The 68,490-nt window shown below is 47.2% G+C and overlaps 1 protein-coding gene across 1 annotated transcript; it reads left to right on the top strand.

Moving 5' to 3' along the window:
* Positions 1–27,667: 27,667 nt before the first annotated feature.
* On the top strand, positions 27,668–58,063 carry OVOL2 (ovo like zinc finger 2). Its single transcript, XM_070381121.1, has 4 exons — positions 27,668–29,280; positions 29,944–30,164; positions 43,861–44,050; positions 57,113–58,063. The coding sequence occupies exons 1-4, from the start codon at positions 29,181–29,183 to the stop codon at positions 57,424–57,426; spliced, it is 825 nt and encodes a 274-aa protein (XP_070237222.1). The 5' UTR covers positions 27,668–29,180; the 3' UTR covers positions 57,427–58,063.
* Positions 58,064–68,490: the final 10,427 nt, after the last annotated feature.

Here is a 68,490-nt window from a genome sequence, read left to right as displayed (position 1 = left end):
AAGTGTCGGGAGGCAAGATTCCGGGCTTGAGTACCTTGAGGACCCTCCGCCGCGCGCGTCCCCTCCGCCGCGCGCGTCCCCTCGGAGCGCGGGGCGCTGCCACGCCACCATCCCAAAACGCGGCGCTCGTTGCCCCTTGGCGGGGGAGGGCACCAGGAGAGGGAGTTTTTCTGGTGAGACGTGGTAGTCCACCTGCTTCCACCTTGACGCGGTGGGAGGGCGAGGCAGGGTCTGGTTTTTCTTGTCGTCGTCGGGAAACCTGGCTGCAGAGCCAGCTCTCCAGGCAGCGGTACCTCTCCTGCTGGTACGAAAGACGCTGTCACCTTGTAGCCAGGTAACCCTTGGGACATCCCGTCTACACCAGTTTCCGCGTTCAGGTGCCCGCGTTACTCAGTTCAGTTCAGTCGCTCAGTCGTGCCCGAGTCTTTGCGACTCCATGGACTGCAGCACGCCAGGCTTCCCTGTCCATCACCAACTCCCGATGTCCATTGATGTCCATTGAGTCGGTGATGCCATCCAACCATCTCATCCTCTGTCGTCCCCTTCTTCTGCCTTCAATCTTTCCCAGCATTAGGGTCTTTTCAAATGAGTCAGTTCTTCGCATCAGGTGGCCAGAGTATTGGAGTTTCAGCTTTAGCATCATGCCTTCCCTAGTGGCTCAGACGGGAAAGCGTCTGTCTGCAATGCAGGAGACCCGGCCTCGATCCCTGCGTTGGGAAGATCCCCTGGAGAAGGAAATGGCAGCCCACTCCAGTATTCTTGCCTGGAAAATCCCATGGACCGCGGAGCCTGGTAGGCTACCGTCCATGGGGTCGCAAAGAGTCGGACAGGACTGAGCGATTTCACTTTTACTCTTCCAAAGAATATTCAGGGTCTGGTTTTTCTTGACGTCGTTGGGAAACCTTCTGACTGCAGAGCAAGCTCTCCAGGCAGCGGTTCCTCTTCTGCTGGTACGAAAGACACTGTCACCTTGTCTCCAGGTAGCCCTTGAGACATCCCGTCTATACCGGTTTCTGCATTCAGTTACCCGCGTTACTAGGGTCAAAAATGATGGAGCGAAGTGGAGAACTGAGAAGCCCACCGAAAAAGATACTATGCCCAGCTCACGCAGATGATGGGCTTTCCAAGGAAGAGAGGTGTTAGGATCAAGAAATGGTTGGATGGCATCACCGACCCAGTGGACATGAGTTTGAGCAAACTTCAGGAGATAGTGAAGGACAGGGAAGTCTGGCATGCTACTGTCTATGGAATCGCAAAGAGTCTGAGGCAACTTATCGACTGAACAACAATATTTTTTCCCACTGGAATTCCCAAGGGACAGATTTCCTCCTGTGCAAACAGCTGTGGACACTGTTGATTTGGGCTGAGTCTCACCCTGAGGTTTCTTCCACCTTGTTCTCTGTAGTGCTTTGCTATTCCAGCGTCTGTTGTGCAGAGTGTCAGTTACTTGAAGTGAATGCTGCTCTCCAGAAATGTAATGAGATAAAAATAACTTTTAAAGTGAAAATAATGTTTTCAAATATTTCGTCTGCAGCATTTTTCTCTGCAGAGGAGGAAGTACCATTGAGTTGGAGAATAGGATCCATGTGTTGACCTTGGAGATAGAAGCAATTTAATTCAGGGCATATTGGCTTTTTCTCTAAAGAAAAAAAAAAGGTATATTAGACTACTTTTTAACTTGCGGTAGACTCCAGTATTTTGTCCCTCTTAGTCAGTGAGCCTTCAGTAAAGCTGCATGTCTTTAGAATGTATGTCAGAGTGAGATCATGGAAAAAGCAAGAGAATTCCAGAAAAACACCTATTTCTGCTTTGTTGACTATGCCAAAGCCTTTGACTGTGTGGATCACAATAAACTGCGGAAAATTCTGGAAGAGATGGGAATACCAGACCACCTGACCTGCTTCTTGAGAAACCTGTATGCAGGTCAGGAAGCAACAGTTAGAACTGGACATGGAACAACAGACTGGTTCCAAATAGGAAAAGGAGTAGTCAAGGCTGTATATTGTCACCCTGCTTATTTAACTTCTATGCAGAGTACATCATGAGAAATGCTGGGCTGGAAGAAACACAAGCTGGAATCAAGATTTCCGGGAGAAATATCAATAAACTCAGATACGCAGATGACACCACCCTTATGGCAGAAAGTGAAGAGGAACTAAAAAGCCTCTTGATGAAAGTGAAAGAGATTGAAAAAGTTGGCTTAAAGCTCAACATTCAGAAAACGAAGATCATGGCATCCAGTCCCATCACTTCATGGGAAATAGATGGAGAAACAGTGGAAACAGTGTCAGACTTTATTTTGAGGGGCTCCAAAATCACCACAGATGGTGACTGCAGCCATGAAATTAAAAGACGCTTACTCCTTGGAAGGAAGTTTTGACCAACCTAGATAGCATATTGAAAAGCAGAGACATTACTTAGGCAACAAAGGTCCATCTAGTCAAGGCTATGGTTTTTCCAGTAGTCATGTATGGATGTGAGAGTTGGACTGTGAAGAAAGCTGAGCGCCCACAAATTGATGCTTTTGAACTGTGGTGTTGGAAAAGACTCTTGTGGGTCCCTTGGACTGCAAGGAGATCCAACCAGTCCATTCTAAAGGAGATCAGTCCTGGGTGTTCTTTAGAAGGAATGATGCTAAAGCTGAAACTCCAGTACTTTGGCCACCTCATGCGGAGTTGACTCATTGGGAAAGATTCTGATCCTGGGAGGGATTGGGAGCAGGAGGAGAAGGGGATGACAGAGGATGAGATGGCTGGATGGCATCACTGACTCGATGGACGTGAGTCTGGGTGAACTCCGGGAGTTGGTGATGGACAGGGAGGCCTGGCGTGCTGCGATTCATGCGGTCGCAAAGAGTCGGACGCGACTGAGCAACTGAACTGGACTGAACAGAGTGAGATGGTCTTTCACTCTACCATGACTGATTTTTCAACTTGTCTTTTTGAAATGGATTGTTATTCTGCTTTTCAAAAGTCCCTCATGGGGATTCACTGGCTGTTTGGGAGTTAGGACTCTGTGCTTTCACTTCCATGTCCCAATTCCTTAAGAGCCCTCAAGCCTTAAGGTGTGGTCTCCCCCTCACAAATTATACCTTATGAGTTTACAGTGTCAAATTCAGAAATGGCTTATCTGTTTGTTTATATATTTATTTATCTGCAACTAAGACCCAACATAGCCAAATAAATAAATAAAAATACTAAAAAATCATCCCCATTGAAAAAAAGAGGGGATATATTTTAAGGTATGCTAATTATGAAAGGAAAGTTATGACCAACCTAGACAGCATATTAAAAAACAGAGACATTACTTTGTCAACAAAGGTCGGTCTAGTTAAGGCTATGGTTTTTCCAGTAGTCATGTATGGATATGAGAGTTGGACTGTAAAGAAAGCTAAGTGCCAAAGAATTGATGCTTTTGAACTGTGGTGTTGGAGAAGACTCTTGAGAGTCCCTTGGACTGCAAGGAGATCCAACCAGTCCATCTTAAAGGAGATTAGTCCTGGGTGTTCATTGGAAGGACTGATGTTGAAGCTGAAACTCCAACACTTTGGCCACCTGATGCGAAGGGCTGACTCATTTGAAAAGACCCTGATGCTGGGAAAGATTGAGGGCAGGAGGAGAAGGGGACAACAGAAGATGAGAGGGTTGGATGGCATCACCGACTCAATGGACATGGGTTTGGGTGGACTCTGGGAGTTGGTGATGGACAGGGAGGCCTGGCGTGCTGTGGTTCATGGGGTCGCAAAGAGTCTGATACGACTGAGTGACTGAACTGAACTGAATTATGATTTCAATAAAGTTATTAAAAGAAGGCAAAAAAAAAAGCTGTTTGTATGTATCAATTCATTTCATTTGCACAATAGGTGCTATTATTATGCCCATTTTACAAAGGAGGAAGGTAACTTGCCCAGAGTCCACAACCTGAAAGTTACAGTGCAACATAATTGGTTTTTAGTTTTGTTTTCAAAAGACATAAAAGATTAAACTCACCTGGTTTAAAAGTGAATTTTCACTTGATTTAACAGAGAACTTTTAACTTGAGGTAGTCGACAAGGAAAATGTGTATATGTAGACTCTTTCAATTCTGTATTTCAGGTACTTACAGAATGGGAGGAGTGGAAAGAAAGGGAGGCAGTTAAGGCTAGACACACAGGTGGGAGAAGAAAGAGAAAGAAACAGAAGAGAACAGGAAAGCAATGGACTCCCCGTAGGTTCTGTGGTCAGAGCATTGGCCTCTCAGGATGCTCATTTGGCCTCTGACAGCTACGCCCCGTTCACAAGGGCCTCGAGTTCCGTTTTCGAGTATCCCATTCCTCCCTTTGTGGGAGCCTTGCTATCCTCTGGCAGGATGTTGTTCTCAGAAAGTGGTCTCAGTGAGTGAAGCTCTATGACAAAGGGCTTCTGGCTTCACTGGGAACAGTCCCTGACCTCTGGGGGCCTCAGTTTCCCCCTCTGTACTGTGGAGACAGTGATATGTCTGCTGCCCCCTGGACTTGCTGGTTGAGATGACGAATTAGCAGCATGACTGCACCAAGTCAGGCCTGTGGCAGTAATGCGTGTCATGCTCTGGCCAGTGAGTCTTCAGGGGTCCCCTAGGAATGGCAAGATGGGGACCCCCTCAGCCTTGAGGGGAGGGGGAATCCCTGTCTTCACAGCCTTGGGAGAAGTCTGTTCATTTGCAGCTCAGAGGGCCTTTCAGCAACATCGCAGCTGGAGGCAGCGCGAGTGTTCTCACCGCGCTTGCCCCAACCGTGATTCAAAATTCTTGGTGTGGCTGGCTGAGTTCCTTTGGATTCAAAATCCAGTCACGTTGTCAGAGAAAAATGTCAACCTTACCGGTTGTTAATGGAAGAAAGGAGCTGTTAGATCCTTTAAAGACAGGCAATTTCGACTGCTGTAAATTTATGAATCATTGTGAAAAAAATAATGGCTTTAACTGACAATACCACACGTTAGCAAAGACGTAGAACAGTTGGAACGCGCTGTGCTCTGGGTGGGAATGTCTCTTGGAACCACTTCAGCTGAATCTACTGGAGCTGAACCAGTTTGAATCCTGTGACCCAGAACCTTCAACCCCAGATGGAGGCCCCACAGAACTGCATACGTGTGTGCACCCAAAACATGTGCAAGTGTATCTGCGTATATCCCACTTGCAGAAATCTGCAGGTGCTTACCTTACTGGGGGTGGGGGCAGAGTGGGAGAGTATTTCCTGAAAGAACAGAGTGTGAGTGGGTCTTCTGGGATGCTGATATCATCCTGTTTCCTAATCTTTTTTTTTTTTCCTCTTTAATATTTATTTATTTGGCTGTGCCGGGTCCTAGTTGTGGCATGCGAAATCTTGGTTGCAACATGTGGGATCTAGTTCCCTGGCCAAGGATTGAACCCAGGCCCTCTGCAGTGGGAGCTCAGAATCTTAACCACTGGACCACGAGGGAAGTCCCCTGTTTCCTAATCTTGATGCTGCTACTGGGTATTCGTGAAGATGAATCAAGTGGTAATAGATTTTGTGCTTATATCTATATGCATGGCCTACTGCTATACAAAATCCTATATAAGGGACATCCTTGGCAGTCCAGCAATTAAGACTTGATGCTTTTACTCCTGAGGGCTCCGGTTCAATCCCTGGTTGGGAAACTAAGGTTCCACAAGCTGTGGGGCAAAAAAAAAAAAAAAAACTTCTTATGGCTTCACATTTTATCATTGCATCTTGCACCAAGAAAGTTTTTTCTCCACGATGACTATCAAGAATTGAGGTCTTATTAAGTGAAGTAAGTCAGATAAACACAAATACATGATCTCACTTATATGTGGAATTTTTTTTTAATGTTACAAATGAACTAATTTACAAAACAGAAATAGACTCATAGATATAGAAAACAAACTTGTGGTTTCCAAAAGGAATGGGGAAATAAATTAGGAGTATGGCATTAACATATACACACTGCTGCTGCTGCTGCTGCTGCTACTAAGTCGCTTCAGTCGTGTCTGATTCTGTGCAACCCCACAGACGGCAGCCCACCAGGCTCCCCCGTCCCTGGGATACTCCAGGTGAGAACACTGGAGTGGGTTGCCATTTCCTTCTCCAATGCATGAAAGTGAAAAGTGAAAGTGAAGTTGCTCAGTTGTGCCCGACTCTTAGCCACCCCATGGACTGCAGCCTACCAGGCTCCTCCGTCCGTGGGATTTTCCAGGCAAGAGTACTGGAGTGGGGTGCTATTGCCTTCTCTGATATACATGATACTATATACTATATAATATAGGTAAAGAACAAGAACATGCAATATAGCACAGGGAACTATACTCAATATCTTGTAGTGGAAAAGAATTTGAAAAAGTACACACACACACACACACACATATATATATATATGTATGTATTTGCTATTGTTTAGTAGCTAAGTCATGTAAGACTTGCAACTCCGTGGACTGTAGCCTGCCAGGCTCCTCTATCCGTGGGATTTCCCAGACAAGAATGCTGGAGTAGGTTGCTATTTCCTTCTTCAGGGGATCTGCCCAACCCAGGGATCAAACCCAAGTCTCCCTCGTCTCCTGCATTGGCAAGTGAATTCTTTACCACTGAGCCACCCGGGAAGCCCCTGGTGCGTGATACTTCTTCCTAAGCAAAACCACTGGGAGACCTAAACACTGCCATCAGATTGAAAATACCATCCAAGACAAAAATATGAATCTGACCTTCTCAAAAACCTCCCAGTGGCTCCCCATTCCTTAGGATAAAGCTCCAAACTGCTTAGAATAGCAAACTACCCTTTGCCCCTCCCTGCAGTCCCTGCAAAGTAAAAGTGAAAGTCGCTCTGTCATCTCTGACTCTTTGTGACCCTATGGACTGTATGTCCATGGAATTCTCCAGGTCAGAATATTGGAGTGGGTAGCCTTTCCCTCCTCCAGGGGATCTCCCCAACCCAGGGATCAAACCCAGGTCTCCCACATTGCAGGCGGTTTCTTTACCACCTGAGCCACAAAGTCAAAAACAAGTGCAGCTGGAGATCAGCAGCTTGGAGAGGAACCAAGCAATGAAAATGAAGTGGAGGAAGTACAGCCCCCTCCCCATGTTTGAACACTATGGTCATCAGCACTGGTTCCACCTGCACTCGTGCAAGGGTGGGATTTGAAAAAATGCCTTCACCACTGAGTGTAATGTGGCTTCTGTCCTGCAGGTTTGAATCGGGGCCAGGTCCTCGAAGCTGTTGTGGGTTTCCAAGTCGCTGGTAATACTAATCATCTACTCTTACCTAGTGGGAGGTGTTCATAGGCAAGCATAGGTTCAAGGTGGAATAAACAGTGGGCAGGAGCGCGCAGGTGAGGGCGGAGGCATAGTGAACTTGAAGGTCATGTGAGGCAGGGATGAGAAAGAAAGAGGAGGCAGAGAGGCCACCGTTTGTTTAGGAAGAAGGTGGAGGGCATTGCTGAAGTGGTGCCAGTGATCATCTTTTATGTACATGTTCCAATCTCAGCACCAAATGGCTTGGAAACATCGCACCACGTGGGACCCCAGATGGCACCAGTAGGACTGTTTAAAAAGCAAATGTAGGGCCTTGCCTCATGTATGGCCCTGGGTGGGCCCTAGCAGATAGTTAAGCAATAGGGTCCCATCTTCCTTGAGCTTAGCTTCTCATTTCAGCCATCCATTGTCCAAACTGTCCCTGAAGGAAGGTGTCCTTGAAGGAAAGAGAAAATTGACTTTCTCTCAGTAGGTCCAACACAGTCTTCCCTTTAGTGCTGGAATTGATCAATGAAAATGGATCAATGGGAATTCAATGGAGGAACTATATAATTCTACACTGGAGGTGTGTCTCTTCTCTCCCTCTCAGGGAATTATTCAATCATTTATTTATATCAATATGGACTCATAAATACATGTACAATTTTTTACTTTTCCTTTTTTTTTTTTGGCCACACTGTGAGGCTTCTGGGATGTTAGTTCTTTGACTAAGGATTGAACCCAGGCCCTTAGGAAATGAGAGCATGGAATCCTAACCACTGGACCACCAGCAAAGTGCAGAAGATGACCTCTTCTTGAATGGGTGTTTGCTTGGTTGCTGTTAACCTTTGCTTGTTTTCTGGAGCTCCTACAATGTTGACTCAGACAGCTTCTAGTTGTTTTCTCAATATTTATATGGTTAGCAAGATTCTTGAAATAAAAAAGTAAAATTCCTAAAGCAAGGCTTTGAGGGTCACAATTTTACTGATACCACTTCCTTCTTCTTTTTGTTATCTCTTTACACTTTCCTTAATCTCTTGTAGCTCTAATTTATGTTCTTATTTTATACAGCAGATTTGTTCATTGAGTTTTAGGAGTCATGACAATATGTATGGTCAGATTCTCATGTGCTCTTGGGTAACATTTTTCCAGGGAGAGGTCTTCATCCATCTTATTTTTTTTTTCCTGTTATTTTCCTCAGTTTTTTTTCTTGTGAATAAATTTATAAACTTAATATTTCATCTTTTATTATTATTGTTTTAATTTTTATTATTCCTCTTTGAATGAAGTGAGTTCTTTGTGGTACTATTTGTCAGAGAAATGTATGGCTGAACCATCAAGACATAATATAGGATTTCCAGGAAGCGATCTTAGCGACTTAGCGACTCTTAGCGATCCCAAGGACTGCAGCCTACCAGGCTCCTCCGCCCATGGGATTTTCCAGGCAAGAGTACAGTACATTCAAACCTAGCATACGTAAATAAACCCCTCAAAAAAATGAGTTAAGGTTTAGTATTTTTCTTACAAGGGACAGACTAACATTCTTATTTGGGAACTTTCTGTGAGGAACATGAAGACATCAGGCAAAGAGTGCATAAATCAAACCAACGTGGGGACAGAAGAAAAAACGAGATGTCCCCAGGAAGTCTATTGGAAGCTAAATGGCACACAGAGCCCTGCTCCACGGTCATTCCAGCATGCATTCTGATCTGTGCTCTTCACTGTCCATGGCAAGGTCGCTCTTCAGGAGTGGTCTGCAATGTGGAAGGTCTAATCACCTTCTGATGCCAGGACAGAATTATATGTCCTTTGAAAAACCTTTTTGCTCTTGAGGAAAATGGTCACTTTTCTTCTCATGCAGCTGTATTTTCACCAAGCAGGACAAAACGTAATCCTGAATTTGGTGGATTCCAAACACATGCTCCCCTTTGTTAGCAACAGCAAATATTTTGTCTAGGGAGGGACCACGTCTTTGCTTGGTGTCCCTGGAACCTAGCACAGTGCCCTGTGCTTATCAGACTCAGACAAGAAGCCTGCTCCCAAGAAAGCAACAGTGGAGAGTGAACCTTAGCTCCTTGTACACCACCAACTAGTACACAAATCAGATTAAAATGACTTTAAAATCTTAAGCATTTTAAAACACTGGGGTATTACGCAAGTAAAAGTGCAAATCTTTTTTTTTTGGTTGTTGCTGTGAACTATTTTTAAAGTACTGAATTTGTTATAATATTGCTTCTGCTGTATGTTTTAGCTTTTTGGCCATGAGGCACGTGGATCTTTGCTCCCAAAATTTTATCAATAGTTAATAATGATTAATTAATTTGGTTATTAATTAAGCAAAAATTTATTAATGCGACGCCATGGACTGTACAGTCCATGGAATTCTCTAAGCCAGAATACTGGAGTGGGTAGCCTTTTCCTTGTCCAAGGAATCTTCCCAACCCAGGGATCAAACCCAGGTCTCCTGCATTGTAGGCAGATTCCTTACCAGCTAAGCCACAGGGAAGCCCTTATTAATCAATAATTAAGTTAATTTCATTAAACTTTTCACAACATCCGTCTAGCTATTTCTCTCCCTAGGAAGTTCACAATATCCATCTAGCCATTTCTCTCCATAGGAAGTGATTTTAAAGAAATTTACCCATGCTTGACATTTGGTAAGTCTTCAGTTAAATTAGTGTTTATGGAGGGCCTGACCCAGGCTCTGAACTGGAGGTGGGGGGTGGTTTACAAATATGAATAATACTTGGGCCTCTCTTCTGAAGACCCGCATGCATGCATCCATTTTTCACTCTACTGTGATTGTTGGTTTGCTGGTTTATCTTGTCCATTAGATTACAGGCTTTTTAAAAATACTTATTTATTTGTTTTTGGCTGTGCTGGGTATTCGTTGCTGCACAGGCTTCCTCTAGTTGCAGTGCACAGGCTTCTGATCTTGGTGACTTCTCTTGCTGTGGAGCACAGGCTCTAGGGGTACGAGCTTCAGTAGTTGCAGCACCTGGGCTTCAGTAGTTGTGACTCACGGGCTTAGTTGCTCTGAAGCAGGCGGAATCTTCCCAGACCAGGGATCGAACCCATGTCCTCCACATTGGCAGGCAGTCTTATCCATTGTACCACCAGGAAAGTCCCACAAGTTTGTTTTCTATATGTGTGAGTCTGTTTCTGTTTTGTTAATAAGTTCATTTGTATCATATTTTAGATTTCACGTATAAGTGAAATCATATAGTATTTGTCTTTCTCTGACTTACTTCAGTTAGTATGATAATCTCTAGATCCATCCATCCATCCATGTTGCTGCAAGTGACATTATTTCATTCTTTATTTTTCCTATTATTATATATTATATTTTTACATAATATAAACAAAATCACTAATATAACTAAATGTCTAGTAGTTTAAACTACAATGAACTACAGAACAGGTGGAAAATGGATTTACTTACTGGCAGCAAATAAACATTCTTTCTTATGGCTAAGTAGTATACTGTTTGCGTGTGTGTGTGTGTGTGTGTGTGTGTATACCACATCTTTCTTATCCATTCGTCTGTTGATGGACATTTAGGTTGCTTCTGTGTCCTGGCTATTGTAAATAGAGCTGCTGTGAACTTTGGGGTACACATATCTTTTCGAATTAGAGTTTTCTCTAGAGAATTAGTTTTCTCTAGATACATGCCCAGGAGTGGAATTGCTGGGTGCTGGGTCATGTGATAATTCTATTTTTACTTTTTAAAGGAACCTCCATACTATTCTCCATAGTGGCTGCATCAATTTACATTCCTACCAACAATATAAGAAGGTTCCCTTTTCTCCACATCCTCTCCAGCATTTAGTGTTAGTAGACCTTATCTGAGGTTTTTCTCATGAAGAGGCTGGGGTTGTGTGTGTTTGGGAGGCAAAGTGCCATTTTCATCATGTCTCATCAAGAGTGCGTATTAGACACACGACTAATCATGGTTTAGGTCCATCTTGATCATCTAGCTGAGAGAGTATTTATTGGGTTTGTCCACTAAAATTACTTTTGTTTTCCTTTCTGTACTGTGCTCTTTGAAAAAATCAGTCACTGCGCAACCCCCATTTGAGGATGGAGAGTCCACATCTTAGTCTCCAGACTTGTCAATATGTCTCACAGTAAAGAGGAATGAAGGATGAGGAGGGGTAGTGAGAGGAAGGAAGAATTGGGATGATTATTAGGTTTCCTTTGGGGGCTTCTCTGATGGCTCAGATGGTAAAGAATCCCCTTACCATGCAGGAGACCTGGGTTGGGAAGATCTGCTGGAGAAGGGAACGGCTACCCACTCCAGTATTCTGGCTTGGGGAGAATTCCTTGGACGTACGTACAGTCCATGGGGTCGCACAGAGTCAGACACAACTGAGCAGCTTTTACTTTTCACTTTAGGTTTCCTCTGGGGCTGCTGAATGAATGCTTACTTATGGGGAAGTAATGAATACTTCCTTCATTCATTACTTACTTCAGTAAGTAATGAATACTTACTGATGGGGAAGTCTGGGGGCAGGGACGGGGGAAGGAGAGATTTCGAGGAAACATTCAGGACTTTTTCAGACTTACTGGGATGGTTTACAGAGACTCAGAATGGAGACACCAAATAAGCTATTGATCCAGGGGAATCTAAAACTCTAAGGAAGGTGTGGTTTGCACCTTTGAAGGAATTGAAATTTAACAATAAGAAATGGGTGAGATCTGCTTGGGAAAGAACGAAGGTAGGGAAGATGAAAGGAGCCAGCATCCAGCTCTGAGGACAAGCTGAGAACAACAGTTCAGTTGAAGGAGGAAGAGAGAACAGAAAGTGATGTAGGTACATATTGTAGAGCATGTAATGTGCTTCTCAAACCCCAGTGCTTACCAGAATCACCAGAATCTGGGTAAAGCCCAGATTCCTGGGCACAGAAAGGGTTTGCATTTCTAACAGATTTCCAGGTCAGGCTGATGCTACTACCCTGAGGACCACAGTTCGAGACCTGCTGGCAGAATGAACGCTTTTGACTTGAATAGGCATCAGAAAACCGGGGCGGGGTGCGGGGGAGGGGAGGGGGGGATAAAGGAAGGATTTTCAAAGATTGAAGATGAAGGTATTTTCTTGCAGATGGGAACGACTGATAGAGTGAGGGAGCTGGACCACGCAGAAGGGGCAAAGTCCTTGATGATGACAAAGGGGCTGGATTTGAAACCTCATGGGGGCTTTGGCCTCTGGTGGGACCTAGGCATTAACCCCATGCTAGCAAGTGTGCATAGATTTTGTGGATTAGAGGCAGGAGACTGAGGAAGCTTGTACCAGGGAGCTTCTGTATATTCCATAAAGAATGAAGAGTTGGGACTTCCCTGGTGATCCAGTGGTTAAGAATCCACCTTGCAATGCAGGGGACATGGTTTGATCTCTGGTCGGATAACTAAGATCCTACATGCTGTATAGCAAGTGAGCCTGTCACCACAACTACCGAGCCTGAGCCTAAATGAAGATCCCATATGCTGCAACTAAAGTCCTGATGCAGCCAAATAAATAATAATAAAGAATAAAGGGTTTATCTGGAAGATTCTACACTCTGTATTCTCAGGGAAGAATGAAAGCAGAGTGGAGAAAATGAGAGAGGAGTTTTGAGGCAAGGGGGCAATGTATGAACTCATCATCTTGGGGAATGGAAAATCAGTTTCCTAGACGAGCCTAATAGAACTTTTTCCCTGAAATCAGAAAAATGTTCTATAATCTATGCTGTCCAATATGGTAGCCACTAGCCAAATGAGACCATTTGTCTTTAAAGTAAATAAGAGTAGACATTTATTTCTTTAGATTCACTAGGCACATCTCATGCCTCAGTGGAGAAACAGAGTGCATTCCAGGTGTGTGAAACCAGCTGGCCCTGGTTGGTCATTTTTCTTCAGTAAGGCTCCCCAGCTCAGGGACAGGCCCAGAGGAAGGCAGGTGGTACAAGCCTTTCAGCATGGGATTTTTTTCAGATGTGTGCAGCAAAGGAAGAAAGGATCAGAGAATTGAGGGTATTGGGGATGGAGGGGTTTACCAAGCAGGACTATAGAATGTCTGGTGCAGAACACTGAACAGGAGCATTGAAGACAAGAGGACCCTCAAATGTGTCCCCACTGTTAAGATGACCCTTTTAGAATAGGCACTCATCTAACTTTATCTGTAAATTGTATCTCAAAGGTAAATTGTTGACAAGAAGCATCTCTTTATAGAACACTCCAGCTAATAAAGAAAAAATGATAGGGCTTCCCTGGTGGATCAATGGTAAAGAATCTGCCTTCCAATGCAGGAGACACAGATTCGATCCCTGGTCCAGGAAGACCGCATGTGCTATGGAGCAACTAATCCCATGAGCCAAAAGAAAAAATATGCAAATCACAGCCACAGGAAGATATCTCCTTGCACCTGTCAGACTGATTATCACTGAAAAGTCTACAAATAACAAATGAGGATGAGAATGTGAAAAAAGGGGCCCCTTGTGCACTGTTGGTAAGAATGCAAATTGGTGCAGCTGCTATGGAGACAGAATGGAGATTCCTCAAAAAACTAAAAATAGAGCTAAACTAAAAATAAACCATAAAATCCAGCAATTCCACCCCTGGGCATAAATCCAAAGAAAATGAAAAAAAAATAAAAGAAGGGAAGATAGAATTAGAGCATCCACAGTCTATTAATATAAATCCCTAGAGAAATATGGACATAGGTAATACATATCAATGGCACTAAACCACACAAACGAGGGACAAGATATTTTACATCGCTTGATGGAAGAACTCAAAAGCAACTGATGCATTCTTGCCGAAAAAACCCATTCTGAGTCTGATCGAGCTTCTAGATCCGGCAACCCCCTTGCAGAACACGTTAGTGTGGGGGCCAAGCAGGAGAAGGGGGATGGAATCAGCACTTCAGAATTGTGAGGCATCCCACCAGACACACAACTTGGCTTCTTCAACAAATTAATTGCAAGGGGTGGGGGGAAGAGACGGAGAGGAAATCTAAAAGAATCTAAAATTCCACATATAGGGACTTACCTAGTGATCTCCTGTTAAGATTCCATGCTTCCACTGCAGGGGGCAAGGGTTCAATCCCTGGTCAGGGAACTAAGATCCCACATGCAACCTGGCATGTTCAAAAAAGAAAAATAAAGAAATAAAAAGGAAATTTTAACTCAGCCATAAAAAATGAAATTCTGCCATTTGCAACAATGTGAATTCACATGAAGGGTATTATGCTAAGTGAAATAAGTCAGACACAGACAAACACTATACGATCTCACTTATATGTATAGCACAGGGAATTACAGCCATTCTCTTGGAATAATTTGTAATGGAATATAATCTGTAAAATTACTGAATCATCATGTTGTACATCTGACATTAATATGATATTATAAATCAACTATACTTCAATTTCAAAAATTAAATAAAATCACATCATCTAATAGAATATAAAAATAGATAAATCAATAAATAGGACATTTCACATCACTACTAGAAAGAGAAAGCCAGCATCACTTTCTTTAATCAGTGGTGAAAATATAGGTCACAATATGTGGCGCTAGTGGTAAAGAATCCGCCAACCAATGCAGGAGACAAGAGACACAGCTCTGATCCCTGAGTTGGAAAGATCCCCTGGAGGAGGAAATGGCACTCCCGTATTCTTGCCAAGAGAATCCCATAGACAGAGGAGCCTGGTGGGCTTCAGGCTGTGGGGTTGCAAAGAGTCAGGCATCTGAGCACATAGCCCAACAGAATGAGGTTGTTAAAGTTTAACTATTTACAGCTGGCATGCCTGCTGCTACTGCTACTGCTAAGTCACTTCAGTCGTGTCTGACTCTGGCATGCCTGACAGAAGATCAAAGCCTGAGGTTGGCTTGCTACTTAAAGGGAATCTAGCCAGTATTAGAAAGGTGTTGAAGACTGATTAGCACCAAGCTGAGATTTTCTCCTGGACCTAGTCAGAAGGGTCTCAATTAAAAAGAGAACCACCTTTTCACCTGGGGCATTCCATGTTAATATTTACCAGAGAGCAGTAAATATACCCCAAACAACCACAGAGCCTTGCCTGGTTGACAAACACCAATGGTGAGTTCATTACTGGGAAGCCTTGTGTTAGGAAAATTACTGAGATATTAATTTGTATTCTGTTCAAACAGTAATTTTTCTTCCATTCGTATCAACCAGGTAGATGTTCCTTCATGCTTTCTAGTCTTCAGGGAGGTTTGGGTTGAAAATCAAGGGTTTTTGAGGGCATCTCTCTTGCAGTCTATAAAGAAAACCTAAACTCATGAGTTGGAGCGGGGGGTGTGGATGGAGAGAGGGCAGGGAGGTTGCTCAGGCTGGGGAGGGAGGCGGAGGCCCATGATCCAGAAGCAGTGAGGAGATGCGGAGGTGGAGAAGGTGGCTCCATGGCAAACTCACCATTGGGATAGAAGCGTGGAGTCAGGTTAAAGAAGATAAAATCTTGTGACTTGGTCCCCATACCTGAGTGTGTGAATCTGGATTCATACATAACTGTAAGTCTCTTCTGGTGATTAGATCAGTAACTCATAATGATAATCAACTCACTCCCAAGCTTTATATATATATATCTCTTACATTTCCAACAAGCTTTATTGTAGACATTGACAAGCTGATTCCAAAATTCATATGCAAATGAAAAGGACCTAGAAGAGTCAAAATAGCTATGAAAAAGAAGAACAAAATTGAATGATTTACAGAACTTGATTCCAAGATTCATGAAGCCACAGTAATAAAGACAGTGTGACATTAAAATACACAAATAAACCAACAGAATAGAATAGGGTCCAGCGATCGACCCACATGTATACAGACGACCGATTTTCAACAAAGGTACAAAGGTGATTCAGAAGAGACACAATAGTCCTTTCAACAATGGTACCAGAACAATTGTATATTCATATCCAAAAGCTTGAACTTCAATGCACATCTTGTACAATACACAAAAATTAACTCAAAACAGATTATAGACCTAAATTCAAGGCCGTTAAACTACAAAATTTCTAGAAGAAATTTCTGGGAGAAAATGTTCCTAAAATTGTAAGAAAATCTCAAAACCTAATAAATTTTTCTTAGATACATATAATTCTATGATTCAAAAAGAACAATGGATAAACTGGACTACATAAAAATTAAAAACTGCTCTTCAAAGACAGAGCTAAGAAGATGGAAAGACAAGCACCAGACTAGGAAAAAAAAAAAATATATATATATCTGATAGAGGACTTTTCATATTCAGGGAATTCTCACTAGTCCATAATAAGCAAACAACACCCACAGATAGTCAAGATATCTGAAAAGACACTTAACCATAATGAAACATAATTTATTAAGTCTCCCCTGGTGGCTCAGATGGTAAAGAGTCTGCCTGCAATGCGGGAGACCTGGATTCCATCCCTGGGTCGGGAAGATCCCCTGGAGAAGGAAATGGCAACCCACCCCAGTATTCTTGCCTGGAGAATCCCATGGACAGAAGAGCCTGGCAGGCTACAGTTCATGGGGTCACAAAGAGTCAGACATGACTGAGTGACTAACACACTGACATATGTATATACTCAAAGACACATTTTTAACCTGGTGGTGAAAACAGCTCAGGCAATCAGGGAAATGTACATTAAAACCACAATAAAATACCACTCCTCCTATTAGAAGGGCTGAAATTGGCAAATACACACAAGACAAGCATGTGGAGCAAGGGGGACCATCACTTGCTAGGTACTGCCACTTCTAGGTATTTACCCAGGAGAAATAGAAGCATATATCCATACAAAGCTTTTGCAGAAATGTTCATAGAAGCTTATCTATTTATATTTACATGTTTATGTGCCTAAAACATGGAAATTAGTTGTTTCATACGTTCGTACTTAGTTTATAGAACCACACCTTCTGTCTTATAGGAGTAAGTTAAAAAGTCATTGCGGAGACTTCCCTGGTGGTCTAGTGTCTAAGTCTCCTCCCTCCCAACGCAGGGGCCCTGGGTTCGATTCCTGGTTAGGGAACTAGATTCCGCATGCCTCAACTGAAGATCCTATGTGCCACAACTAAGACCCAGCTAAGTCAAATAAACAAATAATTAAAAAAAAAAAAAACAATCATTGTGTCCTGCTGGTCTTTGGAGACCCAGCTTGTGGTTCATGGGTAATGGATACACTATCTTTTCTATGACTCACTGGAGAGCAGAGAAGCAAACAAGCGTCATTTTTATTAGGTATTTAGGGAAACTCCTGGTAGAAAATGACAAAGCACCACTCCCACTGAGCAAGAGGGAGAGAGAATTTATTCAGGAGTCCCAAGGGTAGACTTGCTTCAAGCTGGGCTGGATCCAGAACCGTCCTGAGGACTCAGGCTGGCTCTCTCCGTCTCTTGGCATCGCCTTCCTCTGTGTTGCCAACATTCTCAGGCAGCTGCTGGTTGCCTGCCCTGGGCTTGTGTCACATCCTCCCTCACCCTCCAGGGAAAGAGTGTCCTGGCAACAGCTCCTCCCCAGGGCTGGTTCAGTTTGGATCTCTGCCCCGGAAGCAATCACAGTGGCCAAGTCAAAGGGTCTAATTAGCCAGGTTAAGTGCCCACCTGCCCCAGCGGGTAGAGTCAGCCCACCCAGAACTGCATGTTCAGTTACTAGAAGATGGGGGAATGGATGCCGGAGGGCAGGTGGAAAACCAGGTGGCCTCCTCAGGTAGAGGCGTCCCTGCCCCAGACACAGGTGCACCCAGGAGCACGGAGAGCTCATTAGTGTGGAAGAGACACTGAGATCTTGTTCTTGGAAGACTTTGAGTGTGTTTACAGACTGAGTAATCCTCAGGCGAAGGGGGGTCCCCCCATGGCACATCTCAGGCCAGCTGGGGTCCCTGATGGACACACTGCCCATTTCTGCTGAGCACAGGGTGGATGCTCTTGGCAGCTGGTGCTTTCCTAAGAGCAGTGGTCCTTAACCTTTTAAAACTTTTGTTTTCTCACTTGTGAAATGGGTACAAAAAGTTTTTCTCCCCCACAGATAGTTGTTTGGTGAAACAACATGGCTAGTGCAGGTGACCCAGTGTCTAGATTAGAGAAGGCAATTCGATTAACATTGGTCATGGGTATTTAAACAATAGGAAATGCTTCCAACACTCACATTCACAAATATGGTCCATTTGATTCTCAGTAACTGTGTGAAGTAGGTAAGAGACACGTTATCATCCCTCATTATGGATAAAGATGCTGTGGCTCAGAGAATTTAAATGACTTTGCATGTCCCTGCAGCATGTCAATGGCAGAGCCATGGTACAAAGCGAAGTCCTTGGCCTTCAACGTGACCTCCCTGTCAACATACCACCCGGTCCCCCGTCCCCCGCGCCCCGCCCCGCCAAATCACAGTGCTGACCAGAAACTGTGAGGATGGCAAAGAACAGCCTTCCAGAACTGCACAGGCTCCCCTTGCTGGTCATCAATAGTCTAGACCAGAACTGTCAGATACAATTATAACTCAAATAACAGAGTAGTGTTAAATTTTCTGGTAGCCACATTAAAAAGCAAAAAACAAAACCAAAACCCTTGAACTCTATCTTAATATTTCATTTAACCCAATATATTCAAACTATTGGGCTTCCCAAGTGGCTTTAGTGGTAAAGAACCTGCCTACAAATGCTAGAGATGTAAGAGACATGGGTTCGATCCCTGGGTAGGGATTACCTGGAGGAAAGCATGGCAATCCACTCCAGTATTCTTGCCTGGAAAATCTTATGGACAGAGGAGCCTGGTGGGCTACAGTTCATAGGGTCACACAGAGCTGAACACGACTGAAGTGACTTAGCATGCACACATTCAAAGTATAATCATTTCAACATATAAAATGATATACAAAAGTAGTAATGAAATATTTTGAAGTCTTTTTTTCATAGTGTCTTCAAAGTCCTGTGTGTTACACTTAAAGCACATCTGAGTTCAGACCAACCACCTTTCAGGTGCTCAGCAGCTACATGTGACCAGCTGGTAGTTCTCATTTGGGATAATATGGGACTAGAAGCATACTAGGTGTCTATTTAGGGCACCAGAAAGGGGCTGAGAGAAGAAAGAGAGAGATTTCGCATCCAGGAGTTTAACCAGAATCTTGCAAATTATTCTACAAAGGAGAGATTTTAAAAAAGGATACCCATTTTATGGTTTATTGTTTTTATTTTGAATTACAGTCGTCTGAGGGTAATGTCCTTGATTGGAAGACAGCCTAATGAAGTCCTGGAGACAACCTCAGTTGCAGCATAGATGACACAAGATGGCAACAGACTGCACTCTACCTTGTTTAATCAGGAAAATAATTTATTAAAGATGTTAGGGAGCTCACGAAATCTCCAGGAGTCCCTAGAATCTGTCTAGGAAGGGAGCAGCGAGCTAAAGGATGCTCAGACTGCAGTTCCTAGCGTCTCCACTGGGGGCTCTGCCGCGGCCGTCCGGGTGGCCGGGATCCATCCTCGTTGAGTTCAGGACCCGCCTCCAGGACCCTAAACCCCAGGGGTAGATCCAGGGTCACAGGCTTGCACCCAGCAGCAGAGGAGTCTGAGAAAGGAATCTCCTGGCTCCCTTGTGACTCTTACAGGGAGATTACCCAAAAGTGAAGACGTGCACTACATCAGCCGATTTGGTTTGTTAAATTTTAAATATTGTCAAATATATTACAGTGACAAGACAGTTTTTAATATGAATACATGATTAAATAACAACAACAATTATTCTCATTTTCCAGTTTGAGTAATACAATATTGCCAGGACTTCGGAACCCCCACCCTTACCTCTGTTTGTGTGCTGAGCTTAGTTGCTCAGTGGTGTCCAACTCTTTGCTACCCCTTGGACTGTAGCCCACCAGGCTCCTCTGTCCATGGGATTCTCCAGGCCAGAATACTAGAGTGGGTTGCCATACCCTCCTCCAGGGGATCTTCCCAACCCAGGGATCAAATTCAGGTCTCCTGCATTGCAGGCAGATTCCTTATGGACTGAACCACCTGGGCACCCCCTGCTTATCCCTGCCTAATTTTACACCTGCCTCCTGGAAACATATGCAGGTTAAGAAGCAACAGATAGAACCAGACATGTAACAATGGACTGGTTCCAAATTGGGAAAGGAGTGCATCAAGGCTGTATATTGTCACTGCTTATTTAACTTATATGCAGAGTACATCATATGAAATGCCAGGCTGGATGAAACACAAGCTGGAATGAAGATCACTGGGAGAAATATCAATAAGTTCAGATATACTGATGACACCACCCTTATGGGAGAAAGTGAAGAGGAACTAAAGACCTCTTGATGAAGATGAAGGAGGCTGGCTTAAAACTCAACATCCAAAAAACTAAGATCATGGCATTCAGTCCCACTACTTCATGGCAAATGGATGGGGGAAAAAATGCAAACAGTGACAGACTTTATTTTCTTGGGCTCCACAATTAGTGAGGACAGTGACTGCAGCCATGCGATTAAAAGACCCTTGTTCCTTGGAGGAAAAGCTATGACAAACCTAGACAGTGTATTAAAAAGCAGAGACATCACTTTGCTGACAAAGGTCCGTCTAGTCAAAGCTATGGTTTTTCCAGTAGTCATGTATGGATGTGAGAGTTGGACTGTAGAGAAGCCTGAGGGCCCAAGAATTGATGCTTTCAAACTGTGGTGTTGGAGAGATTCTTGAGAGTCCCTTGGACTGCAAGGAGATCAAACTAGTCAATCCTAAAGGAAATCAATCCTGAATATTCTTTGGAAAGACTGATGCTGAAGCTGAAGCTCCAATTCTTTGGCCACCTGATGTAAAAAACTCATTGGAAAAGACCTTGATGCTGGGAAAGACAGAGGGCAGGAGGAGAAGTGGGTGACAGAGGATTAGATGGTTGGGTGGCATCATCGACTCAATGGCCATGAGTTTGAGCAAACTCCGGGAGATGGTGAAGGACAGGGAAGCCTGGTGTGCTGCAGTCCATGGGGTCATAAAGAGTCGTAAAGATTCGTCAAGAGACATGACTGAGCCACTGAACAACAACAACAATTTTACACCTGGTCTTCTTTCCAAGTGAACAACATTTTGGTGACTCTTGTATCGATCATTTTCCTGCTTTGCCTAGTGATTTTTTTTTTAATTGTGATATAATTGACATATAACATTAAATCTGTTTTAGGTATACAATGCAATGATTTGATACATATATGTGTTGCAAAATGATTACCATAATAAATTTAGTTAATATTCATCACCGCACATATTTTTTTCCCTTGTGATGAAAACTTTGAAGATGAACTCTCTTGCTGGGCTTCCCCTGTGGCTCAGCTGGTAAAGAATCCACCCGTAATGTGGGAGACCTGGGTTTGATCCCTGGGTTGGGAAGATCCCCTGGAGAAGGGAAAGGCTACCCACTCCAGTATTCTGGCCTGGAGAATTCAGAGTAGGACACTTTAATTTTGAGATAATGCAGTTTCACATGCAGTTGTGTGTCCTTCATCCAGTTTCCCCCAATGGTAAGTCATAGAGAACGAATGAAGTTTATTATCAGCAGAATATTGGCATTGAGACAACCCACAGGTCTTCTCCAGACCTACACAGTTTTACTTGTACTCACTGGTGTGTGAGTGGTGGTGGTGTGTGTGTGTGTGTGTTCATTTTATTTTTTTTTAAGTCTTTTTTTTTTTTTTTGTGGACCATTTTTTTTTTTAAGTCTTTATTGAACTTGTTACAATATTGCTTCTATGTTTTGGCTTTTTGGCCAGAAGGCATGTGGGATCTTAGCTTCGAATCCACACCCCCTGCATTGGGAAGTGAAATCATAACCACTGGACCACCAGGTAAGTCCCTGCATGTGTGTTTGTGTGCATGAATGCTAAGTTGCTTCAGTTGTGTCTGTTCCTTTTTGATCCTATGGACTGTAGCCCACCAGGCTTCTGTGTCCATGGAATTTTCCAGGCAAGAATAGTGGAGTGGGTGGCCATGCCCTACTCCAGAGGATTTTCCTGACTCAGGGATCAAACCCATGTCTCTTATGTCTCTTGCATTGGTAGGGAGGTTCTTTACCACTAGCCCCACCTGGGAAGCCTCTGTGTGTGTGTGTGTTTAATTCTATACAATTGTATCATATATCGGAGAAGGCAATGGCACCCCACTCCAGTACTCTTGCCTGGAAAATCCCATGGACGGAGGGGCCTGGTGGGCTGCAGTCCATGGGGTTGCTAGGAGTCTCGGACACGACTGAGCGACTTCCCTTTCACTTTTCACTTTCATGCATTGGAGAAGGAAATGGCAACCCACTCCAGTGTTCTTGCCTGGAGAATCCCAGGGACGGGGGAGCCTGGTGGGCTGCTGTCTATGGGGTTGCACAGAGTCGGACACGACTGAAGCGCCTTAGCAGCAGCAGCAAACTAATACAAAACGTAAAACGAATATGAAGGTAGAAAGTTAATTTTTTTTAAAAGGAAATAACTAATTTCAGCGGGATCAGAGACTGAAGTATGACTGTCCTGAGTCCTCATTTTCCCACATAGGATGTTAAAAGATAATGCACCAAACTCAAGTATACATAGGTATCACTGTGAACACATTTAGTTTCTGAACTAAACAAGCAAAACCGGAAGAGACGTTGTTGCCTCTAAGAAACTGTCAAGGATTACAACAGTCATAGGCAGGGCCTTTTTCTTTTTTTAAGGGAATTTGGAAAGTATTTTGATTTTTTTAAATACTATTTTTATTTATTTGATCCTTACCTGTGGCATGTGGGGTCTAGTTCCCTGACCAGGGATGGAACCTGGGCCCCCTGCATTGAAAGTGTGGAGTCTTAGCCACTGGACCACCAGGAAAAATCATAGGGTCTGTCCTTCTGGTAAACCTACTATAGCAATGGGCCATCTACCTTCCTGTATATCTTTACTACAAATAGAAGTAGAATAAAATTTTTTTTTTAAAAATAAGCAATAAGAAGAATGTTATATAAATGGAATCATACAATAGGTAACCTTCCGTATTGCTTGTTTTAAATCAGCCTAGTCTCCAGAGACTCTTCCAAGTCATTGCTTGTTGACTAATGGTTTTAACATGTGTCTGTATTCCTAAATATGGTTTACTTTGATCTGTTTTTTAAAGTAATGTGAATCTTATAGTACATTTCTTCTGTCACCTGCTTTTTTTCTTTCAACAATATGTCTTGAGACCTACTTTTGTTAATGTGTGTGGCTATGAGCTATTCCTTCTCATTGTACAGATTTATCACCGTGTTTTAATCACATCAGTTATTGATGGTCGTTTGGGTTGCATTAAGATTCTTATTTTTCTAAGTATAATAAATGCTGCTATGATGAGTATTCTCGTCTGTGACTCTTGGTACAAAAGTGCAAGACTTTTTCTAGATTCAGAACCTGAAGTGGAATATCTGTGTCATTTAGTATGTGTGTGTCCAGTTTGACTAGGTAAAGAAAAACTCTTTTCCAAAAAATTTTTTAAAAAACACTTATTTGGCTGTGCCAGGTCTTAGTTGCTGCACTGGGATCTTCAATCTTCAGTCTTCACGTGTAGCATGCGGGAGTTTCTAGCTGTGGTATGTGGGATCAAGTTCCCTAAACAGGGACTGAACCCAGATGCACTGCATTGGGAGCACAGAGTCTTATTAAGTCATTGGACTATCGGGGAAAAATAAAGGAAATTGAATAATGAAACTGGGAAGTCCCCAGAGTGCTTCAGTGAATATACATACCCATTAGAAATATTTGGCCAATTTCATTGCTCCACATCCTCACCACACTTTGAGTATTGTCAGACTTAAACATTTTGAAAGTTGGTAGTTTGTTCAGTAGTGTTCGATTCTTTGCGGTCCCGTGGACTGTAGTTTACCAGGCTCCTCTGTCCATGGACTTCTCCAGGCAAGAATAGTGGATTGGTTAGCCATTCCCTTCCCCAGGGGATCTTCTTGACCCAGAGATTGAGTCCAGATCTCCTGCATTGCAGGTAAACTCTTTACCATCTAAGCCACCTGAAATCATATTTCATTGTCATTTTAATTTGTATTTTCCTATCTACTAATGAGGCTGAGTATCTTTTTATATGTTGATGAACCATTCATGTTTTTTCTTCTGGGAGATGCTTGTCTAAGTCTTTTGCCTTCTTTCTATTGTTTGTCTTTTTCACAGTCATTCATGAGAGTTCTTTATATAGTCTGGATTCTAATCATTTGTAAGATATATGTGTTGCAAAAAGTTCTCTGCTGTTTAGCTTACCATTCTCTTGTGCCTCTTGATACATTTTTAATTTTTCTGCAGTCAGCCTTATCAACTTTTGTGGTCTGTTTTTGTTTCTTAAGAAATTCTTCTCTACCCTCTGGTCATGAATACATTCTTCTACATTATCTATGTATATATATATATATTTGCATGCTTATTTCAATGTTTAATCCACTGAAAATTGTTCTGTGTGCACATTATTCAGTTTCCTTTATTTTTTCCCCAAATGGATAACCAGTATTCTGGTTTCACCTATTGAATGACACATCTTTCCCCACTGCTCTGCAGTGCCTTCTCTCATAGATCACAAGTGTGGGGCTCTTTCTGGGTTCTCTGTTCTGTACTGGCAGTCAACTTGTACACTAATGTCTACTTATGCACCAATGTCTGTCTGTCCACCAATGCCCAGCCTAGCACCAATGTCTCACACTATTTTAATTACTACTGATGTCTGATATTGTCTGCACACCTCGTTTTTCTTCAGGAGTGGGATGGTTATTCTTTCATATATACTTTACAATAATTTGAGCAGACCCCACAGATGGCCTAGTGGTAAAGAATCTGCCTACCAATACAGGAGATACAAGAGACACAGGTTTGATCCCTGGGTCAAGAAGGTTCCCCTAGAGTAGGAAACAGCAACCCACTTTAGTATTCTTGCCTGGGAAATCCCACGGACAGAGGAACTTGGTGGGCTACAGTCCATGGGGTCGCAAATGTGTTGGACACAACTGAACACATGCACAGAAGTATCTTTTTTTTTAAGTATTGGATGTGGGTTTGGGTGAACTCCAGGAGTTGGTGATGGACAGGGAGGGCTGGCGTGCTGCAATTCATGGGGTCGCCAAGAGTCGGACATGACTGAGTGACTGAACTGAACTGAACTGAAGAACTGTATTAAATCTACAGATGAATTTGGAGATTTTTGACCTCTTTTTCATGTGGAGTCTAACAATCTGTTAGTATGGTAAATCTTTCCATTGATTAGTATATTCTTTAACACTTTCCAATAAAAGTTTTTGAATTTTATTGACAGGAAATTTGCACAATATTTTTAGAAAATTTATTTTAAGGCTCTTTGTCTTTTGGTTGCTGTTGTAAGTCACTTTTTAAATTAGGCTTTTAATTTTTCTGACTGTTTACTATGTAGAAATGCAATTGACACAATACATATACACAGATTTTCTATAAACAATTTTGCCAAACTCTCTTATTACTTTTAATAATTTGTCTGAAGATTCTCTTGAGTTTTCCACCCAGACAATCATACTGACTACAAATGATGGTTTGTTATTTCCTTTATAACCCTGTACTTTTATTTCTTCTTTTTTGTCTTATTGAACCTATAAGAAAGCTGATCTATTGTTGAATAGAGGAAGCAGTTTTGTCTTGTTCTGGGGTGCTGATTCAAAGATGAATTCAGTTTGCAAAAAGTTATCAAGCTGTGGACTTATAATTTGTGCATTTTTTTCTAATGCTACATTAAGTTGTTGTTCTCTACTAAGTCACCTCTGATTCTTATTTGATTCCATAGACTATAACCCACCAGGCTCCTCTGTCCATGGGATTTCCCAGGCAAGAACACTGGACTGGGTTGACATTTCCTTCTTCAGGGGATCTCCTCGACCCAGGGATCAAACCCACCTCTCCTGTATTGGCAGGTGGATTTTTTACCATTGAGCCACCAAGGAAGTCCAACTCTATGTTATATGCTTCAATAAAAAGTTAAAAAAAAAAATCTAAGGAATATTTTTCCCAACATCCTAACCTGTCCTCATAACTGTATGCTCTAAGGATGCCATTGAGAAGCTTTGTACCTGTCTATTGCAACTTGACCATACATTACCAGAGAAAAGGAGTCTTAGGAGAGGCTAGGGGAGGTATTTTTTTCCCGGTTTGGAACCAGGGGGAGGGGGCGCAGCAGACCCTGAGGGCAGAATGGGGAGGGGAGGTAGAAATGCAGGGAAACAGATTTCCATTAAATGGAAGGAAAAGCTTTCTAACAGCAGTGTTGTCAAAATGGAACAAGGGCTGCTATTTTGGAAAAATGAGCTCCACAGCTCTGGAGGTATTCAAGCAAGGCTGACTACACACCTAACGACGGAGGCCACCTCCTCCCCCTAATACTGGGTGAGCTCTGGACTACTCTTCCAACTCCAAACTTTTGAGATTTTGAAAAGAATTGAGTTCATTTCTTTTTTTTTTTTTCATTTCTTATCCTACTTTGAGGTGCTGCTCTATCAATACCTCTCACAAAACTTAGAATACTGACGTTACAGAGGCAAAACTGACTCTTTGAAAATGTTAATAATACTGTTGATAAACCCATCTGGTCTGATCACACACAAAAGAAAGATAACATCAGAATTCCTTTCTTCCAAAGAGATATCCAGTAAATATAAGAATAGGTGTGCATCCAACATGGTCAAATAAAAGTGTGATTAAACCTGTTATCCTTCCCCCCTAGTGCCCTAAGTAAGTATTGAGCTACGTTTTGAGATTTCTTGCCTTAGATCCTGTCATTCTACAGTGTTTTCAAAAAATGGACAGAGTGGATCAGATACTCGGTGATTTGAAATCCAGTGAAAGAAAAAAAGAAAAAAAAAAAAAAGCTCTGTTAATGGGTTTTTTGTTGTGTGTGTGTGTGTGTGTGTGTGTGTGTGTTTTGTAAAATAAGGAATTTTGAAAAAAAGTGAAGTTTTTAAGGTTTTTATGAGATGGGGCATACTTCGATGATTTCACAGTTTTACTCTATTTTTACTTTCATTCAACCAAGCGTCTTCTTTCTAATCAGGCTCCAGTTTGTTGGTAGATAAAAATACACTCGCAGAGGCTCCCAGAAGCTGCGCCATCGGCCTCGGACGAGAAAGAAGCCTGGTCTCCTCGTGCCGCTATGGAGATGTCTTCCTCTTCCTCCCCCGGCTTCCCTCCGCTCCAAGTTTTTTTCCTTCTGCGTTGATCGTTTGCAGAGAAAATCTGGGGTTCAGACAGGGATGAGCCCGGAGAGGGGTAGCTCTTGAGGGCAGCCCCAGAGGCGGGGCGCGTCTGTCCCCAGCAGTCAGGGCTGAGCTGAGCCCTTCTCCGAGCATCCTGAGTGTTGCCGCCGAGCCGAGAAATCCGTTACCAGGCTGCCGTGTCCCCAAGGGCCATTCCAGGGCGGAAGAGGACGGGGAAAACCGCTGTGTTGATTCTCCCGCCCTGTGGGCAGGTCGCACTGCGGGTCAGGTTACAGACAGGTGAGTCGGGCGGTTGGGCGAGCGGCTGGCGCCCAGGGCACCCCAGGCCGGCCGCGCCCCCGCATCCCCTGGAGCTGGCACACGTCTGATCCCCAGGAAGTGGGGTGACCCCGCGGCCGTGGAGGCGGTGCCCTGCATCCCTGGGCACATCCGAGCAGGGGCGTGGGACCGGCGGCGGGCCCTCTATCCCCCAAAGCGGGTACAGCTGCTCTTAGAAACTTGGCATCTTTTTCTTACCAACTCCCCTTCCTTCTCCCCACCCCACCCCCATCTCTGGCCCTCCAGGTATAAAGGTAGATTAAAAAAACAAAAACAAAAAACCCATACAAAACAAAACCCAAACCCCAAACCTAAATTAAACCCTAAGCTATCCAGCCAAGCTCCCAGTAGGGGCGGTAAGGGGAGGTAAACCCATCTTGACTGGCTTCCTGGAAAGTATTTCCCAGCCTCAGAATTTGGGGAGCAAATGGTTGGGGGAGGCAATCATCGGAGTGAGCGAGGATAAGAAAATTGTTTTGAAGCTGCGTTTGCAAAACTAGCACTTGGCTTTTTTTCCAGAGTGTTTATTTAGGGGTGAGAGGGTTCGCGGGATGGAAGGGGCTTGGGGTGGAAGCAAACGGACTGGTTTTTCTTAGATTGTATGGCCCAAAATAACGTGTTCTAAAGATGCTGAATTTAAAAAAGATTTTTTTTTTTTTTTTTTTGTGTTTACTGGGGGAAGGGGGAGCTGTTGTAGATGAAGGGGAACGGAAGCCCCCAAGTTCCCTCTTTACCGGATCAGAATCCCGGGCGTCTCCCCGCGGCCTCCACACAACCGAGACTTCAACAAACCCAGGAATGATCCACAAGGTCCAGAGGAGCTGAGCCATTTTCTGGCTTGCTTGTCGGAGACGAATCCACGGGTGGGGGCCGGGGGCGGGCACTAGCGGGAGGCCCCAGCTTTGAGGAGCAATGCCCCGGGAAGCGCGCGCCGGGTTTCGTTCCAGGAGATCTCCCTGAAGTGCCCGTGGTGCGGCATGGGGCAGGGGGTTCAGAGAGAAGCGTCCTTCCTTTTTTACAAAGGGGAGGGGGGAGAATCAGACGTTAAATTCTTTTGCAAACATTCATGCCTAAGGAAGGGCTGGAACAGGCAGCCCCGGCCGCCGGAACCGGTCGGACAGGTAGCGAGCTTGTTGACACCGTTATGTTGCAGGGCGCATGCTCACTCCCAAGTTTCCTGGTGCCTTTTCTATTCCACCTTATGAAACTTTTTTCCTCGGCGTGGTCTCACCCGCGATTTCAGGCAGAGGTGTCGCGGAGCCCGGAGGCTGGGAGTCTCCCGGCGTGCGGGGGAGAGGCCCGGCCGCGCGGCGGCGGTGGGGGGCGGAGGGAGGGGGCAGGCGGGGCGGGAAGGTGGGCTCCGGCCGCGGGGAGCCGGGGACCAAGCCGCCGCCGCCGCCTTTAGTGGGGAGCAACCGGGACTAGGGGCCCGCAGTCCGGGGAGAGGGCCCCCACGATGCCCAAAGTCTTCCTGGTGAAGAGGAGGAGCCTGGGGGTCTCGGTCCGCAGCTGGGATGAGCTCCCGGACGAGGAGAGGGCAGACACCTACATCCCAGGTGAGCGCCGCGCGGGGGCCGGGCCTGGGCGCCGGGTTCCTGGGGTGGGGGCAGGGGTAGCCGGGTCCCCTCTACTCCACGACCCGGGCTGGACTCCCTCCGTCCCCCATGCCCCTCCTTTGGGGGAGGGGGGAGGAAGTTACCTAGGAGGACCAAGAGTGAGAGGCTGGGAACCCGGGACGCCCTGCACCCCCTCCCCCCTAGTGGGCGCCTCTAATTGCCCTGCGGCGGGACCGTTGGCTGCTGCGGGCAGAGGTGGCCCAGGAGTGGGACTGGGGGCCACAAAGGGGCAATCTCAATCCCATGTCCTCGTGAGGTTGCACAGGGATAGGTCAACCTCTCCGGGACTAGGTGGCTCGAGATCGGGTCCCAGGGAGTGGAAATTTGGTGCGCGGTGTCCCCAGCCGCGCTTGGCCCTCGTACCTCGTGGGCACGGGAACTTGGAAAGAGGAGCGGACGCCCCCCACCGCCCCCCAGGACCCCAAGCTTGCTCGGGAGGCCGAGTCAGGGGCTCGATCGCCCACCCCCGCGGCGTTGCCCACTTGGCGAGGTGCCCAGGTCCGGGGAGGGGCGGCGGCGGCACCGCCCGCAGGTCAAACTGCTGCGGGCGCCCGGGCCTGACGCCGCGTGTCTGTGTGTCGGGGCGCGGCCCTCGCTCCGCAGTGGGCCTGGGCCGTCTGCTCCACGATCCCCCCGAGGACTGCCGCAGCGACGGCGGCAGTAGCACCGGCGGCGGCAGCAGCAGCGCGGGGGAGCCCGGAGGCGCAGAGAGCAGCTCGTCCCCGCGCGGCCCGGAGCGCGAAACCCCAGAGCCCGGCGACGGCGAGGGCCCGGATGGACACCTGGCGGCGAAACAGCGCCCGGTCGCCAGGTCGAAAATCAAGGTACGGAGTCGACTCTGCCCCCGCCGCCACCTGCACCACGCCCTGGCGTCGGGCTCCCGGGGCCGGCGCCCCTCCCTGCCGCGCCCGCCCGCGCGCCCGGGCACCGGTGCACCCTGAGCGCCCGCTGCGCCGCTCCTGCACCTGCCCTTGGGCCGCGGCCAGGGCGCCTCCGCGTGTCCTCCTGCCTGCGGGCTAGCCGGTCGCTGCGCCCGGAAGACCCGCTCCCCGCGCGGGCACAGCCCTCCCGCGTGGCCTCTGGAGCTGCCCAAAGCGCTCAGGCACAGCCTCCTTCCCCCATTCTGTGCATAGAGCCTGAAGCACAACCAGGCCGTTGGAGTTCCAGGGGTGGGAAAGGAGGGACCCCAGGCCCTGGGTTCCCCTCCTCTGGGGCGCAGTTCCCAGCGCTGTTTGAACTCGAAGGGAGTTTCGCCCCGTTCCTTGCGTTCCGGAGACAGTCGTGGGAGCTTGGCACACAGTAGGTCTTTCACAGTATCAACTATTCCCAGTGCCAATTATGAAGTGCCCGTTAGACACGAGGTCTGTGCCGGGCACTTTTAAACTGGTGTTTATCAAATCTTCTTGAATCATATTGACGGATAATCGGATTCAACTGCAAATTGCCCCATGGCCCCGCCCGCAGTGGCTTGCAATGTTTGTTTCCCTCTCTTCTCGCGATTTAGTCCCCACCCCCCACCCAGCCTCTTGGAATTGTAGGCCACAGTTTATCACGACGCCCATCTGCGCTTTCCTGGGTGGAACTTCCAAGATTGCCTGCTCAAAGGTATCCGCTACCTCCAAGATTAAGTCTCAATCCACTGACTCACAGCCAGCCGGAGCCAGGGAGTGGTGTTTTTAGGAATCATATGACCCCAGCTCCTAGCCAGGTGGGCCTTAATGAGAACTTTTGCGGGTTCCAGTCCCTCGGTGAAGTGTTAATTCTTGGGCGCTCCTGGGCGGTCCCAAGGCGCCCCCTGCCCAGGCCGGGGGATGGGGAGGAAGCCCTAGAACACTGTGGATTGGGAAAACTTCCGTTACTTTTGGTGGGAGGGGTCTTCCCTCCCCCGTGCATATTCCTGGCTCCTGGGGCTTGGCTCTGGGTAGGGCTGGGGTGATTTGGTTATGAATTGAGGCTAGATGCTGAGCTGGGAATCCTTAGGAAAGACAGCTTTAAAGGATGCTGTCGACTGGGTGTGGGCATCCTGCTTGGAAAGGTTCAAAGTCAGCTGGTGGGAGGCTTTTCTGGGCCTGCTGGGGTTAAGTGGGAGGGACAGTTTGCCTGCGGCTGCTACCTCTGCCCTCCAGGAAATTCTACAAAGGGTCCCACTTGCATATTTATCTCCCGGCTGGAAGGACAATTGAAACGTTGTTTTGGGGATGATTTGTAGCTAGTTTAAACCTCTATCCCCCAACTGCCCACATTGCCCTGGAAAGAAAGTGGCAGGGGAAAATTATCCAGTCCCTTAACCACCATTTTAGGAGATCTCTGATGCCCCGGGCCAACAGCTCCACTGGGGCCCTGGATTAAGGGATGAAGAAACTGATCTTATTCCCAGGATCCTTGTCTTTGTGCTGCCCCCAGGGGTGGGGGTGGAGTGTAGTTTGCTCCTCAACCCTTAACTAAATTTCCAGAGGAGTTTTTGTTTGTTTACTGAGGCCAAAGTTCAGGTTCCTTCTCCTCTCTTCTTCCATCGAAAATTGGAGACATCTTGGCGTCAAGATGCTCCAAGATTATAGAATTATCAGCCATGGTATGGTCCATTTTCAAATAACTGGTCAAACCACCCTTGACTTAGCACGAGGTGTGACTTTAGAGTTCTGTGCAAAGTAGGACGAACGGTCTAAGAGGGGGAAGCCACTGGAGCAAGATGCATTTTTTTCAATGACTAGAAGGCACTCATTAAACAGTTGGTTCTTAGAACCAGAAAAGGGCAGAGAGAAGCTCCATCCACAGCATTTACGCTGTACGTAAATGTACAGCTGTACGCAAGGCAGACAGGGGATAAAGTTGTGCCACCCTTGTGTTTCAGAACCATCTGACAGTAATGGTTAGGGTTCTACGCTCTGGCTTTTGCAAGTTGCTAAACCTTCCAGGCTCGATAAAGGACAGAAATGGTATGGACCTAACAGAAGCAGAAGATATTAAGAAGAGATGTCACAAATACACAGAAAAACTGTACAAAAAAGATCTTCATGACCCAGATAATCACTATGGTGTGATCACTGACCTAGAGCCAGACATCCTGGAATGTGAAGTCAAGTGGGCCTTAGAAAGCATCACTACGAACAAAGCTAGTGGAGGTGATGGAATTCCAGTTGAGCTATTTCAAATCCTGAAAGATGACGCTGTGAAAGTGCTGCACTCAATATGCCAGCAAATTTGGAAAACTCAGCAGGCCACAGGACTGGAAAAAGTCAGTTTTCATTCCAATCCCAAAGAAAGGCAATGCCAGAGAATGCCCAAACTAACGCACAATTGCACTCATATCACACGCTAGTAAAGTGATGCTCAAAATTCTCCAAGCCAGGCTTCAGCAATATGTGAACTGTGAACTTCCAGATGTTCCAGCTGGTTTTAGAAAATGCAGATGAACCAGAGATCAAATTTCCAACATCCACTGGATCATGGAAAAAGCAAGAGAGTTCCAGAAAAACATGTATTTCTGCTTTATTGACTATGCCAAAGCCTTTGACTGTGTGGATCACAATAAACTGTGGAAAATTCTGAAAGAGATGGGAACACCAGGCCACCTGATCTGCCTCTTGAGAAATCTGTATGCAGGTCAGGAAGCAACAGTTACAACTGGGCATGGAACAACAGACTGGTTCCAAATAGGAAAAGGAGTACGTCAAGGCTGTATATTGTCACCCTGCTTATTTAACTTCTATGCAGAGTACATCATGAGAAACGCTGGGCTGGAAGAAGCACAAGCTGGAATCAAGATTGCCAGGAGAAATATCAATAACCTCAGATATGCAGATGACACCACCCTTATGGCAGAAAGTGAAGAGGAACTCAAAAGCCTCTTGATGAAAGTGAAAGTGGAGAGTGAAAAAGCTGGCTTAAAGCTCAACATTCAGAAAATGAAGATCATGGCATCCGGTCCCATCACTTCATGGGAAATAGATGGGGAAACAGTGGAAACAGTGTCAGACTTTATTTTTTTGGACTCCAAAATCACTGCAGATGGTGATTACAGCCATGAAATTAAAAGACGCTTACTCCTTGGAAGGAAAGTTATGATCAACCTAGATAACATATTCAAAAGCAGAGACATTACTCTGCCAACAAAGGTCCATCTAGTCAAGGCTATGGTTTTTCCTGTGGTCATGTATGGATGTGAGAGTTGGACTGTGAAGAAGGCTGAGCACCAAAGGATTGATGCTTTTGAACTGTGGTGTTGGAGAAGACTCTTGAGAGTCCCTTGGACTGCAAGGAGATCCAACCAGTCCATTGTGAAGGAGATCAGCCCTGGGATTTCTTTGGAAGGAATGATGCTAAAGCTGAAACTCCAGTACTTTGGCCACCTCATGTGAAGAGTTGACTCATTGGGAAAGACTCTGATGCTGGGAGGGATTGGGGGCAGGAGGAGAAGGGGACAACAGAAGATGAGATGGCTGGATGGCATCACTGTCTCGATGGACGTGAGTCTGGGTGAACTCCGGGAGTTGGTGATGGACAGGGAGGCCTGGCGTGCTGCAATTCATGGGGTCACAAAGAGTCGGACACGACTAGCGACTAAACTGAACTGAAACCTTCCAGGCTTCAGTTTCCTCATCTGTAACGTGGGAATCTTAATAATAATGACAATTGCCTCATAGAGTCATGAGGATAAATGAGTCAATCAGAAAACATGGTAGGTGCCCAGTAACTCCAGCTAGGATTCTTTGGGTTGGTGGAGAGGCACAAATACTATATTAATTATTAACGCTATTACAGGAAAGTGAACGCTCAACCAGAAGCAAGAGGAAAGATGCAATACATTCTGAGCAGAGGGAGGTTTCTTGGTGTGGATTCTAGGGCAGTGAGAGAGTGCGAAGAGGCAGGCTTTAGGGCGGAGCCTGAAGCTTGAGTAAGAACAGGACTCAGAGCTGAAGGGAGGATGGGAAACGGGCCTGGGGTCAGGGAGAGTCAGGGTGAGGAGCTGGAAATATAGCTGGGATAGGCTGAGATGGTAAAGGGGCCAAGCCAGAAAGTGTGGATGCTCTGTGGGAGAAGGAAAACCTCATTTGGGTCCATCTCGCCAGCTGTGCTTGGGCTGTTCTGAGCCTCAGTTCCCTGATCTGTAAAATGGAGAAATAATAGAATGGGCCTCTCAAGCATTGGGGTAGACAGTGGATACAAAATGCTGAGCGATTTTCTTAGCGTATAAACTGCCCAGTGGGGAGTTAGCCAATAGTGACCTGTGGCAGGTTTTGTTGATGTCCAATATTTTGTTGCCCCCAGCAAGGACAAGGGATTTACCAACTGGATTGGGTGGATTTAAGTATTATTTGGAAAAAACCCACCCATTTGATGTTTGGAAGGCAACGTAAGCCTCATCCCTAGCTCTTTGCCTGTTGACTTCAGTCTCCCAAGACAGAATTGGAAGCTCCAACCTTGTAACTTACCATCTCCTTGGCTGACCAGACTCCTCTTCTTAACTCTAGAGCCACCAAAGGCTGGGAACATTCCTAGTGGGCTCATATTTCCAGCAGCTGGTACAGTAATACCTGACTCATAGGAGGACTTAAGTCAACATGGAAGAGAAATACAGGCAGGGAAGGAGGAGTCAACAGTTCCTAGATACAAGTGACAGTATTTGGGGAAGAACAGGAAGGAAAAAGGGGAAAATGCTTGGAGTGGATACTTGAGAAAGCTTAAATTAGTTTAAAGGGGGAGAAGGGGAAATAGGAGAACAACGTGTGAGCTGCAGATGATGGTTAATTATGGGGCATTAAATGGGGTAAGTCTTTCCTGGTGGCTCAGATGGTAAAGAATTTGCCTGCAATGCAGGAGACCTGGGTTTGATCCCTGGGTCAGGAGAAGGAAATGGCACCCCACTCCAGTATCCTTGCCTGAAGAATTCCATGGACAGAGGAGCCTGGGGGGCTATAGTCCATGGGGTTGCAAAGAGTCAGACACGACTGAGCGACTAACACTTCCTTTCAAATTGGGATAAAGAGAGAGCAGGCTGAGCTCCCAGGAGTGACTCCTGGAGCCACACTGCAGAACTGGGCTGCCTAGGGAGCTGCTGCGGTGGCTGCTGTGGCTGCTGTTTGCCCATCACAATGCTTCTGCTAATGCAAGATGTGAAAAAATTGCTGCATACTTGCCTCAGCTCAGTTAACTCAGGCCCGCCTGAAGTCAAATCTACAGCAGTGCATGTAACTGGTGGAACCCAGGTCACATCTAAAGACGACAGCTGCAAGGGATTCTGGGAAATGTTGTGTCGCGCTTTCTAGCCTCTCCTATGCAGGATGGTCCACCTCAGAGCAGGGACAGAGGCTGAGCCTGTCCACCCACAGGATCTACTCAAGGGCCCAGATGTGGTCCAGTCTCCTCATATTTATGGGGAGAAAGATAACGCTAGAGAGGTTGTTTTGAGCTCCTCACAGGTGCTAGCGGCAAAGCCCAGCCCAAGGCTCCTTTTTCTTTAGGATGTTGTGCTGTCGTTGAAGTGTGTAGTCGTTGTTGTGTAGTTGTGTTGTTGTGCTGCCGCCTTAGCCACTAGTGTGACATGAGGGAACCTGAAGCAGTTTCTACCACATGACAGGAAACAAAGCACAGGGTTACCCCTCCCTCTCCCACACAGCGTGCCCAGACCCATGGGCCTGTCCCTGGGAAGTGTAGGCACACATTTCGCAGACTCCAAGCCCCATCAACATGTCAGTGTGGGCACCTGCAAGTGTTTTAGCCCCTGTTTCTTCTGGATGATAAGGATATGTTCCCTTCAGCATCTCTGCATTTGGGAAGACTGCATTCTGCCATGCAGTGGACTTGTGACACTTAAGGATGCAGGAGGGGTGTTTTTATCCCAAAGAAATTGGGGAATTACACTTAGCACGTTATGAGCACTCAGACATAAGCAGATGTGTCAGTGGTAATCTTGTCCACATGGCCATGGAAGGTAGCCTAGACCCATGGTAGCCTACTGCAGGAAATAGGTTCATTAGTTTAAGGAACTTGTCTGGTGGAAGCATCCACAGAAAATAAAGGATTTTTTTTTTCCCTTTAGAAGTTGACAGGTAAGTGACCTTAGCCAGCTTTGAAGTTGGTCAGAGGGCCAGCCCAAGTCCCCACCTCCCCGGACGCTCCTGAAATCTTCCGTAGCTCCGATACAATGATGGGTTTGTTTCTGCTGCAGAGGACTGTTTTTCAGAAGAACTAGAGGGGAATTTTGTGTGTATTTTAAAACGAAAGCCGAGATCCTGAAGAAAACAGGACAGCATAAGAAAGCGCCAAGCTGCAGGGTGGGGGAATTAACTGTCTCTCTTCATCTTTCTGGCCGTGATTAATCGCCAATTAGTTAATGAATCTCCAGACTGATGTCACCTCCCACCCTCCATGGTAGCTTCCCCACTTGAGTGCTGAGCCTCTTGGAGAGTTAATTTTGGATTAAGGGTGAGACTATTAAACTTTTTCAGAAGATGACTGAAGTATACTTTTTCAGAAGTATCTGGAGCAGTACCCTGTAATTGCACACATTAATAATTTCTATATTGAAGTATGAGTATTAACACCAAACTGTAGCTTCTGGTTTTGTTGCCAATGGAGATAAGAGAGAATGTTGGTTTTCGGAACTTTTTCGATTTCAGAATTGCAGATGAAGGACTAGGGGCTGGTGACCCACACTGACGGTTAGTTCCCTTTTTCTTCCATCAGTGAGAGGAAAACTCAAAAGACAGGTGGAAAAACAAGAGGTTTTGTTACATTTTATTTAGGATCACAGGACGCTGGAACTTGTCAAACTCTTAAGAGTTAGGATTTACCGGGCAACTAGTATTCCTTAACAATCCCAAGAGGCAAGTATCGTTATTGCCCACATTTTATGGGGGGAGGAGTGTGAAATTACTCAACCTTAGAGAGGTTGAGTAACTTGCCTACTTAGAGAGGGCAGCCTTAGAGAGGTTGAGTAACTTGCCTACTTCCCAGACTGTGAGTGGTAGAGCAGGATTTGAATTTAAGAAAAGGGTTCATCTAATCCCATTTGGGGCTTCCCCCGTTGTCTCAGTAGTAAAGAATATGCCTGCAGTGCAGGAGCTCCAGGAGACGGGTTTGATCCCTACTGACCTCCCTGGAAGAGGGCATGGCAACCCACTCCAGTATTCTTGCCTGGAGAATCCCATGGGCAGAGGAGCCAGGCGGGCTACGGTCCATGGGGATGCAAAGAGCTGGACACGACCGAAGCGACTTAGTACTCACAAATATGGTGGTCTTAAGAGAATGTGATACATCTATTACCATTCCAGTGATCTGCTGCTGCTTCACAGATAACCCCAGAGTTAGTAGCTTGGCATAATGTGTTATGATATCTTCTAGTTCTGTGACTTGACTGTGCTCAGCTGGGTGGGTTTTGCCTGGGGTCTCTTGTGGGTGCAGTCGGATGCCAGTGGGACTGGAATCTCCTGGGGGCTTGACTGGGCAGGATATCCAGGAGGGCTTACTCAGGTGGCTGGTAGTCAGTTTTCTGTCTTTTTTTCTAGCTGCTTTCATTATATGATCCTATCATCTTTTTTTAATTTTGTAACAAGTCCCAATTGATGGACATGTAGGTAGTTTTCCAACCTTTTGCTATCCAGACCAAATTTCCAGGCATATGTAAAGTGCACTCTGTGGGATAAATTTCATCTTTAGAAATTTATCCTCCAAATGTTTTTCTGCAGAATTCTTGGGAATTTTTCCTTTTTTAAAAAAAATTGATGTATAATTGATTTACAATATTGTGTTAGTTTCACAGGTACAGCAAAGACATTCTGTTATACATATATATATATATATATATTTTTTTTTTTTTTTCTGATTCTTTTCCTTTATAGGTTACTACAAGATATTGAATATAGTTCACTGGGCTATACTGTAAATCCTTGTTGGTTATCTATTTTATATGTAGTAGTGTGTATTTGTTAATCCCATACTCCTAATTTATCCCTCTTCCCCTCCTTTCCCCTTTGGTAACTATGTTTGTTTTCTATATCTGTGAGTCTATTTCTATTTCATAAATAAGTTCATTTGTATTATTTTTTAGATTCTACATATAAGTGATATCATGTAGTATTTATCTTTCTCTGACTTCACTTGTATGGTCATCTCTAGATTTGTCTATGTAGCTACGAATGGCAATATTTCATTCTTTCTTATGGCTGACTAATAAGACATCTCTCTTTTCTTTCTGATGAAGGAATTTTTCCTTCCCTTTTGCCATTAAAAAATTTTTTTTTGGTCGTTCAGCATGTGGGATCTGAGTTTGGAGTCTTAACCACTGGACCGTCTGGAAAGTCAGTCCACTTAACCACTGGAAAGTCCTAGGCTTTTTATGACAAGTGAACTAGTTTGGCAGAAGCTAGCTTTATCAGCCATGATCTTTTGCCTTTTAATTAAGCCTACATCTTTCAAAGAGAGACTCTCTTCAGAGGCTCTGGATACAATTCATCAGTGTCTGGGGCAGGACTGCTCAGGACACATTTACAGGCAGCAGGTGGTCCTTTCTAGGGATTCTCTGGATAAGCATTTAGCGGTGACTCCGTTTTCCATATTGTGAAATGGGGATGCGCATAAACGTGGAGAAATGGGAACCCTGCCTTGGCTGAGGGTCATGGGAGAACTTTTCCTTTTGCTCTAGGAAGACCAGAGGGAAGCTTCCTGAGAATGGGGTGTCCTCCCTCAGCAGTCCCCTCACTCCTCTTTGCTCCCCAAGGTTAGAAAGCTGTCTATATCTTGCTCAGTCAGATGCCCCGCTGGCTCTGCACCATCTTCAGCGGTTACTGACCCCCTCCCCTCTGCCCTCAGCATTTTCTTCTTTTCAAACCAAAAAGTGCCACTGATATGAGATTTCCACCCTGGACAATCATAGGAGGTATCTATAGCTGTGAAAAGAAGAGAAGCGAAAAGCAAAGGAGAAAAGGAAAGATATAAGCATCTGAATGCAGGGTTCCAAAGAATAGCAAGAAGAGGTAAAAAAGCCTTCCTCAGCGATCAATGCAAAGAAATAGAGGAAAACAACAGAATGGGAAAGACTAGAGATCTCTTCAAGAAAATTAGAGATACCAAGGGAACATTTCATGCAAAGATGGGCTCGATAAAGGACAGAAATGGTATGGACCTAACAGAAGCAGAAGATTAAGAAGAGGTGGCAAGAATACACAGAAGAACTGTACAAAAAAGATCTTCACGACCCAGATAATCACGGTGATGTGATCACTGACCTAGAGCCAGACATCCTGGAATGTGAAGTCAAGTGGGCCTTAGAAAGCATCACTACGAACAAAGCTAGTGGAGGTGATGGAATTCCAGTTGAGCTATTTCAAATCCTGAAAGATGATGCTGTGAAAGTGCTGCACTCTATGCCAGCAAATTTGGAAAACTCAGCAGTGGCCACAGGACTGGAAAAGGTCCGTTTTCATTCCAATCCCAAAGAAAGGCAATGCCAAAGAATGCTCAAACTACTGCACAATTGCACTCATCTCACACGCTAGTAAAGTAATGCTCAAAATTCTCCAAGCCAGGCTTCAGCAATATGTGAACCGTGAACTTCCAGATGTTCAAGCTGGTTTTAGAAAAGGCAGAGGAACCAGAGATCAAATTTCCAACATCTGCTGGATCATGGAAAAAGCAGGAGAGTTCCAGAAAAACATCTATTTCTGCTTTATTGACTATGCCAAAGCCTTTGACTGTGTGGATCACAATAAACTGTGGAAAATTCTGGAAGAGATGGGAATACCAGACCACCTGACCTGCCTCTTGAGAAATCTGTATGCAGGTCAGGAACAGTTAGAACTGGACATGGAACAACAGACTGGTTCCAAATAGGAAAAGGAGTACGTCAAGGCTGTATATTGTCACCCTGCTTATTTAACTTCTATGCAGAGTACATCATGAGAAACGCTGGGCTGGAAGAAGCACAAGCTGGAATCAAGATTTCGGGGAGAAATATCAATAACCTCAGATATGCAGATGACACCACCCTTATGGCAGAAAGTGAAGAGGAACTCAAAAGCCTCTTGATGAAAGTGAAAGAGGAGAGTGAAAAAGCTGGCTTAAAGCTCAACATTCAGAAAATGAAGATCATGGCATCTGGTCCCATCACTTCATGGGAAATAGATGGAGAAACAGTGGAAACAGTGTCAGACTTTATTTTTTTGGGCTCCAAAATCACTGCAGATGGTGATTGCAGCCATGAAATTAAAAGACGCTTACTCTTTGGAAGGAAAGTTTTGACCAACCTAGATAGCGTATTCAAAAGCAGAGACATTACTTTGCCAACAAAGGTTTGTCTAGTCAAGGCTATGGTTTTTCCTGTGGTCATGTATGGATGTGAGAGTTGGACTGTGAAGAAGGCTGAGCGCCGAAGAATTGATGCTTTTGAACTGTGGTGTTGGAGAAGACTCTTGAGAGTCCCTTGGACTGCAAGGAGATCCAACCAGTCCATTGTGAAGGAGATCAGCCCTGGGATTTCTTTGGAAGGAATGATGCTAAAGCTGAAACTCCAGTACTTTGGCCACCTCATGTGAAGAGTTGACTCATTGGAAAAGACTCTGATGCTGGGAGGGATTGGGGGCAGGAGGAGAAGGGGACAACAGAGGATGAGATGGCTGGATGGCATCACTGACTCGATGGACGTGAGTCTGGGTGAACTCCGGGAGTTGGTGATGGACAGGGAGGCCTGGCGTGCTGTGATTCATGGGGTTGCAAAGAGTCGGACACGACTGAGCGACTGAACTGAACTAATGTTGCATGCAGAGCATTTTAAAAATAGGAATTTACTGAGAGGATTAAAGTAAATAAGATCCAGGTTGGAACTGTGGTCGGCACGTTCCCCGGGCACATTGATGCAGGGCTTTCAGAAGACAGATCTCCCTTTCTTCGCGTTTCTAATCAGAATGACCAGGGTCATGTGCCTGTGTTCTATTTTATTAGCTGTGTGACTTCTCAAATGATCTTCCTGTGTAGACTTGGCTTTGAGAAGCTCCAAGTACCCTTTGCCAAGATTTGGGCTATATTTAGTCTTTTTCACATCCCTTCAATGGAGGCAGTGACCAGAATGGGGACTTGGGCACTGTGGACAAGGAGGAGACCACGACCTGTCCTGATGACGGGAGAGCCTTGGGCACAGCAGAGTCGCCCTCAGGCTCTGTCACATCCCACCACTTCAGCGGACACAGGGCAGAGGTGGGGTATGAGGCAGGAAGGTCTTTAGACTCAAGCCCCGTGGTCCTCTTGTAACTTCCAATGCGCCCCACCTCCCACCGCCCTCTGACAGTCCAGTTTATCAGGGACCCGAGGTAGAGCCCTGCCCTTCTCTGCTTATTTGCTTCCTCGGCTCTCTTCATCAGCTGCTCTCCAGGGCTCAGGCTAGCCAGGCTGGACCCCACGCAGCTCCTGTTTCCCAGCCCTCTCCTGAATCTTCTTTGCCCTTCCCCCAACTTCCTCCTCTTTGGCTGTGACACTCACTTCCCTAGAAGCATGTTATCTTGCACCAGGACGCCCCCCCGCCCCAACCCCCATCTGGGGTTAGGTGCCCCTCCGAGCAGCCTCTTGCACCCTGGACTTCCTGGATGGCAGTGGCCTGTGCCTAGACCAGCCGCTTCTTGGGAACAAGCCATCCTGGTGATGGGGCACCCTCCAGCTCAGAGCACAGGCTCTGTCTGTGATTAGGCACACATTAATGTTGGCTGAGACTAAGATGGAGCAGTTGAGAATGAACCACTGGAGGGGACCAATTGAAAAGCCCTGCTCTGGGGTCTTCACATTCTGCCACCTGTGAGTCATTGCCCAGAAACTCTGACCTGCACGGTGCAGGGCTGCCATCTAGGCTTGGGGCATGGGGGCTGGAACCTGCACAAACACTTGCTGACTTCCACCAGGCATTTAGTTGAGGAGAACAGGTGAACCCTGAGGAAATGCTTCTGCGTGATGGAAGCCTCTAGAATGAGTTGGAATAAAGTGCTAAACCATCTGAAAGCCAGTCCTTCATGTCTCAAGTGTGGTCTGTGGACCGCACAGTGGTGTCTCCTGGGAGCTGGCTATAAATTCAGACCCCAGCAGACCTCCTGAATCAGAAGTTGCATTTTAACAAGACCCCCAGAGGATTCATGTGCACACTGGGGTTTGAGAGGCTCTGGTATTAGGGGTACTGGGACCAGTTTGGGCAGGCGCTGCAGAGCCTGGAGAAGCTTATGTGGGAGGGAACAGGTGAGTTGGGGCTTGGTGGAGGTGGTACCTTGGGTGGATGAAAGGAGGATGTTTGAGACATGGAAGGTGTTAAGCCAGGAAAGGACCAACTCTTCTTGCGAATGACACTTGTCTGAAACAAGTTTTTTAGGTTCTTTTATGAATAGAATTTTGGCAGAACAATTGGATCCATCTTCTAAAGGACTTCTCTGGTGGCTCAGATGGTAAAGTGTCTGTCTACAGTGCAGGAGACCCGGGTTCAAGCCCTGGCTTGGGAAGATCCCCTGGAGAAGGAAATGGCAATCCACTCCAGTACTATTGCCTGGAAAATCCCATGGACAGAGGAGCCTGGTAGGCCCCAGTCTATGGGGTCGCAAAGAGTCGGACACGACTGAGCAACTTTCACTTTTACTCTAAAGGATCTAGGAAACCTTTGATGAACATAGCAGATCTGGTGTTTTTCATCACATAGAGATTCTGTTTTCTTCCTTTGAGGCAGCAAATGCAGTTGAGAGAATGGAGCGGACTGTTCAGAACCTGGGATTTGATTATGGTTTTTCTGGTAATGAAGCTGTGGGATTCTGACCAAGTCCCTTCGGAAGCCAACTGTCATTTGTTCATGATTCTGGGGCACGGCTGGGCTAGGCAGTTCTCCTCTGGGCCGGTTTGTTCACTCAGCTGGTGGTAGTCCTGGGTGGGCCGGAAGGTCCAGTGGCCCATTATCCACACCTGGCACCTCACTGCTCCTCTGCCGAGCTGCTTGGGCTTCCTCACGGCATGGTGTGCTCGGGCTTCTTGGTGGCCCCTGGCTTCCGAGAGGGGGGAGGGAGAAAAGCCACTGCTAGGTCTCTTAAGATCTGGAAGTGACAGAGGCTCTGCCAGGTCCAGGGGGCGAGGACACGGTCCCTTTTGATGGATTCAACCTCAGTGCAGGCCCGGAAGGAAGGAATTGACTGTGGCTGTCTCTAGGGGCTCCTCTCTTCTTTCTCCCTTCCATCTTCAGCACAGGCTTCCCCCTTAGGGTCTGAGGTGGCAGCTGGAGCTCTAGCAAGCAGGAAGGACTAAGGCCAGGAAGGGCACCATCCTCCCCCTTCCAGAGAGTGTATCCCACTAGGCTGGTGGTCCCACCCCCACTTGCTGGGGGCAGGGCGCTGCTGGAAATCAAGAGCATGGATATAGGGGGAGCGGCTCTGTTCCACCTCGCTGCCCAAAGCCTACACCTGCTGGGAATTTTTAGTGGGGGGCGGGGCAGCCCGAGCCAGGGCCAACCCCTCCCCTACCCTCGCCCCCACCACTCCCCGCTGGACCTCACGCCCCTCTCTGCCCCAGTTCACTACAGGCACCTGCGGCGATGCGGCCATGCATACCTGCGACCTGTGTGGCAAGGCCTTCCGTCTGCAGCGCATGCTCAACCGGCACCTCAAGTGCCACAGCCAGGTGAAGAGGCACCTGTGCAGCTTCTGTGGAAAGGGCTTCAACGACACCTTCGACCTCAAGCGGCATGTGCGCACGCACACAGGTAAGGGGGCGCAGGCACTCAGGTGAGGGGCATGGCGCGAGCTCCTGCGTCAAGAAGGAGGGAGCCCTGAGCAGAGCTGTTTCTGGAAGGATCGCGGGGCAGGGGTGAGGGGGGCCGAGGGAGGGCCAATTTGAGCCAGGCCACCTGCAGCAGTGCCCCCTGGGGCCCGCGACCACCCACCCCCGCCCCCACCCCCCAGCCTGGTCTCGCCCCCAGTGAGATGCGGTTGGAGGCAGGTCACTGGTTGGAAGTGCCCTGCGATGCCCACTCGGAGCATCTGGGCGTCAGGTGCAGCCATCGGGCCGGGCTGATGCTAGAACACGGTTCCTGTGGTCCCTCTGCAGATATTTTGTGCTTCTCTCTTGGGAAGTGATCCTGTCTCAAAATAGCATCACGTTGGTTCCTCCTGGGAGCTCACAAAGAGAAGAAAACACTCAGCGGACTTAGCGCTCTCCAAGCCTTCTGAGGGGGTGGGGAGGAAGGGTCAGGGTGTGGGAGGTCTGGCAGGCGGGCAAGTGCCTGCCCCTCCAGCCTTCCTCAGCTCCCCCTTCTTGTGCAGCGGGTCTGGGTCCCCACCATCTCCTTCCACAGACAGCCCTGGGAGGTGCCTGCTCATCGGTCTGCCGGCACCTCTGATTGCTGGTAGCCTCCGTAGTTTTGTGTAGGAGGTATCTGGTCTGTAGGCTTCTTCTTGAGGACCACACCTTTGCCAGAGAGATCCCTTGAGAATTCTAAGATGCCATTTCCCAGCTTAAAAAAAAAAATCTCCAACTCTGGGCAGGATGAAATTCAAAGTCTCCATCTTGATGGGTTCCATATAAAGCCCCTCTCCGTCTGGCTCCCATCTTCAAATCTGCCTCCTGTCCCAGCCCCTCCGAACCCTCACGCACCCCACTGGGCTCCACGCTCTCATCCCATCCTGCCCAGTCAGTCTTATGCGGGTCCCTCTCTCTCTCCCTACAGTCCCTAGAATTTGTTATAGTCCTGCTGATCCCTCAGGCCCTTTCAGGGTTCAGGGTTTCCCCCCTCCGGCATTTTGGGGGTGGGAAAATGTCCACTCCTCTCTCTCAGTGGGGCTCGAAGCTCCCCAAGCCCCACACAGGGCCCTTCTCGGACCCTTGCTATTGAGATTTCCTTTATAGACTCCGTCACACATTTTGTTCTTAGGGTGCTTGCCATGAGCCCCTTCCTGGCTCAGAAGGGTGTCCTTCACCCCAAAGAGTGGTCTGGCATGCTAAAAGGTTTTTCTTTTTTCCTTTAAAAAAACTTTGCTAAAGTGAAATTTTCATTTAAAATTTCATTTAAAAGTAACAATGCATCCAGAAAAGCACCCATGTCATAAGAGCACAGTTTGAGAATGTAGGAGTTTCTACAGAGTGAACACACCCATCTAACCAGCTGGAGTATTGACAGACCCTGTAAGTCACTGCCCTGCCCTGCACCCCCTCTGGTCACTGTCACCTTACCTCCGAGAGGCACTGTTAGCCTGACTTTCGGCAGCATCACTGACTGTTGTCTGGCTTTGAATGTGATGAAAGTGGAATCAATAGAGGATGCTCTCTGGGGTTTGGCTTTAATACTTTCATTTCAGTCCTGAACACGAGAGAACCTGTAAAAGTTTGACCTCTGTGTGGCCAGGCTGACACCTTGGGTTGAGGCAGGAAGAATACTTAGGGAGTGGCCGGTGGTAGGGTAATTGTTGCTGCTGCTGCTGCTAAGTCGCTTCAGTCGTGTCCGACTCTGTGCGACGCCACAGACGGCAGCCCACCACGCTCCCCCGTCCCTGGGATTCTCCAGGCAAGAACACTGGAGTGGGTTACCATTTCTTTCTCCAGTGCATAAAAGTGAGAAGTGAAAGTGAAGTCGCTCAGTCGTGTCTGACTCTCAGCCACCCCATGGACTGCGGCCCATCAGGGTCCTCTGCCCATGGGATTTTCCAGGCAAGAGTACTGGAGTAGGGTGCTATTGCCTTCTCCGAGGGTAATTGTGGAGGGTCCTAAATAGGGTGAAGGGTCCTATAGGTGGTGGGAGTCCTGTGTAATTGTGGAGGGTCCTAAATAGGGTGAAGGGTCCTGTAGGTGGTAGATGGTCCTATGAAAGTTGGAGGGATTCTGTGGTTGATGGGGCAGCCCCAGCTATCAGTGGACCCAACAAGTGGCTAAAAAGCTGGTCTAACACGCAACTACCCCAAGAGGTTAAGAAACTGGGGACTGGTTGCCCAATCATTTGTCGTTGGCTGTCCGGGAGAGTTCCTCAGCTTTGCATCTTTTTCTGAGCATGTCGTTGAGGGCATGGCCTATTTCTTCTGCAGCTCCTTGCCTGGTGGGTTCTCTGGCCACTCCCTGATCCTGGATCCTGGCCTTTTAGACAAAGTGAAGGGGGCTCGGGGAGCATTGTGGGCTGCTGGTATGGTCAGTTGGAGTAAACATGGAGCTGCCTCATCTGTGACTGAGTTAATTCTCCGTTAGTGGAAATATGAGGGACTGACCACTCTCAGGGAAGAGTTTGCAAGTTGAATCAGTCACATAGTGGTTAAGAAATCCAGATCTGAGCTAGCTGTTTGTGCAGGCTTGTGCAAATTACTTTTTTTTTTTGCTTTAGTTTGTCCATCTCTAAAGTACGCGTGGGGTTTTAATACATATCACCTAAGTGATGGCTGTGAGATTTCAGGGCAGTAATGGTGTATAAAGTGCTTTGCACTCTGTAAGCATTTAGTAAATATGAGCTATTAGAGGTGGTAAATGTTGAAATAGTTGGCAGAGTTTTCCTGAGGCCTGAAGACTTACCTCTGTGCTTCCAGAGACCTCAGCCCACATAGAGAGAAAGAACCCAAACCCTGGACTCCCCAAGAAAGCCAGCGGGTGTGCCAGACAGAAGAGAAAGTGGCATCAGGGAGGCTTCTCGGAGGAGGTGTCCTCTTGGTTGAGTCCTGAAAGAGGAGCAAGATTTTTATAGACCTCTAGTGACTGCTAAAGGAGAGGCCGAAAATCCCTGGGATCCCGCAAGCTAGGCGGTACAGCCCTCCCACCAAAAAAAATCGTGAACTATAAAACTACAAAGTGACTTGAATTTTTTTTTTTCTGTACCATGCAGCATGTGGGATCTTAGTTCCCTGACCAGGGGTTGAACCCTCACCCCTGCAGTGGAAGAACAGAATCATAACCACAGGACTTCTGGGAAAGTCCAAGTGATTTGCATTTGAGTCTCTATTGGACAGTTCTTAGATCATTGAATCTGTAGATAATGATTTTAATTTTTTTAATCATAATTTTAACTCTTAAAGTGACTCCTCCTTAAGCTTCTTAAGGGGCCCAGAGCCAGTTCTAGACCTCTGGTCTTCTGATGCTCAGCCGTGTCCAACTCTTTTCGACCCCATAGACTGTAGCCCACCAGGCTTCTCTGTCCGTGGGATTTCCCAGGTAAGAATACTGGAGTGGGTTGCTATTTCTGCCTCCAGATCTTCCCGACCCAGGGATCGAACACACATCTCCTGCACTGCAGGTAGATTCTTTATGGTGCTTTAACGTATTCCTTAATACTTTAACAAAGAGTATTAAGGAAATGTCTGGAACCTGTTTTCCCTGCTCTGATTTATTTTCTGATGGAGACTTGCCTCCAGGTAATGATGAACCAGAGAGAGGAGTCAAGGGCTTGTTGACAAATTAGCTGCTGGCAGATCAACAAAAGGTCACCAGCTGCAGTGATGCTGCTGAGCAGGAGCTGGAGGGACAGACCTGGCCTCCTGGCTCGAGAGGCCTGCCCTGTAAACTCTGAGCTCTACGCCAAAGGGATAATCGGTAAAAAGAGCAAAGACTTGGGGGTCCTCTGACCTTGTAGCTCATGCGAACCACCTCACTAGCTCCAAAGAGCTCACCAGAATTCTGTGAACTTGGCTTTGTCTTTGGTTGAGACGCAGATGCTGGATTTTTGCTCTGGACAGTGACAGGTAAATGTTGAATTTGGACCAGAAGCAAAAATGTGGACCCTGTTTTCCCAAGTACAGTAGCTAGTTCAGTGAAGGTTACGGTTGCTCCTAGTCCAGTTGGGCCAGTCCATGATTAATGTAAAAACTTGCCTAAGATCTCTGGACCCTTGTTTTGAGAATTGAAGGGACAGTGTTGAGAGGTGGACAGAGCTGGGTGGGGCCCAAAGAGCAGGATGAATCCCCTCCCCCCTCATCTCCTTCTTCCCTCTGCAGCCCTGGAGAGAACAGGGTGTCTAAGGAAAGACTCAGAACAGGAGGAAACATCTTGGAAAAGACCCAGGGAAACCGGAGCCTGGAAATGTCTGACCTTAATATCCAAGTAGATGAAAGAAAAGATTAGACTTCTCTTTTGGATATGGCTTCACCAAGGAAAGAGTAGATAGGGGGTGTACAAGTGAGGTGGAGGGTTGGCGGCGGGCGGGGAGCGGGTAGCCACGTGACATCTGACTCCAGGTTGAAAGAAACTGGAATAGAAAGAAGAAGCTCTGTTACCATCTTGTGAAAATATATTGGCAAATGAGTGGCTATTTTCAATCCAGATGGTTTTAGGTTGGGTTCCCTACAAGCAGTTTCTGAGATGGTGATTCTTTTTCTTTTTTTTTTTTAAATAATTACTTTTATTTTTAGTTATTTGGCTGTGCCTCGTCTTAGTTGTGGCATGCAGGATCTTTAGTTCTCTGATCAAGTATTGAACCCGGGCCCCCAGCATTGGGAGCACATAGTCTCAGCCACTGGACCACCAGAGAAGTCCCTGAGATGGTGATTCTTATAAACCGATATACTGAAGGGTGGGCTCTTGGGAGAAGCCTGCAAGGCCGTGGGGAGCCGCACAGTGTAGCAGGAATGTGGCCTTAGCCTGATCCCACCGGGGGCTTGGGTGGGACTGGCTCTACAGGCCTATCCTGCCCCAGGCAAGTGGGGGCCCACTCAAGGGGGTCCAGTCAGGGAACCAAGAGCACTCACTGCACACAGAATAGAGGGGTTTGCTCTGTTTGAGAGGAGTTGACAGGGTCACTGAAGCCAGCATCAGGCTAAAATGAGACAGAGGACAGAGGGGGGGAGAGTGGGGGAGAGCTTTCAAGAAAGGAATGTATATTCAGTTCACAGCCCATGAAAAATGTCATGGGTCTGTTTTTAGAGAATATTCTTTTGGCTTTGTTTGAATCTTTTAGGTTGAACCAGCTGGCCATCCATGGAAGGAGATGGTTTGGGTTTTTGGTGGGGGGAGATCTGTCATTTAGAGTAGAATGTAGCAACCAGCATGGGCCGGACTTGGTACTCACCGTCTCTGCCCTCGATGCCTGGGGACCCTGAGCACCGCTGGCACCTGGGGCGAGAGGAAATGCTGAGTCACGTCTGCGGAGGTGTCAGGGGTGTGGTCTGGGTGTTGTTCCTCACTTTGACCAGGTGTGCCGGGCTCATCAGACAAATATGGCTTTAATTGAAAGCATTTTGTTTTCCTCATTTGTAAAAGTGACTACTTACTGTGTGAAAGACTCCAGTCGACATAGAAGCTATAAAGGAGAAAGCATAGCTGCTGTAACCAGCTGAAAAGGGCACACATGTCTGGGGTCACCCGCTCAGTTTGTGGGAGGCTCCAGAATGCGTAACCATGTTGGTTATACCTTTACAACTCTGGCTAGAATAAAAGAGTCAGTTCGAGGTCTTTGTCATTCCTGTGGAAGCTTCTGAGTTCCATGGGGGGAGACTGAGGAATTCAGGTTGGAGGTCACTTAAGGGAATGGGGGGGCTGTTGACCAGAGCAGTTGTGTCTGCCCTGCCCCCACCCCCACCCCAGCCCCCAAGGGGCCCTCTGGCCTTATCTTCCATCTGGGCCACATTAAGAAAGAAAAGCCAGCAAATCCCGTCTTGATTGAAGAGGAGGAAACGATGGTGTTGTTTGGAGGCTAAAGGAAAGGAGTGGAGAGATTGGATTGGGAGAAACACAGGCTGGCAGAGGCTTGAGTGGGGTGTGTGGGGGAAGAATAGAGTTACCTCCACCCCTCCCAGCCCGGGGAGCTGAGGAGAAGAACACAGACTCCTTCACTCAACAAGCTTTCCCTTCTTTGATTTTGACTTACTTTTTAGCTACAAAAAATAATATAAAAAGGAAAGAATGAAAGAAAGAAAAAAAAAAGAAGCTTCTTCTCCATACCAAGCCCTATTTCCACTCTTGAAAGCAAAGAAGTCGCTCAGTCATGTCCAACCCCATGGAGCGTAGTCTGCCGTGCTCCTCTGTCCGTGGGATTCTCCAGGCAAGAATACTGGAGTGGGTTGCCATTTCCTCCTCCAGGGGATCTTCCCAACCCAGGGATCGAACCCAGGTCTCCCACACTGCAGGCAGACTCCTGACCATCTTGAGCCACGAGGGAAGCCCCTCCTGAAAGCAAACTACCATTTAATTTATTTCCCCAGAAATTTTTAGTACACACTGCTTTTTCGTGTACTGTCTATCTGGGAGACTGTTTCCTGCCTGCACAGGTGGAGGTGTCTCACTCTGTTGAATGGGTGTCAGAGCGTTTCTCATTGTGAGATGATGATGTAATTTCAAATATGGAGGCATTGTCTTTCTTTTTCTTGCTCCAAATGTAACACTGTCTTTAATTTTCAGGTTTTTTTTTCCTTTCCTCCCTTCCCTATTTCTTTTGTTTCTCACCTTCTCTTCTAGTTTTAGAGAACACAATCACAAATCTTATATATCCTTTGCCTCCTTGTGTTAGTCTTCCTGTAGATAATGTCCCTGAAGCTGGCTGAAGGGTAGACCACTTCCGATGTTTATGGGCATGGTCACATTGCCTCTCGCGGATGTCGCCCTAAATGCCCATTCCCACGAGGAGGCCTGAAGAGAGCTTTTCAAGGAAGCCCACTTTTGAATACAGTTCAGTAAAGAAGACTCAGATACAGCAAGCAGAACAAAACAGATATTGCCAGTAACAAAGACTTTTCTTTGGGGATATGTGAGATGAAGGTTGATTTGGCAGTAGAAATAGAACATTTGAAAAGAAGGAACCCTTTGTCATAACCCACACACAGTATTTTCTGGACTAGGTGATACAGGCCCACAGCACCGCACTGAAAGTGGCTAGGGAAGGAAGTCTGTTCCTGCCTCTCTCCACCAGCTGCCTAGGGACCACATTTTATTATTATTTTATATATATTGCCGTGCCACGTGGCATACAGGATCTTTGTTCCCCAGCTAGGGATCGAACCCAGGCCCCATGCCGTGGAAACATGGAGTCCTAACCACTGGACTACCAGTGAAGTCTCTAGGGACCACATTTTAAAATGTTATCCTTTTTTAAAATTTTTGATTTTTTATAATTATTTTAATGTTTTTTAAAAAATTTCATCACATGTCTGTTCCATAATGCTTTTTAACAAATGCGTTTTTTTTTTTCCAGTCACTAACATGCTTTTATTTTTGTCATTGACAAATGATACTGTGATTGAATCATTGCTTTGGCTCCTTAAATATTACTTAGGTGTACATTAAAAATATATGTCTACATTTAAGAAATGTAACACATTAAAGAAGTCCTCTTTAAATATTGTTGTTGTTTTATCACTAAGTCGTGTCTGACTCTTTTGTGAGTAGGAAATTGCAACCCACTCCAGTATTCTTGCTTGGAAAATCCCATGGACAGAGGAGCCTGGCAGGCTACAGTCCATGGGGTCCCAAAAAAGACACGACTTAGCAACTAAACAACAAGAAATTCTAAAGAGTGCCTTTGTATTCTTTTGACCTGGATTGTAGGCACTTGAGACTGCATCCCCTTAAGTATTTACTGTGTGCTGGATCCTGGCTCATAAGATCTCAGTTACTCCTCAGAGCAGCCTTACAAGGGGGTATTAATTATTGTCCCCATTTTACAGGTGAGGAAACTGAGGCATGGACTGGGTTGATGAGTGGCTGATGGGTAATTCCAGTGGCCTTGGACTCTGTTACTGTCTAGGTGTCAGGGATGGTGTCTCTCAGTTCTGGAACCCCACTCCCAGCACAGACACGATTAGCCATTGTTCAAGAGCACTCATGTCCAAGACAGGGAGACCTTGGCACTGGTCTCCCTCACCTGGGCTCCTTTCTGGCCATCTTCTTTGCCGATCTCTGAGTCTGTAGGGGAAAGGAAGACTCCAGGAGGCAGGAACTTGTTCCCAAGCCCAGAGTCACCAAGAGGCAGCTGCTGGGTGACAAGGTCTGCTTGCTCCAGGGAGTGAGGGGTGAATGTGGTGATGGGGTGGGGGGAGCAGGTTTGCAGAAGTCAGAATTAACTGCAGTAACAAGGTGTGGGGGCCTTCTGTCTCCCCCTCCCCGCCTCTGTTGTCCGCACGATGCAGGGTTCCAATACCCTCTCGCCCTTGCCATCCAGTCTGTGCTGTGTGCGGTGCCCGTACAATTCAGCTGAGCAGCTGGATGAAGAGAGGAAGGAGATGTGACTGCATGTAGACTTGTCTGAGGGGAAGGGCTCGGGACAAGCAGTGCAGCCCCATCTACCCACCTTCTCAGGCCACCATGGGGTGGGGACCTCCAGGAGTAGGGTGGGAAAAGCACCCACTTCCAGAATCCAGGAGTCATTGCTCCAGGTTAAAGCTGGTGGAAGTGTGCTGGTTTCCCCACCGGCTGACTTTGGATGTTTTAAAATAGTCGCGGGCTGTTTCCGATCCCTCCTGAAAGGAGCAGCTGGTCTCTGGGTGAATTTGTCTTGATGAGCTTCGGGTTTGAAATCAGGGTGATTCTTGATTGGCCAGAGGTGGTAGAAGCCAGCTGCCATGTGGGCCCAGAGGCCTGGGTAACACAAAGCCCCTTGTGGCCCAAACATGCAACCTACGTGGTGTATTCCTTTGGGACAGGTCTCATCATAGCCCTCACGTTTGTAGAAAACTAGCCCCCAAGATGTGACTGACCTCTCTTTTCCTGCGCCAGTAGGGTTCATTCATTCATTCATTGGAAAGTGATTTGACAGGGACAGTGTTGCTCAGTTGTGTCTGACTCTTAGCCCCCCATACTGTAGCCCGCCAGGCTCCGCTGTCCATGGGATTCTCCAGGCAAGAATACAGGAGTGGGTTGCCATTTCCTCCGCCAGGGGATCTTCCTTTCTTTTCCTGGGCCAGGAGGGTTCATTCATTCAAAAATGGTTTACTGAGCACCTATTATGTGCCAAGTGCTGAGCATTATAATGAAGTTTCTTTTGGCAGTTTTTCTGGAACCAGCAGAATATAATACAGGCCTGCCTTCTGCTTGGGTGGGCTGGAGGAACACCCCACCACAACACTGAGCTGGTGGGGTTTTTTTCACACTGAGTGTAGAGGCAATGATGGAGGCTTCTGGATGTGGAAGAATAGTGGAAACCATTCAGTTTGTTCAGGTGGTTGAATGAGGGTGGGAAGTTTTTTTTTGTTTTCCATTTTGACTTCCTTTATCATCTGTGTAACTTCATAAACAGATATAGCTCTCCAGGAAGCACCAGTAAGGCACTGGGGACTTGTAACCTTGAGGAAAAGACTGGGGTGCATGTCTGCCTCAGACACCCCGAGTGCTGTCCTATGGCTTCATCTGGCATTGCTTCAGACCTCAGCATAAGTAGCCTTAGCATCACCTGGGAACCAGCTAGAAAATACAGGTTCTTTGCCCTACCCCAGAACCAGGATCACCAGTGAGGGTGGGGGGCCTGGAATCTGTGTTTTGACAAGCCCTTTAGGTGATTCTGTTTTGGACTCAAATTTGAGAACCACTGCTTTCACTTGAATTAGGAGGTCTAGGGTAGGGGCTGGAGGCTCTGCACTTCCAACTAGCTCTTAGGTGATGTGATGTGGGGTGGACCACACCTTAGTACCAGGTTGTACAAGGCGAGGGCGTGGGCTGCAGCAGTGCTTCCTTAATCTCTATAGTCTTTAAAAGATGGGATTTGGGTGCAGCTGAACAACAAAACACTGGTGCTGCTAAAAAGGGATGAAATCAGGCTGTAAACACTACCATGGTAAACTCTCCAGGACTATTTACTTATTTTTATTTTTTATTGAAGTATAGTTGTTGTATAACATTGTATTAATTTCTGTTGTATAGCAAAGTGACTCAGTTATACATATATGTTCTTTTTTGGGGCTTCCCTTGTGGCTCAGATGGTAAAGAATCTGCCTGCAATTCAGGGGTCCTGGGTTCGATCCCTGGGTTGAGAAGATCCCCTGGAGAAGGAAATGGCAACCTACTCCAGTATTCTTGCCTAGAGAATCCATGGACAGAGGAGCCTAGTGGGCTACAGTCCGTGGGGTTGCAGAGTCAGATACAACTGAGGGACTTTAACTGTATGTTCTTTTTAGATTCCACATATAAGTGATATCATATGATATTTGTCTTTGTCTGACTTATTTCACTTACTGTGAACATCTCTACTTGCATCCATGTTGCTGCAAATGACATTCATTATTTCATTCTTTCTAACAGCTGAGTAGTATTCCGTTGTATATATGCACCACATCTTTAGCCATTCATGTGTTGATGGACATTTAGGTTGCTTCTGTATCTTGACTATTGTAAATAGTGCTGCTGTGAAAATTGGGGTGCATGCCTTTTTCTGAATTATAGTTTTGTCTGAATATATGCCCGGGGGTGGGATTGCTGGGTCATATGGTAACTCTATTTTAGTTTTTCGAGGAACCTCCATACTGTTCTCCATAGTGGCACCAATTTACATTCCCACCATTAGTGTAGAAGGGTTCCCCTTTCTCCACACCCTCTGTAGCATTTATTTGTTGACTTTTTAATGATTGCCATTCTGACTGGTACCCTAGGAATATTGTTAAGCAAAAAAAGTAGATTTTGAAGATATCTTTTAATAGTTTGCTTCCATTAAAGCTAGGATAGTAAAATCGTAATAAATTTCATTGTTGTATAAGTCAAATAAGCATTTTAGACTGAATTTTAATTTTTACTATTTTTTAAGCAACTCAAACAATTTTTTCTTCTTTTGGCTGCACCATGGAGCATGCAGGATCCTAGTTCCCCTACCTGAGATCAAACCCATGTCCCCTGTGGTGGAAGTGCGAGTCCTAACCACTGTACCAACCAGGAAGTCCTTGAAAATACCTATCTTGATTGATGGTTTTGCATGCTCTTAAATTTTGAGCCTAAAGCTCTGGGGATTCCTGTGGGAAATGGTCCTCCTGGCCACCAGGCCCTGAGACGGTCTAACTACTTGCAGCCTCCTCTCTGCTCCATGGACCTCTCTGGACTTCTAGAAGCTCCATCTCACCCAGTGGGGTACCCATGGGGGTGTGGGGGTGACTGTCATTTGATTGCTGAGCTTCTTGCTCTGTATGGTACCTGTGGCTTCTCCAGCCAGGAGGCAGGCCCCACTGATAGTAGACCAGATTTAAAGTCAGCATGAGATCTAGGTTGGAGATGCTTTCCTGACTGTAGCTAATGCCATCAGTGCCCTGCCCCTGCCCCTGTCCCTTGTCACTTCTGAGCACATCTGTCCACATCGAAGCTGACCACTGTGGGCGTTCTTGCTGGAGGCCTCCCACCCCCACCTCCAGGCAGGTGGGACCTGCTGGGGAGAAAGAGCCCCACCCACCAAGGGCGCTCTCCAGGGTACTGCCTGAGCAGAGGGACAAAGACCCCAGCTCCCGAGGGGCAGGGTGACTCGGAGGTGTGTGTGCTTGTCTGTCCCGTACCTTGCTTGACCAGTTGAACCCTGGTTGCCCACTGACTGGATGACTCCCCGCCCCCAACCTTGTCATCTTCTCCCTCCCCTGAAGGTGGGGAGTCACCTCACACTGTTCCTGGGGTCTCCCTTCCTGGAGGCACCTTCCAAATACCTCCTTTTCCAGGAAAACCCAAACTAAAATAAAAGCATGATTTACTCTGCCCACTCTGAAACCCAAACATTAAGGCAGGCAAGTGAGAAGATTAGAGCACCTCCTCTTAAAGCCAGGTGGTAGAGTTTTGCTGTTTGCATCTGTTTTTATTATGTTTGCTCTGTGGATAATTTTGTCTCCTGCCTTAACCATTTTCCTCATATTCTTCATCCTTGGTTATGGTGATCCTTTTTTTCTCCCTATTTCCCCAACCCGGGAGCCCCTGACAAGTATGTTTCTCTTGTTTCTCGGAGGAGTTGGACTTTACTGCATCTGAGTGACACCACACACTATTTGTCTTCCTCTGTTTGGCTCGTCTCACTGAACATAAGGTCCTCAAGGTGCATCCACATTGTTGCAAATGGCAGGATCTCCTCCTTTGTCCTGGCTGAATGATACTCCATTGCAGATATGTGCCACATCTCCTTTATCCATTCATTTGTTGAGGGGCACTTAGGTTGTTTCCACGTCTTGGCTGTTGTGAATAAAGCTACAGTGAACACGGGTGTGGAGATAGCTTCCTGAGATCCTGTTTTCATTTTCTTTGGATAAATACGGATAGTGGGATTCCTGGATCATACGGAAGGTCTGTCTTTAAGTTTTCAAGGAACCTCCACCTTGTTCTCCACAGTGGCTGCACCAATCTACATTCCCACCAACAGTGCATGAGGGTGCCCTTTTCTCCACACCTTCTCCAGCATTTGTTACCTCTTGTCTTGTTGATAATAGACATTCTGACAGGTGTGAGGTGATTTCTCCTACCTTATTCAATTGCTAGGTCATGTCTGACTCTTTGTGACCCCAAGGACTGCAGCATGCCAGCCTCATCTGTCCTCCACTATCTCCTAGAGTTAGTTCAAACTCATATCCTTTGAGTTGGTGATGCTATCTAACCATCTAATCCTCTGCTACCCTCTTCTCCTTTTGCCTTCAATCTTTCCCAGCATCAGGGTCTTTTCCAATGAGTTGGCTCTCCTAACCTGTGTGGTGGCAATTTGCACTTTTCTGATGATTGGTGGTGCTGGGCATCTTCCCTTCTGTCTCTCAGCCCTTCATATGTCTTCTTTGGAAAAATGCCTATTCAGTTCCTTTGCATGTTTTTTGAATCATTTGGGGGTTTTTTTGCCATTGGGTTGTATGGGATGACTTTTAATGGCCTCATAGGTGGGAGGCTCTGGCTTGGCCTTGACCCACAGTTCTGTGTCTGCCCCTCGCCCCTGCAGGCATTCGCCCCTATAAGTGTGACGTCTGCCACAAAGCCTTCACCCAGCGCTGCTCCTTGGAGTCCCACCTGAAGAAGATCCACGGGGTGCAGCAGCAGTACGCCTATAAGCAGCGCCGGGATAAGCTGTATGTCTGCGAGGACTGCGGCTACACGGGCCCCACCCAGGAGGACCTGTACCTGCACGTGAACGGTGCCCACCCGGGCAGCGCGTTCCTCAAAAAGACATCCAAGAAACTGGCAGCTCTCTTGCAAAACAAGATGACGTCCTCGCTCCAGGGAAACGCCAACCTGAGCGAGGAGGAGGAGAAGTAGGAGAGGGCCGTGGACACCAACTCTGCCACATGTCCTCAGATTCCTGGTCTTGGAGGTCCCCTGCCCCATGTGGTATTCCAGAGTCCAAGTGGTCCATTCATCTCTCTGTCCTGGGGGCCTCACTGGGGGCTCCATGCCAACTCTGTCATTGATAACAGTGGCATCAGGCCTCTGTCACCTGAGCCCTCAGGAACGCTATCACAGTAATGGAAGCTTGTGGAGAGCTGTGATCACCGTCTGGGTCTAGTTTTCATTTTTATTTTGTTTTTAGGATTTTCACACATGGAGGTAGGGGTGTTCTGAGAGAGACACCCTTGGAGAGATTGATATGGTGCCTTGAAATAAAAGTACTTCCACTTGAAATGCTACTCCAGCAAAGAAAACGAATTCTGTTATTCTGAAAGCGTTGGCCGGAATTATTCTAATAAAGGGAACATCCTTGTGGAATTATCCGGCTCAGAATGCAACAGGAGAGTGCTGACCTGGTGCTCCCTGTCCAGGGCTTATCGTGGGACCTTCGACTTGAGGTTGTTTGGGGGTCGATGTTTTGTACTGGTAGGTGGGTTTGAAGAAGCGAATCTTGAGCACTGGGTAAAGGTAAACACATGCCTGGTGAGCTGGGCAGAGGCGCTGGGCTCGGCTTGCATGGGCTCACAGACACTCTTGGTGGCCAGGGTGTTCCAGTGGAGATGCTCTGGCCTCCGGGGCCGGGCCTGAGGGCTGAAGGCCATTGTCCACCCTCCTTGAGTCTAGCACTGGGGGCCAGGCTGGAGCATGAGGAGCCCTGGAGCATACTTAGCGCCCTTGAGTGATGGTGGGGGGGGGGGGACAATGGTAGCATCAGTATCTCCCTCACGCCCTGTGAGTGTTGAGCGCAGTGACCTTCAGCCACCTGCACATCCTCACCTGGGACGTTAGCGAGAAAGTCGGCCTGAGACTGAGATGGAGCAAAAGGGAAGCTGGCAGGGAGGGAGTGTGGGGTGGTTTTCAGGATCCCCCATGCCTGGAGGGGTGGGAAGAAGGACCCAGATCTCCCCAGAGCCACTGTGGTGGGAGAGGTCTACCCCAGTCCCAGGAGCTGCCGGAACCAGGCAGGAGGGCTGATCCACAGCACCTCGCTGCCCCTTGACCCCTAGGCGCTGGCTGAGTGCACTGGTTCATTCCCCCTCTGGAAAGTTCAGAAAACCTTGGCTTTGGGGCTAGTCTGGGAACGTTCTGATGGCATGGCTGTTTTCTTCTTTCCTCCCTGCCCACATCATCCTCCCCTTCTTCCCTCCCCCGTCGCTTCCACCTTCTCTCCCCCACTTCCTCCCCCCGCCCCCAACACTGTGGTCAGGCTTCAGGTTACAGTCTGGTTTAAGTGGTACATCCTATAACTCAACACTTCACTGTAGAGTCAGCAGCACTTTTCTTCAGAAGGAAGGAGGAAATAAATTCTCTTTTCACACCTATGATGCACCAGGCACCAAGCCAAGCATGATGTTCTCTGGTCGCTCCTATAGGGTCAGCATCTCTGTGCCTGGAGCTGCGGTTGGAACTGGCTGCTGGAGGAAGGGTCCAGGGATCCTAAATCTGGTTAGAACTCCTCTCCCCGCCTCACCCCACCCTCCCTTCAGAAAGGAAAGACCTGAGACTGGCGTGAGACGAAGGCAGGCTTTGGGGGATCCTCACCACCTGTCACTGCCCCGGAGCAGTGGTGAAGGGTAGACGGCACTGCGGGGCCACGTGGGTCCTGGGACCTACGGCGGCAGGTGGGGTGGGGTGGGGTGGTTGCCAGGTGCAGCCTCCTGGGACAGAGCCAGTGCTGAGGGCTCAACCCTGGCTCCAATGGGCGAGTGACGTTGGGTCTCAGCACTTGACCCAGGAGAGAGAAGCCAGGAGGCGGCTGGTTCTTTTTCCTCGGTTATCTGACATTCCTGTAAGGGAATACCTAAGTGACTCTGGACCAGCTGCCCTGTGGCCGGTTTTGCACAAGGAATTGTGAACTAGCTGATGTGGTGTTCTCTTTAGGGTCAGATTTTTATTAAACAGAACTCTTCTGGTTGCAAGTGACAAAAAGTCAATTTAAAATGACTTTAATGGAGAAAAAGAATGTATTAGCTGTAACGTCTGGGGTTTTTCCAGCTTCAGGGGTGGCTGGGCCTGGGTGCTTAAATCATTTGATCCTGTATCTTTTTTTCTTTTATCCAGTTTTCCTCCAGGTGGCTTCTTTCTCAGGCAGGTTCAAATGGGGGCTGGATGACCATTCACTGTTCCGGACAGGGCTTTATCCTGGGCTGATGCTTCTAGTCTCTGATTGGCCCAGTTTCTCTCTCACCACTGCCTCCCCTTGACCCCAGCCAATTACTATGCTCTGTGCCCAGGCCTGACCTGGGGCTCCTGCCTCCTCTGAAGCAGGGCTGAGAGGGCAGGCTGACTACACCTCTGGCCTAGGAGAGGTCTGAGTGCGTCCCCAGCAGGAAAGCAGGGTTCTTTGACCAGAGAGGACATGGATATTGGGCAGGTGTACCAGCTAAGACAGGGCACAGCTGCGGGAACAAAGATTCCCAGCACGTGATGTGGCTTAAAGCAGGATGTTTCCTCCTCACCTGGTGGCTCTGGGTTGGCAGGTAGCTCACCTCCATGCCATTACTTAGGCACCCAGACTTCCCGTGCCTGCCGCTCTGGTTCCTTGTCAATATGTGCTTCATAGGAGCTGAGCGTCTGGGTTTCGGCCAGTAAGAGAATTGTCGCAGTTTGGTTTCCTCCAGAAGCTGCTTCTGAGGTAAGAGTTCAAGGTCAAGTTGCTGGCTTAGGAGGTGATCCCAGAAAAGAACAGATGTAGGGTGTGGGGGAGTGGGACAGGAGAAGGAAGACAATACAGGGACCATAACTAGGAAAATTGGGCTTCCCCAGGTGGCACAGTGACAAAGAATCCGCCTGCCAATGCAGGGGACGCGGGTTCGATCCCTGAGTTTAAGATTCCCTGGAGAAGGAAATGGCAGCCCACTCCAATATTCTTGCCTGGGGAATCCCCTGGACAGAGAAGCCTGATGGGCTACAGTCCATGGGGTCGCAACGAGGGGGACATGACTTAGCGACTGAGCATACACAAACAAATACAACCAGGAAAGTTACTGGTGGGCAGTCAATCCCAGCGGGGGGTCCCTGGGAGGCAGTTGCCCACAGGAGGGGCACAGCAAGCCATTGTCCACTGGCTCTGCATGCCTGGGGTTTGGTTGAGGATGCTGGCATGGGAGCATTCATTTCTGGGCCTTTCCATCTTGCCCTGTGCACTGACCAGGCATGCCTCAAGTGCCAAGAAAACCCCTCAGGCAGAGCCCGAGGGCTTGGCCGTGAGCAATGTTAATACACCAAGTACAGCAAATGCTGAGGGGACATGGATGGGGCGGCACTGGGTCTGGTTCAGGTGTGGACAGGTCCCACCCACCCTCTGAATCGGCTGGCCAGAAATGGCACATAGCCCTTTCAGTCATATTCCAGGGTGAAGACTTTGCCATGTTGGGGTGGGGGCGGGGGAGGGAACACAGGTTCTCAGCCACGGGCTCTCGTAGGCCAGGGCAGAGGGGACAGATCACAGGAGCAGCTTGTAGATTCTGCCTCCGCAGGCAAAACCAGCTGACGACCACCCAAGCCTCTGTCCCCTCCTCCCACCCATTTGCTTGTCCTGCTCTCAGCCAGTTGTCAAGAAATCCCGCTACAGCATCCAGGATCAGGATTTAGGGCCCTGGTTCTCAGGCTGGCAGCCCTGGAAATTTAAGTCCAGAGTGGTGAGGATGGATATGGATGAACTTTTGTTATCTTCTGCCCTCATCGGAATCCATCCGTTAGCCTGTACGAAGTCAGGCTAGGTCAGGAAGTTCTCTTCTGTTGGTTGATCTTTGGTCAGCACGGAGAATGGAAACGAATTCTTGTGCTCGTCAGAAGTGCCTCCTGGCGGTTTGTTTTGGAAAGAGGGATCTGTTATCACCCGTGTGCTGTATGTGCTTGATGTCCTAGGTTGGGTTCCTTGAAGCAGAGCCTGAGACCGGGAATCGAGGACATGTGGTTTACTGGGGGAGGCTCTCAAGAGAAACCGGGAAGGAGGTGAGGGGTGCCGGGTACAACGGAGAGAAACCAGGCGAGGATGTGGGTGCAGCTGGAGTCTAGCCGCAGCCTGATCTCAGGAGCCACAGACGGAGTCTCATCTTGAGGCCGAGGGAGGCTGTTGGCCGTGGCTTGTCTCTGGGAGGTGGTGGGGAGGCAGGACCATCGGGCTGTTAAGCAGCCCACACTCTTGGCATCCAGGGGTGGTTCACGTGGCAGTTTCCAAGGTGAGGGAGGGAGAGATCATAGGAATGGATTCTTAGCTGTGAAACCGATTGAGGTCCAATATTTACGTTTGATAAGGGACCTCTTTTGGAGCTAAAGGAGTGAATCACTTATTGCAAATTATCTTGTGTTTGGGAGAGAAATAAAAAATAGTTTTAAATGTATGCAAAGACAAGTCCTTCCTCCATACGTGTCTCTCATCTGCCAAGCCTCTCCTCTACCATCCATCATGATCAACCACTGTTAGCTTCTTGGGAACCTTCTGGAGTTTCTTTACTCCTATAGAAGCAAATATGAACATATGTGTCCTTGTTCTCTACCGTTGTTTTTTAAAATTAACATATAGCATCATGCATACTCTTTGGAACCCTGCGTTTTTCTTTTTTTCTTTATTTTTTATTGAAGTATAGTTAAATTACAGTGTTGTGTTAGTTTCTGGTGTACAGCAAAGTGACTTACTTACACATATACATATTCTTTTTCGTATTCTTTTCCATTACAGTTTATTAAAAGATTGAATATAGTAACCCGTGCTATATAATAGGAACTTGTTGTTTCTGTTTTATATATAATAGTTTGTATCTGCTAATCTCAAACTCCTAATTTATCCCTCTCCCCACCCCTATACTTTTCTTCTAATAATACATCTCATAGCTCTTACCATAATAGTACAAAAAAGATACCTCATTCTCCTTTATGCTGCTGCTGCTGCTAAGTCGCTTCAGTCGTGTCTGACTCTGTGTGACCCCATAGATGGCAGCCCACCAGGCTCCTCCGTCACTGGGATTCTCCAGGCAAGAATACTGGAGTGGGTTGCCATTTCCTTCTCCAATGCATGAAAGTGAAGTCACTCGGTTGTGTCCAACTCCTAGGGACTCCATAGACGGCAGCCTACCAGGCTCCTCCGTCCATGGGATTTTCCAGGCAAGAGTACTGGAGTGGGTTGCCATTGCCTGCTCCGAATTCTCCTTTATAGCTCCCTGCTATTGTATCCTGTGGATACACTACTAACTTCTACTGATGGGCATTTATGTTGTTTCCAATATTTTGCTACTATGAAGAATGCTACAGTGAGTAACTTTGTACATTTGTCATTTCACATATGTGCAGACATACCTGTAGGATAAATTCCCAGAAATGCAGTTGTTAGGGCTAAGGATAGACCCTCCATAGCATTGACCAATATGGCCCAATTCCCCAACACAGAGATATACCAATTTGATTAGCAGTCTCACAAAGTGTGAGATTGCCCTCTCCTCACACCCTACCGACCTTGTTTTGCCATGGTTTGGGATTTGGACCAAGCTGATAGGGGAAAAATAGTTTCTCAGTGTAATTTTGTTTTGTTGTTATTGTTCAGTCACTAAATCTTGTCCAACTATTTGTAGCCACATGGACTACAGCACGCCAGGCCTCCCTGTCCCTCACTGTCTCCTGGAGTTTGCCCAAGTTCAAGTCCACTGAGTCAGTGCTGCTATCTAACCATCTCATCCTCTGCTGCCCCCTTTTCCTTTTGACTTCAATGTTTCCCACTATCAGGATCTTTTCCAGTGAGTTGGTTCTTCCCATCAGGTGGACGAAGTATCAGAGCTTCAGCATCAGTCCTTCCAGTGAATATTCAGGGCTGATTTCCTTTAGGATTGACTGGTTTGATCTTGCTATCTAAGGGACTCTCAAGAGTCTAGCACCACAATTTGAAAGTATCAATTCTTTGGTGCTCAGCCTTCTTTATGGTGCAATTCTCACATGTTTTGTTTCACATTTTTCTTATTCTGTGTGAGAGAAAGAGGTTGCATGCTTTTCATTTGATTAAGGCCTGTTTGTAGTTCCTTTCCCCATGAACTGCCTGAATGCCCATTTTTCTGTTGGGATGTTGGCCTTTTTTTCTGTCCAACCAGTAGAAATTTGTTTGTTTGCTGGTTTTCTCCCAGATCATCATTCATCTTTCAATTTTGCTCATGCTGGCTTTTCTTGGCCAAGCAGAAGTTTTGTGATGTTTCTGTAGTTTGAATTGATCCATCTTTTTCTTTTATGGCTGCTGGAGTGTGAATCGTAGTTAGAAAGGCCTTTCTACTCTAAGGTTGTATCGGAATTCTGTCATGCTTTTTTCTAGGACTTTAATGGTTTCATTTTATTGCGTATAAATCTTTGATCCGTTTGGACTGTTTCCTGGCGTATAGTGGGAGGTATGGATCCAACTTTATCATTTTCCAGATGGCTGACAAGAGATATTTTTTAACAGGGAGCTGGTCCAAAACACACCAGAGAACGCTGTCTTCAGGAAAAGGTCTTATGCCTCGGCAGAAGGTATTGCGAATTATAGTGAGGAGCAGTTTTCTTTAATTAGCAGAGATTCGTGTGTTCAACGAATATTGACTGAGTGCCCACTGTGCGTGCGGTACTAAATACCGAGGCTGGAAGAAATGGACTCAAGTCCTTGCCCTCCAGGAGTACTGTCTCTCTTGGGGGAAGACAGATGAGAAATAAGCAATAAACATATACTTTTTGGGGGGCCACGCTGTGTGGCTTGTGGGATCCTAGTTCCTGGACCAGGGATTGAACCCAGGCCTATGGCAGTGAAAATGCCAAGCCCTAATCACTGGACCGCCAGGGAAGTCTCCCATGTTACATAGTATGGAGAAGATCAGAATTGGTGCTCCATTACTATGGCCATAAGCACTGTGCCAAACTTGGCTCAGGGAGGGGTGGGCAGGGACGGGGCAGGGCACAGCACGGGGCGGCGGGGACAGCCGCCCTCTGCTGTGTGGAGTCCGGGCCTCGGGCCCATCTGAAGGCTGCTTCTCTTGAGCATCTGGTACCTGATGCTGGCTGTCGCCTGGGCCTGGATTCCCCTCCCTGTGTGTCTCTCATTGTCTCTCTGTGGGTTTCCTCTGACGTGGTGGGTTCCTAGGAAATGTTGTGCAGGGAGCATCAGGCTGCTGTCTCCTGCGAGGAGGCTGCCTCCAGAGTCCTGCTGGGTCACTTCTGCCACATTTTCTGTCAGAGGCAAGTCCCTAAGGCCAGTCCACATTGAGGGGAGGGAAATGAGTCTTCCCCTTTGGTGGGAGGATGGTTCTAGATGAGCTAATGAGAACCGTCCATGTCTCTGTGGCCCTTTTTAGGCAACAAAATCTGCCATCTACAGCAAGGACGGTGGGACAAGGGAAGACAGAAAAGGTGGGGAGTTTAGGTGTTTTGTGTTGGGGAGGTGGGAGGGGACATGTGGCCTGGAGAAAGTGAGGGCAGAGAGGAGAGCCAAGGCCGAGGCTGGGACAAGCATGCGCTCAGCTCAGCATGTCTGAGAGCAGGGGCTGAGGAGAGCTGGGCAAGTGTAGACAGGTCAGAGAGGTGGGGCAGCAGGCGGCCGCTGCAGGCTGTTGCAAAGACAGCAGCTTTTCTCCTGAATGAATTGGGAGACCATTGAGAGTTCTGAGCTGAAGAGAAAAGTGATCACTCCAAGGTTGGAGCAGGGTGGTTGTGGCTGCCATGGGAACAGATTTGGAGGTGGGAGGATTGGGTGGAGGTGGGGAGACCAGCTCGGAGGCCACTGCAGAAATAAAGGCAGGACATGAGGTATGTTTGGACCAGGGTGATAGTGGAGGAGGTGGTGAGAATGTCTAGATGCCGGGTTATATTTTTCAGAGTGGAGCTAACTGGGTTTGTTGATGAATTGGATGTGGGTTATCGTCAGACCATACATCTTTCTTTGCCTGGGGCAGTTCCAGTTTAAATATGAATGACACGATCGTCACCCTCGAGTCAAGGATGACTCCAGAGCTTTTGTGCAAGAGTAGAAGTGCCATTTACTGATCTGAGGATGACCAAGCGTGAGGAGTTAGGTCCGGGGAGGTCTGGAGTCAGGAGTTCTGGTTTGGATCTTTTCAAGTTGATGAGATGTCCAGGAGTCTGGGAAGGTGAGAGCTCTGCCTCGAGATTGGAGTTGGATACGAGAGCCTGAGCCTTGCTAGAGCAGAGATAGCATGAAGACATGAGGCTAGATGCCAGTGTTCCAGGGAAGAGAAATGCTGTAGGTTCGTCATGGGCATGTGGGCAGGCAAGCGTGGTGGTAGGGAGTGAAGGAGGGCCCAGCGACAGGGACTACGAAGGAGCTGCCATTGGAAAGGAGGGATGTGGTGGGGTGGGCACAACTTCACAGGTATTTTATATCACATTTTCTGTCCCTTCGAATGAAAATCTTTCCCAGATGTGTGTACTTCCTCATCTTAAATAGAAGACGGTGAACACAATCTGATCTGTTATGAGTGACCTGGTCACTTTATAAACGTCACCTGCTGTCACACCATTTATGGTCAAGGCTTCCCGAGCCACCATGGCCCACGGGCTGCTTGTCTCCACGCCCTGCAGCCCAGGAGGCCACACCTGCCCTGGCCTTACTTTCTCCATGTCTTCTCACCACCCCTCCGCCTTTAAGCCAGGACTCTCTAGGTTGTGATAGTTGGTCTGAGGACTGGCTTGCAGGGCACACTGGGGTCACAGGTGAAGTGGAGGCTGTCCTGTGACCTGCAGTCTCCATTGAGGCTACTTCCAAGGCTATTTCCTTTACTTCCTCATTCTCCCTGGATAATTGCTTACTGGAAGGTGACTGAGATAAACAGAGGGAACTATTAATATAAGAGCTATTCTGTTGCCAAGTTAATTTAGTTGTTCATTATTTACTAGGCAGTCCCGCCCCATATGTCCCAAACGTTGTTAGATCAGGATGGGGGTGGGGGTGCTGCAGGGAGTGACCGATTAGTTTGCTCACACAAGTATTATTCGTGGGCCTGCACACAAAGCCAACCCAAATCCCTGCCTGTCTGTTCACAGTACATTTTGATTTACAGAAGGTCAGGAAGATCCCCTGGAGGAGAGCATGGCAACCCACTCCAGTATTCTTGCTTGGAGAATCCCAATGGACAGAGGAGCCTGGTGGGCTATAGTCCATTGGGTCGCAAAGAGTCAGACATGACTGAGTGCACATGCACACAGGACAGAGGTAGGAAAAATGAGTAAAACTTGGAAGCATGTAGGGGGTGCTCAGAGCTGTGGAGACATCAGCCAGCAGAGGAGCTGCGGAGGGGAGGCTGCAGGTGAAACAGGGTGGTCCTGGGGCCTTGGTGAGCGTGATGGGGAGTCTGGACCCAAAAGCCCAGGATCCAGCAGCACTGAGACCAGGTGACTGCTGTGGGTCCTGGAGGTCACAACTCCCTGATCCCCTTCCCTGGCCTGCAGGCTGACCCTGACCTCACGGCCCAGAGCTTAGCTCCAGCCACAGTGGACTCTGCTTTCCACTCATAGCCCAAGCACATCCCTGCCTCAGGGCCTTTACACGCCCTGGATAGCTGCATGCTCACCTCTTCACTTTATTCTGGTCTCTGCCCAAATGTCACACCATCATCAAGGCCTCTGGGTGACCAGCGCCCAGTGAACCATGTCCTTCAGTGCTCTGTCCCATGCAGCCCCCCTCCTACGTGGAATCTGAGTTGGTCCCGTGACTTACTTTAACCGACATGATGTGTCAGAGGTGATGCTGTGCCAACTCTGGACCTATGCCTTAACATGGCCTGGTAGCTTCTGCTTTTTGTCTTTTAAATAAAATTTTATTTATTTTAAAATTTTATTTTGTTATTTTTCGGCCGTGCTGGGTCTTCATTGCTGTGAGGGCTTGCTCTAGTTGTGGTGAGTGGGGTCTCCTCTCTAGTGGCAGTGTGAAGGCTTTTCATTGCAGTGGCTTCTCTTGTGATGGAGCATGGACTCTAGGGAGCTGGCTTCAGTAGTTGTGGCACACAGGCTTAGTTGCTCCATGGCATGTGGGATCTTCTCAGACCAGAGACTGAACCTGTGTCCCCTACACTGGCAGGCGATTCTTAACCCCTGAACCATCAGGGAAGTCCTGGCACCTTACACTTTGGAATTTGGGGAGCCTTGAGCTGCCACATAAGAAGTCTGACCACCCTGCTGGAAAGGCTGTGGGAAAGGCTATATGGACAGGCCAAGCGAAGAGGGAACAGCCCTGAGACTACACGCAGAGGGGGCTCAGCTCTTTTGACATCCCAGCAGAGCCTGGGCTTCTCACCATCCAGCCGAGATACAGGTGTGTAAATGAATTACCCCGAATGTTCCCACCCAGCGAAGCCTCATACGACAGCAGCACCAGGAAAACTCTGCAGGGAGCAGAAGAACCACCCAGCTGAACCCAGTCAGTCCACAGAATCTGGAATGATAACAAAGTGATTGTTGCTTCCATCACTCAGATTTGAGGAGGTTTGTCATGCTGCCCTGTGGAGCTGGAACACTGCCTGATTGCCACTCAAGAGGTAGCCTCTATCTCTGTTTCCTTTCCCCTGTGTTGTTTTTCTTCACAGCACTTAAAACATGACATTTATACATGCATTTGTTTACTATCTGTCTCTCCCACTGCCCTGCAATCTCCACGAGGTGGGCATTTTGTTTGTTCTGCTCATCGTGTTATCCCTGGGGCTGAGGACACTGCCTGGTTCATGGTAGGCTCTCCGTACATACTTGTTGAATGGATGAATGTGTAAGGACCCACTCTTCTGAGATCAAAACAGCCTTGGTGAGAATGACCCCTTTCCTCTGAGGAAAAAAACATCCAACCTCCAGCTCGCAAGAACACAGAGATCTTAGTTTGGTCCACCTGCAGCCCACTGCAGTGGGAGCATGGAGTCCTAAGCACTGGACCACCAGGGAAGTTCCAAGAATCCACACATTCTTACTGTACTCCTGCCACAC

This window comes from Bos mutus, chromosome 13, assembly GCF_027580195.1.
Source record: "Bos mutus isolate GX-2022 chromosome 13, NWIPB_WYAK_1.1, whole genome shotgun sequence".
In the NCBI taxonomy this organism is placed as follows: Eukaryota; Metazoa; Chordata; class Mammalia; order Artiodactyla; family Bovidae; genus Bos; species Bos mutus.
This window is presented reverse-complemented; position numbering and strand designations above follow the sequence as displayed.

Coding starts and splice junctions, on each gene's coding strand:
- OVOL2 (XM_070381121.1), top strand. CDS start 29,181: ATGCCCAAAGTCTTCCTGGTGAAGAGGAGGAGCCTGGGGGTCTCGGTC. Junction 29,281..29,943: donor GGCAGACACCTACATCCCAG/GTGAGCGCCGCG, acceptor CTCGCTCCGCAG/TGGGCCTGGGCCGTCTGCTC. Junction 44,051..57,112: donor GCATGTGCGCACGCACACAG/GTAAGGGGGCGC, acceptor TCGCCCCTGCAG/GCATTCGCCCCTATAAGTGT.